The sequence below is a fragment of the Prunus persica genome, chromosome G8 (genome assembly GCF_000346465.2).
Source record: "Prunus persica cultivar Lovell chromosome G8, Prunus_persica_NCBIv2, whole genome shotgun sequence".
NCBI lineage: Eukaryota > Viridiplantae > Streptophyta > Magnoliopsida > Rosales > Rosaceae > Prunus > Prunus persica.
Window position 1 is genome coordinate 18,658,789 of NC_034016.1, and position 59,630 is coordinate 18,718,418.

The window sequence follows — 59,630 nt, forward strand, 5'->3', positions numbered from 1 at the left end:
TTATGGAAACAATTTAAAACCCCAAAGGGTGTTTGTATAATTTTAAAAACCTCATAGGATGTTTTTTTTCCGAAGGATGAATTTCATTCTAAAAACTCACTTAAAAGAGGATGGCACAGATACAACAAAACAAAACAACTCATTAAGGAAGCTCAAAAGTGATATTCTTAACGCCTTTACTACTGAAATGTTGTGCAAAGGAAAAGGCTCCTTTCGAAGCAAGAAAAAGCTTACACGAAATTGGCTTCTTTATCTCTTTTATTTAAGTCAGAAAAGACGGAAATATATTCTCATTCTATCTCTCTCATCACGTATACAACTAACTTTTTTCCATGTAAGATAATTCATTAGATCAGATGGGCTTTAAATGAGACAATAAACCCAACAAGCAAACCCACCACACTCAATCCAAAGCAAAATAATATTTGCGGCTTCAACAGATTCAAATTATTTAAATCAAGTAACTTGGACTTTGCTCAATTGGGCCTGGATTGGAGAAGATGATCCAACTGATTGCGCTCGGGACTCCCTCACAGCCCAAAAAAAAATGTAACCTTACGGTGCTGTCGACCACAGCAGATTGCAGCTATTTCGTATATATTCGCTCACTCAAAACCCTAGGCCCTCTGTGCCTCTCCCTCCCTCAACTCCTCAGCAGCGCCATACTGCTCTTCGTTTCAATCAGGTTCGAAACCCTAATCTCTGATCCTCCTCTGTTTTCAAAACACCATGCTTTTTGGCCTAATATCTACAAGAACTGCTATCTATATTATTGTTTGTGTATAATTTTAGTAAATTCATGATTTTGTTGTGGTTTGAGTGACAGAAACAATGGCTGTCCCTTTGCTGAAGAAGCAAATTGTGAAGAAGCGTACCAAGCACTTCAAGAGGCCCCAAAGTGACAGGAAGATATGCGTCAAGGTATGAATCTCTGGGTCATTTCATTTCTGTTCCTTTTTTTAAAAAAGTAATTGAATCGTATGGATTGTTTGAAATTTCAATTTTAGTGTAAGAAGTATTATCAATTGTTCTGCTTGATGTAACTTATAATGGGGTCTTTCAGTACGATTTACAATGTCTTAAGCAATTAGGTTTTGGGATAATTTAATTTTTCCAATGCTTGCATATTTTGTGGTATTTGCAAGGCAATGAAGATAATTTTAGTTAACAGATTTGTATTTGCTTGTAATGATTAGGGTCCATAAAATTTGGTTAAGCATTGAGTGAGTAGGTGTTTCGAATTGTTTTGCTGTTTCAAATATAGTAGTAGCAAGTGTATTCTTCACAGATGTGGAGAGTTGCATATGTTTATTGGCGTTACACGAAGGCGGATTTATCCATTATTTTTTTATTTGTCTGTTTGGCTAAGAGTGTGATTAGAATATGAGAACGATTTTAAAAATGACTTGCAGCGAGGTGATGAATCTCATTGTTCATTATTTTGCTGCTTAGCAAGGAGATTCTTGCCCTGGTTTTATATTTGGAATGGTGTATATGTTTAGGAGTTGCGAAAAGTCGAATTTATCCATTATTTTGTTTTGATCTATTTGTCTAAGAGTGTAATTAGAATATGATAACGATTTAACAAATGACTTCTGGTGAGGTGATGAATCTCATTGTGCATCATTTTCTTGCAATGAGATTGTTGCTCTGGCTCTATATTTTGGATAGATAATTTGGCCTGCTAGAGTTCAAGTCTGGATAGTAGATGCTTTCTGGGTGATCAAGTATTGTAATTCTCATCTTATTTGATGATGAATGTTGCTTGTTTTGTTTGGTCTCAGAAATCCTGACTTCTTTGTGCTTCCATGCATCCTGGGGCCCTAATATGAAATTCCTGTGGTTGGATCTTATTTATGGCAGGAAAGCTGGAGAAGGCCCAAGGGTATTGATTCACGTGTCAGGCGAAAGTTTAAGGGATGTGCCTTGATGCCCAACATTGGCTATGGTTCAGACAAGAAGACTCGCCACTTTCTCCCTAATAAGTTCAAGAAATTCGTTGTGCACAATGTCAAAGAGGTTGAAATCCTAATGATGCACAACAGGTATGCAACAGTTCCTTTAAAATATTTTTCACAATCTTCAGAGAAGTCTTTTCTGCTTTAGAGTTTTCTTAACCCTTGTTTCTCTAATGTAACTGCAGGACTTACTGTGCTGAGATTGCACACAATATTTCCACCAAGAAGAGAAAGGAGATCGTCGAGCGTGCAGCGCAGTTGGATGTTGTTGTTACCAACAAACTTGCCAGGCTGCGCAGCCAGGAGGATGAGTGAGCTTTGGAGCTATTATGGTTTATTTTGCTTCGTGTGTTTCCTACTATGTTAGTTTTCAGCATTTTGGAAGAAATCTTATGCAGGATTTTGATTTTGTTTTCAATTCAGTACCATTGGATCTAGACTATGTTACTAATCTAGCTATGTTGAATGACATGAAGTTCTGTCCACTCGTGTTTGGTTTTACCATATTTCTTTGCCCCTTCCGACCATATTTCCTTTTTCATTCTGTAGGAATCTTGTTCAGCCTAGAAATAACTAAAATTTACATTCGTAACTTGTGATTTGAGTTTCATATGCGACACACAGAAAGAATACTTGACTGAAGAATGAGCAGCTTTCATTTTATGAAACAAATAAATTCCTGCTTTTACAATGAGATTTTCATTTCGAATGTGTTGAATACGTTTTTCTTTGTTTCACTTTTTTTATTTGCTTTTGTATAGTTCCCGTTGCCACTGTTTTTATATCAACATTTTGCCCAACTAGATCCAAAGTGCAATTAGTATTTCTGTTTTCCTTTTTCAATAGGGCAGTCCCAAGCCATGAGATACATTTGTGGATTTAAACAAGTTCAACTCATTAAACAATGAAAGTCAGACGCATAACAATTCTTGAATAGTGAAATGGGGAAATCACTAGAAGAAATTTCTTGAAATGTCTGATCAATCACTGCTATAAGATGGAGCCTAAGAAAAAGATTTCCAGGAAACTAAGTGCAGATCCTAATCTTGCATACCCTAAATGATGGGCCTGCCTCACAATATGCCTTCTGATTTCTTAGAGCATCTCCAACATTTCTTCAAGCAAGAGACATCGTTCATCCTTTAACTCAGGTGCTGAAGTTCTAAAATAGTTAAAAGCTTTCTCAAATAATCTTCGAACACGCTGAACACATTGCTTCGTTTGTTCACGAAGATAATCCTGATCCTGGTCTTCTGAACACATTGCTTCCGCTGTAGCAGATGCCTCAAATTTCGCATAACTGATCCACACCTTTAGGTGCTTTGTTCGGTCTAGGAGTCTCTCGTAAAGTTCTCTAGCTCTCTCAAATTCACCCTCTGATAGTTCAAAGTCAATGTATGCCTTCCACAACAATTCAGGCATGTCAAGTTCTGGTTGGGCGATGGCAAGTTCAAAAACTGTCCTAGCCCGTTCTGTCTCACACAAAGATTTCTCTAACTCTGCATACTTGGTCCACGCATAGCAATTTTCTGGGAACCAATGCAGATACTTTTCATACAATTTCCGACATCGATAGAAATTCCCAAGGTTCAGCTCAATCTCAATATACTTCTTAAATATCTTATCTTTAGGTGACTTGCCTATTGCAGTACCAAGGATCTTGCGTGCACCCTCGAGATTCAGCTGTCGTATCTCAAACCGGCAGCGAGAAGCCATATTTTTGCAAATGAAAACTTCTTGTGAGGAATCAGTTGAAGGCATTCCCTATACACATCTCGTGCACGTTCCGTGTCTCCAGCATCAAGCTCCTCATATAGTGCATAATTGATCCACAAGTAAATGTAGCGCTGCCAATACCGCTTCTCCGGCACAGGAGGAACATTAGCAATAGCTCTCTCATAAACCTCTCTAATTCTGTACTTATTTCCTGCGGGAATCGTAATTAAGAGGATTCTTCCTAACCTCATCTTCATATTGAAATCTCCTCTTTCCCACAATCGCATCCTCAATGCCTTGTCTATCTCCATATTGCTTCTCCAAACCCACAAACTTTTTATACAAATCCTCAACCCTTCGTTTGGGTATATGATCAAGTGCAAATTTATAAATACGCCTTGCTCCATCAGTTTCTTTGCACCGCTCCTCAAATTCAACGAAAGCCACAAATAACTGCTCGGCCTCCTCATCATCGCCCATGATCTCCACTGCTCTCTCATATACATTTCTTGCCCTCGCTACCTCACCATTCTTCATCTCAAACTTGGCATACCGAATCCAAGCACCAACTTTTGGATGACATTGCACGAAACGCTCGAAAATCGCTCTAGCACGCTCGACCTCATTATAGTGAAGCTCAAACTTGATGAAGGAGAGCCAGCCTTGCTGGTCCGGCATCCAATTCATCCACCTCTCGTATATCTGCCGAGCACCAGCCACATTCCCTATAATCTCTTCCATGTGAATATACTTGTACCAAATCTTATCAACTCTAGGCAAGAGCGTGACGGCACGGTCCCACACGTTCCTTGCATGGTGGATGAACTTGTTCTTCATCTCCGCCTCATCATAGTTGCGCCACAGGGTAGGGTTCCGGTGATCGACCTCAAGGGAACGCTCCCAAACAGAGCGAGCACGTTCAAAGTCCTTATGGGACTCCTCCCACTGCGCATACTTGATCCAGTCTCTGACATTCCCCCTCACGCGCCGGATTTGGTCTTCTAATTCCTTGCGCTTTCGGAGGCGGTAATCTGCGAGCTCGGTGGGATCAGTGCTCTTCTGCTTGGGAGGTCGGATTTCAACCTCCTGGCGCTCACGTGCCTCACGGAGGATTTGCTCTGCGGTAATTTGAACAGGGGCTGGGGTTTTGTTCTTAACCCTAGTGGGTCGTGGTAGCATGACGTCAGCATCCTTTCGGGTTAAGAACCCTAGGGTTGGGTCTGCGTCCTTGAAGGAAGCCATGGCTGGGGTTTACTCGCCTGGAAAATCTAAAACTTGACAATGTTTTGCAAATGTCCGTATGCATTCATCAATAGCAGGTGAATATATCTATTTAGGAAAATGCTAAGCTTACCACATTTTGTACCACCTCTCTAATAGAGGTGGAGCCCACCAATACAATGGAGCTCCACCTCTATTAGAGAGGTGATAGACAATGTGATATAAACATATAGTAAGCCTAACATTACCCGTATATAGAGAACAGTACCCTTCTCCCTATGCCTTAAGAAAATTGCGGTCACTGCTATGCTCTAAGGAAATTGGTCGCTCCTTATGTTCTAAGGAAATTGACTCCAAAATAACTAATCCAGCAAGAATAAGGAAACGTATTTAGAAAGGAATATTAAATTCAAGGTTTCCCAAGGGAATTCTTCTTTTTGATCTGTTTTCCCCAAGCTAACAGGAAATATACACTTCTTTATTTTGGCCAACTAGAATTAGTTGTCCACCATGTAAGACCAAATTGGCAAATAGTAGGTGTGTGTGAGAGAAGTCTCCCTCCTATTTTAGTTTAGACTGTCACATGTTTTCAAAATTAAAGAACAGCATAGACAAAGGCATATGGGTAATTTTGTATTTATGTGGTTAATGTGTACAAATAACTTTAGTTTGTGAAGGGAGAACAGAGAAGAATTTTCATCGGGTGTGAAAGCGAAGAGACGAAGATGTCAACAAAATACAGGTAGATGTTTTATGTCACAGTTTCCTTTAATTACCTTTTTTCGTGGGAAGCAAGTCATTATCCATCATCCTCTATACTCAGAATTCCATTCATAAGCCTTTTTCTTCTTAATCTGAATTTAATAAGGGCTACTTTAGTCAAACAAGGATTTATGAGCTAGTGGGACAAAAATAATTACTGTTTGTCTGGTCGACAATCAAAGACTGATAGAGAGATAGGAGAAAAAAACTCTTTCTTCAGATTTATTTTCTTCTAATCTAACACTCTCCAACTTAGCTTAATTTGCCCAATTTATTACAATCCCTCTCAAAACAACAATATATGGGATCGTTGAGTACGGCGGATTATTATGAACTGGACTAAATTCTAAGACTGTCTTGGATTAGTTTGGATCGACCTAAGCTGAATTAAGTACTGAGTTACGTTTGGTGCTGCATCGAACTAAGGAGCTGAATTATAAAAATAATGAAGACCTATGTTTGGTGTTGTATCGGACTAAAAAATAATTATTTGATTAACTTCTCTCTCTTTTTCTGTTTTCGCTTTTTTTTTTTCTAGCGTTTTCTTCTTATTTTTTGAAACAAATAAATTCCTGCTTTTACAATGAGATTTTCATTTTGAATGTGTTGAATTGAACGTCCACGTTTTTCTTTGTTTCGCTTTTTTATTTGCTTCTATATAATTCCCGTTGTTACTATTTTTATATCAACATTTTGCGGTCTTTTTGATCTGTTTTCCCCAAGCCAACTAGAATTAGTAGTCCGCCAAGTAAGACCAAATAGGCAAATACTATGAAGACCAAATAAATACTATGAATCCGGCCAAAAGTCAAAGCTTGGACAGTTGACTTTAGTATTTTTTTTTTTACCCATTAATAATTTTCTTTTTATGTGTTATTTTCACACGTATTTTGAGAAAAACAAAACTCAACAAATATAAAGAAAATGACATCGACTTGTGGATTAGTGGTTTCATTATGTTCGAACTCCCATAACATCTTAGTAGTGTATATGTGTGTGAGAAGTCTCCCATCATATTTGAACTCCCATGACACCTTCGTAATGTGTGTGTGAGAAGAGTCTCCCTCCCCTTCTAGTTTAGATTATTGCATGTTTTCAAAATTAAAGAAGAGCATATACAAAGGTTTATGGGTAATTTTGTATTTATGTGGTTAATGTGTACAAATAACTTAAGTTGTGAAGGGAGAACAGAGAAGAATTTTCAATGGGTGTGAAAGCGAAGAGAAGAAGATGTCAACAAAATACAGATAGATGTTTTATGTCGCAATTTACTTGGCGTTCCTTCATGGGAAGCAAGTCATTATCCATCATCCTCTATGCTCAGAATTCAAATCATAAGCCTTTTCTTCTTAATCTGAATTTAATAAGGGCTACTTTAGTCAAACAGGGATTCATGAGCTAGTGGGACAAAAATCATTACCGTTTGTCTGGTCGACAAGCAAAGACTGATAGATACTAAAAAAAAAAACCCTCTCCATCTTAGCTTAATTCACCCAATTTATTACAATCCCTCTCAAAACAACAAAATATATATAATATTGAGGAAGACGCGATTTAAACACAGAATCTCAAATGCAAATGCAACTGCTCGTAACATTCTTGTTTATAAAAAAGAAGCACAAGTTTTCTAATCTACCTACCGATGCAAGCTTATATTATTTTGCCTACATGTTCCTTGTGAAAACCAAAATGAAAAAGACGAATGTCCACATCTAACCCATTGTCCGTCGTGAGGTCCACAGTCTTTGTCTTGCAAGCTTATAACTCGATGAACTGGATCTTGTGGCCAAGAACAAAAATATGTGAATTCGGCCGAAAGGAGGGTCCAAAACCATAAATGGATGCCCCCTTTGCAGGTGAAGGTGTTTGATATTAATTTTGAGCGGCTAGGATTGGCGGAAAATACACGTGTAAAGCTGGTGTGGTCTTGTTACAAAAGGCTATAGATAAGTATTACAACCAATTTTATGTATTTATTTCTAGGTGTAAATATTGCAATTATTAGCAATGGGTAGTCATTGTAAGCTCAAATTAGATGCACATGCATTTCATGCATTATTGCATGGAAGCCAAGGCAGCTACGAAAGTTTGATGATAAAATCAAGTTCTTTTTTAGGGTTGATTTCGTGACACGCTGATTCAAAGAGTACTACTTGTCTCAGTTAAAACCTGATGACCTAATTGTATTATTAAACCAACAAGTTAAGCTAACGAGATCTAGGACATTAGAAAAAATTTTGATTTGCAGATAAGAGGTATCATGTTCGAATTCTCACAACATTATAGTGTGTGTATGTGAAATCTTTATCCTCTCTTCTTTAGACTATTATTTATACTAAAAAAAATCTCAACAAATTAAAGAAACCGGCATTTAAGGTTAACAAATGATCAAGTATAAAACCATAATTAATAACCGAAATCTGAATATTCGGTTATCCTTTTCTTTTATGCCATCCACTTTACTCGGTATTGAATGAGCGGCCGACTCCATTTGTTGAACTCCAAAGTCATACTATGGTAGTTCAAGGACCATCCTTGGAATTGTCAATCAAGAAATGTGAATTTAATAGCACGTGCCCCGTGCTCGAAATTTCCTCTCTGTTTCTGGTGAAGCTTCATATTCAATATTTAATGTTGGTTTTAGATCGGCAAGTTTGGAGGGGTGCAAGTGTATGTTGAGATAAATTGTTTTAGCAAACTATTCATATAATCAAATTTTGCAAACATATCAGATTGTGATTTGCATATAAAATTTTGCAAATATATCAGATTGTGATTTGCGTGCAAAGAGAAACGCTTTTGCCCAATATAATAAAAAAATAACTCAAAATTATTACAGTTAATTAAGGTTTAAATAACATAAACAAGCTAATGATGCCCCTCAATTACAAAAAAAAAAAAAATTAGTTAGAAAACCAAAAATGCATTTTCTTGGGTGGGGTTGTGATTCAATCCCTCCACCCATTCTCTTCTATTTACATTTTGCTTCTCATTATTATTCTTATTCTCATCATTCTCATTCCCTTTATTCGCCCCACCATCTGCACCTCCGAATATTCCTTGCACAACCGTCTCCATGTCAATATTTTTGTTAATTCCATCCGTACCGTCAGTCGCAATTTCGGGAATGTACGGCGGCCTCGAGACTCGCAAAATCAAATCCCACTCGACCCCTCTAAAGTAATCGTGGCCCTTGATTTCACCCGGCCCGATTCTCTGTTTCGGATCCTTCTCCAGCAACTTCGAAATCAAGTCCCTCAACGCCGTCGTTTCACCTGTCAGCTCAGGTTCCTTCGTAAGTATCCGATAAAACGTCTCTTTTCTATTGGACCCCCTAAACGGCGTCGCACCGTATAACATCTCATAAAGAAGCACCCCAAGGGACCACCAATCGACGCCGAAATCGTGGCCGCTGCCAGAAACGATTTCGGGAGCCACGTACTCCTCCGTTCCGACGAACGAGTTCGACTTCTCAGAGGAGTCCGAACCGGGTTTGCCCGAGTTTAAACTGCTTTCGGCGGGCGAGACAGAGTCGTCCGGCGAAATCCCCTTGTTGCAGAACCGTTGGAATAGGGAGCATCGCTTCTTCTGGACCGCGCTGGATTCAGCTGTGGAGTTTGAACTGATCCGAACCGATTGAGCATTCTTCATCGGCGAGAGCTTGGTGGAGAGATCGAAATCGACGAGCATAATGTGGCCGTTTTCTTGGATCATAATGTTCTCCGGCTTCAAATCTCTGTAAACCACTCCCAATCCATGCAAATACTCCAACACCAGAACCAATTCCGCCGCGTAAAATCTATAATAAAAAAAACAACAAACAAAATTCAAATTGTCATTTCATTTTCCCGGGAATCAAACAGAATTTGACGTATAGATCTCTGAATTAGTTAAGTTACCTGATGACATCATCCGAGAACATCCGCTCGGTTTGTCGTTTTCTGAGGCAATTGAGATCGCGGCCGGGGCAGTAATCAATGGCGTAGCCGACGAGCTTCTCAGTGTCCAAAACGCCACGCAGTTTGGGGAGAAGCGGATGGTTGAAACGACGCAGCACTTGCTGCTCGAAGCAGACTCTTCGGTACTCGCTGCCGTCGCTCTTCGGCTCCTTGCTCCGCCTCTCGATCAAGTCTTTGGAAATCACCTTCAACGCCATGAACTCCGCCGCCTCCTCGTCCTCCACCAGAAACACCACGCCCTTGGCCCCGCGCCCCAGCGCCGAGATCACTCTGAGGCGCTGGAAATCCAAGCTGGGAGTCACGATGCCGTCGTTTTGGTCGTCCATTGTTTCAGGTTTTTCTGTTTCGTTGGCAGCTGTGCAGAGACCCCAATGTACAAATATATATATATATATAGAGAGAGAGAGAGAGAGAGAGAGAGAGAGAGAAAGATAGGAATTTTAGGGAAGAAGGCAAGTCTTAGTGAGGAAGGGTTCAATTCAAAAGAGTGGGGCCCACGTATATATTTGCTTTTCTCCGTTGCATGGGGTTGTTGCTGGTGTGAGGTGCGGGCTTTAATGCCATGTGGTGGAGAGGTGCGCTGCGATGCGCACACGTAATCGTTATGGAGGGGGGTTATGATGACGTGGAAAGGATCGGACGGTGGTTGCCGTTTCGAGCGCACGCTTTTTCCCTGTATGTTGTTGGGGATGACGTAAGCGGCATATATATTTTTTTATGGGTTCGGCGGAGGCTTCCTTTTATTATTTTGGTTTGTTTAATCTGGAGAACGAGAAAATGGGAAAGGTTTCTTTCTCCTGTTCTAGAAGGCGTGCGGTGCAGGGAATGTTTTTGGTTTCAAACCAGAACTTTGGTTATATGGTCAGCAACAGCATCATTTACTCATTGTCAAATTTTGTTGCAGTGTAGTTGGAAACTTGGAGGTGTGCTCACTCCCAAATAAATATTTTCTATTTTTCAAATTGTCGTGATTTAATTTAATTTATAAATAAAAGAATTCGAACTTGAGTGTGACAAGATGGACCACGGACTTTTTCAGAGTTAAAAGGAATTTTATTTCTTACGGACTTATCATATTTGGGGACCGTGTCTTGTTGGATTTGACATTTCATCTTCTAGGCCCAAGTTTTTTTGTTTGACTATTGTCTTTGGGGCCTTTTTAGGCTTACCCAAAATAATACTATGGACACCCAAGAGTCTTTCTTGGATATTTTTACCTTTTTATATATTTGTTTTTCTTATAATTTAGTAAAATCATACGTTCAGTTCGTTTTAATTAAATAAACCATGTGAAAAATTGCTAAATTCTAATACAAATAAATAAATTGGTGAAAAATGCCTAGAGAATACTCTTTTGAGTACCTTTTTTTTCTTTTTTCAGTTTCATTAAAGGAAAGAAACTCACTGGTGTTCGATTCTAGGTGCCATAAAGGGAGGGTTATCCATCACAACTGTCATAAATGTCAAACCTCCCAAATTTTTCAACAAATCGTTAAAATAAATAAATAAATTAAATGCTGATGTATATACTGAAGGCGAGGCAATTTTTATAATTATCTTATATTCTTTTAATTTAATAAAGAAAATAAATTATATATTCATAGCTTACTGATTGGCCCATTTGGGAGCAAAAATCCGACCATAGTTATGGCACAGGATAAGCAAACACACCTGACCCTCTTAATTTTGCTAAAATATTTATTTTTAAAAAAGCAAAACAAAAACCAGCTCTGGTGATTTGGTTCTCTGTCTTCCTAGTTTTCCACGACGTTTGAGAGGAATCGGAAAACATGGCAACAGCCATACTTGTTATCGAAACCTCTGTTCTTGCTTGAAAATGGAGGCTCGCAGGCTTTCCATTCTCTGTTCCCATATACGCCCCGGTCCGACTCCGGCTCCGGCCCGACTAGTTCCCGTTCCCGGCTCCAGTTGCGACTCTGGTTTCAGTGACAAGCAGCAACCCGGTGATTCCAACAAGGGGAATCTCGAAGACAACTGCGTTTTCTGCAAAATCATCCGCGGTGAAGCACCGGCTTTCAAGGTAGATACAAATTGAGAAAGTAAAGGCTCGACGATTTTTTTTTAAAATTCGTTGCATTTCCCATTATATTGAAGCTGCAAAATTTCGATTATATTGAAGATGAAAACTTTCATAGCAGTGTAAGACCACAGCACTGATTTTTGAGTTGTTGAGTGTGGATTGTGTAATGGGTTTTATTTTATAAGTATCTCTGTTTGTTCAAAATCTGTTTTTTGTTTTGGAAATGTTTCTAGTTGGTTTTTTATGTGAAGTTGTTGCCTTTTTGGGTTTTTATAATACTGAAGCAATCTTCATAATCACATTTTTGTTTTGCCATGTCTGTTCAATTACTTCTGATTGTTCCATGTTTTGATTCTCTGCGGAATTTGTTTTTCGTGCAGCTTTATGAGGATGATATTTGCTTGTGTATATTGGATATAAATCCCCTGAGTCGTGGGTAAGGTATCATTAATCCAAGAAACAATTGTTCTTTTCTTTACTGCTATCCCTTGTTTTTCTTTGCCTTTGAGTTTTTATGGTAATTTCATTACTTGTCAGGATAAACTTCCACATATGTTCACAAAGCAGCTTCTTTCACTGCATCGAAACTGTGTTTATTATAGTTTGTCAGCTTTATGAATCATACTTGATTCAACTGTGTTGCCTGAAAAGGGCATGTTGTCTTAGTTATGGGATACGATTTATTGCATCACATGACTACCAGACCATACTTTATGATTTGTAAATTTGTGAAGTCTGCATGATGTGCTTCAGATTGACTTTAGTTCTGTATTGTAGACTTGCAAGTGTTGTGGCAATTTTGTCTGCATTTCTTTAACGCTGGATAATAGAAAGACTCGGTACACCTCCATCATCTTTACATGACAGTTTTTTGTTTCCCATACTCAATTTCATACTTTTGTTCGCAGGCATTCTCTTATTATCCCAAAATCTCATTTTTGTTCGTTGAAAGCCACACCCCCAGATGTAAGTATATCCTATTGATACAATCAGTTTGCAATGGGTCTGTATGAATGTCATGAATCTGTTGCTAGATGTTATGAAATATGAGTATTGATTGCCTTCATATGTTATGCATTAGATGATATTGATGAGAAGAATTTCTTGATATGCATATGGCAGCATAGAGTTTGTTTACATGTATGCATAAAAGATAGAAGGGTATTGTCCGTCATTAGGGTTATAAGCATAAGGTTGATGAGCACATTGACTATATTAATGATAGGTAACAGGTCGGACTGTAATTTTCTCTACACATCTCAAATAGGTTGTTTGGATACTTTGTAGTGTCCAATGCATGTGTTTCTGTATTTTCATGGGACATTATAATGTTGCATGAGTTCAAATGAACTTGCTCTGCAGGTGGTAGCTGCAATGTGTTCAAAAGTGCCCTTTATCAGCAGTGCAATCATGAAAGCCACTGATTCTGGTATGTGTTCAAAGTCATTTTATGTTGGCACCATATTTTACTTTCTTTTTGTTTCTAGGTTTACTGTCTTGCTATATAGCAATTAGGGTGTGCTGGAGTGTTCCTTAATGTTTCGAAGATATTTTCAGTGACATCCTTGATTGAAATTGCATTTTCAAGCATACCTAGCTAAGCTTGACTGCTACAAAAAATAAACATGGGAAGTTCTGATTATGCAGATTCATTCAACTTGTTAGTTAACAATGGTATAGCTGCAGGCCAAGTTATATTTCATGTGAGTCCTTATGCTTTTCTTTTTGAATTCCGATTTGATTAAATTAACAGCAGCGTACAAGAGAACTGATATATCTGCTGACAGCAATCAAAATTCCATAAATCTCATTGCAACTGAACAATATTAGCTTGTTAATTGACATTAGAATTTTACCCTTTTATGCAGCTATTTCATTATTTACCTTGAGCAATATGATAAGCTGTTGCTAATTTTACTATGTAACATGGGGTACTTTCAGACTCACATACACATAATTCCGCGCAAGGCACTTGATTGCTTATGGGCTTCTGAGGTATGTATCAGTCGCATTTTATGTCTCCTTATTATGTAAAACTGGACATTCTTGAGGATATAAGTTTGATATTTGCTGAGTTTGCTTATTGTCTTGAGGATATATTATCTTGCAGAGTTTGCAGAGGCGGCCGCTGAACTTAGACCAGGAAGCCCCTCGACTTGTAGATCGAGTTCGAGAGCAATTATCATTACCCGACGACTCTGAAGATAGCAAGGGTCAAGGATCTAGTCTTACCAGAAACTAGAGGCATATTTCATCCGATTCCGTCGTCGTAATTTACAGTGTACAATTCTGTAAAATATCCATATTTTAATTCTTTCAAATGTTTAGCATGACTTGCAGAACTTTCTTTGTTTCATATATATACCACTGGTTTACAGTGACACCCCCATCTATATATGATATGTTGCATAGTTTTTGAAGTTCTGGGCCCAAAACCTCATGACCATGAGAAGTTTCTGTGATCACTCATTTCATCATATATTCCAACAGATGTTTGTGCATTGGATACCAAACACATAAGCAAGACGTTAAAAACCCAAAAGGTGAGGCACTGCTTTTGGTTTTCCAAAATTTGGGGATTAGAGAAACATTAACTTTGATTAGAATTTCCCATTGACCAATTTGATAATGCAAATGGATCATAAAAGAGTTAAGGCATTGGCCAGTCAGACCAACCCAGATCTTTGTTTATTTATTTATTTATTATCAAAGGGCCGTTTCGGATATCTGAAAAGTTGGACCAATGAGAGCTACTCTTGAAAAGCTTTGGGATTTTAGAGAAAGAAATTAGAAAGACAAATCTGCCAAAGGGATGTAAAGTTAAGAGTGTATCCAATTCATATTTTTAATGACTTTTATAGAGTTTAAAAATTTGGAAGTATTCAATTTAGACTTTTAAAAAGTATTTAAAAGTCTAGTTGTATTCAATTGTGACTTTTAAAAAGCATTTAAAAGTTTGGTGGTATTTAAAAAGTTAATAACTTTTTAAAAGCTTATTAAATGAATGATTTTTTCATATTTTTAAGGCTAATTATTAAGAGTAAAAGTTTTGTCAATTTACTAGTGACTTTTATCAACTCTATCAAAGTATTTAAGAATTTGTCTATGAAAGACACTCACTTAAAAAAAATCTTAATAAATTTGAATTGGATAGCTTCTAGGTGAAGGGGAAGCAAAATAATAAAGGTGAAGTCTTTGGCTTTCTCAAACTCCCAATAACAAAAGAAGGAAACTACAAAGAAGAAACGTCTCTGACTCGCTTGAGGGTTTGACGTTGCCTCCCTTCTTCCATTTCGCGCTTTCGCCTTCTTTCGCTTTCGCCCGGAAAACTCTCGAACCCTCCATCCTCTTTCCCCGAAATTCAAAAACCGCTACTAAAACATAGAATTGCCCTCACCCACATTCACAGAAACACCAAAAGAAACGATTTTGGGTGAGACCCAGAAAGATAGAGAGAGAAATGGGGCCGAGTCAGGCATTTTCTACGGCGGAGAAACTCAGGAAAGCCGGCAACTCTTACTTCAAGAAAGGGCGCTTCAATGCCGCCATCGAGGCATATACTGAGGTATTTTGTTCTTCAATTCGCTTCTCTATGTGCTCTGTATATATCAGAAATGGTTATTGGGTCCTTATAATTGATGATTTCTTGTTTGTTGTTGATGGGTTTCAAGGCGATAACTCTGTGCCCTGATATTCCTGTTTATTATACGAATCGCGCCCTTTGCCATCTGAAGCGTAAGTATGTATGATCATCGGCTCGTTCTCTGTATTTTCAATTATGAAAAAAATGACATCTTGTCATCGAATTCTTGTACTTCTTTTAATGTTGTAAGTAATGCAGTGATTGGACGAGAGTGGAAGAAGATTCTCGGAAAGCTATTCAGCTTGAACAAAACTCAGTTAAGGTAAATTCTTATGCTTTGGCTTTGGTATTTTTTAAAATAAAATAAAAAATTTGCCCATTCTTGTCTTATTTGTTGTCTGTTGCCCAAGAATAAAGCATGTTTGGAGGAGTGAGATTTGGTACATTGCTACCCTTTTTGTATCTAATCAAGTATCTAATAATTGCCTTGGTGCTGCAGAAACTTGCATTAATTGTTGAACTGTGATGAATTGAACGTTAACATTCTAATGAATCTTTGTCCTGAATTTCTTTTTCAAACATGCTATCACTTTATGAGTTAAATGCTTTTAATACAATTTGAGCATATTCAGGTGGTTAAAGGAGTGTTAATAAGAGTTCCACCTACATAGTGGCACGAAAGCATGGATTCCTTTATATGCTTTGTGTTCCTGACTTTCCTGGTTGAGAGTCTACACTTTTACCTAATGTCTTCTTCTTTAATGGAAACTTTTCCTTCTTCTCGTGGATCATAATGGTTTCATGTAGTTCATTGAAAATTTGTTGCATGACAGGCTCATTATATGTTGGGGCTTGCATTACTACAGAAGCAAGAGTATGCTGATGGAGTTAAGGAATTGGAAAGGGTAAGAAGTGGTTTCTGTATAGCGTACTTTGTATTATAAGCATCGAGCAAATTTCTCTTAGTTGTTTGCGTCTTTTCAGTTGATTATGTTAGAGGGAAAATTCTGTTGTAGTTTTGTTTCAACTTCCTTGTACAGGCTTTGGATCTTGGGAGGGGTGCCAATCCGAAGGGTTATATGGTAGAGGAGATCTGGCAGGAGCTTGCAAAAGCAAAGTACATGGAGTGGGAGGATTTATCAAGCAAACGTTCATGGGAATTGCAAAACTTGAAGTATGTCTCCTTCAGGCCTATGATGTCTGAAAAGGTTTTCAAAACTGAATAATTATTTGATGTTCATTTTTCTGGTTGCTGCTTCATAAAACTTGTTTCATGTCTCAGAGAAGCTTGTGAGAATGCTCTCAAAGAGAAACATGACGCTTTTGAAATGGAAGGGTTTTTGGATGAAGCTGGTCCTACTCATATGAAACAGTTAGAGGCTTTAGGAAGAGCGTTTGAGAAAGCTGCAGAAGCTGACACACCAAGTGAGGTCAGTAGAGTACACGGTTTTATATCTTCCATTTCCCTTCGTGCTTTTTCTTTTAAGAAAAATCTCAATTATCATGTGACAATGTTAAAAAAAACTTCAGGTGCCGGATTACCTCTGTTGTAAAATCACTCTTGACATATTTCGTGATCCTGTGATTACTCCTAGTGGGGTTACATATGAGAGATCAGTGATCCTTAACCATCTTGAGAAGGTAATGTTTGGTTACATCTACTAATACACTCTTCTAATATGTATATATCTACATTAATCTCCAACTTTTTTGTTTGCAATCATCTAGGTGGGTAACTTCGATCCAATCACGCGTGAGCCACTTGATCAATCACAGTTAATATCAAACTTAGCCATAAAAGAAGCAGTCGAAGCATATTTGCAACAACATGGTTGGGCTTACAGAACAGAGTGAAGATTTTTTTTTTTTCTTCCGAACAAACTTAGAAGAGTTGAGATAGTGGTGCTAAAACATGTAATGAACTACAGTGGGAGAGTGCAGTATCCTCTTGGTATGCTTCTTGTGTCTGATCTTTTGTGCCCTCAATCAATGTTAGTCGCTGTTATTTATATTTGCAGTGTTTTTTATGTATGATGCTGTGCCCTCAATCATCATATTGCAGAAGGTCCTTATCCTTTTTGAAATTGTACAGAAACCAGTTAGATTATTGATTACTGAACCTTTGCATAGATGAGCGCCCCTCTGATTCAAATTTTGTGGTTCATTAATTTTTTTTTATTTTTCTTGGCTTCAAAAAGCGAGGGTATTAACACTAGGGTTCATGGTGCTTCTAGGGTTTGATCCCTCATTTTTTAATACTTTCCCTCGACCAAACTGTTGTAACCCTAGCCAATGGGGTCTCAGCTTTAGTGGTAAGAGTTGTTGGCATGTAGGCTAGTGGTTTATGGTTTGCTCCTTACGACACTGTGAGAATGTCCCCCTCCCCTTCCTAACTGTGGGAAAAAAAAAAAACTTCCAAGACTAGGAGGGGGGAGGAGAGCTTTGACTCAACACGAAAATCTGCCGAGTCATATTTTTTGTAAAAACAAATTTTTTTTCCTTTAATTTCCTTTTAATAGAAGATTAGGAATTTTTAATTGATTCAGTTATTGTATTTATTTTTAGTCCCTGTGGCGGAAATCTAGAAAAAGTACCTCACTATGTGTTTCATTACTCACATATGTTTGAGCAATCAAAATTAAAGGGGACAGGTCTGGGATTGGCTGTACCAGTACAGCTGAGGCACCACAGAATTTTCCCAGGTTGTGTGGAAGCTTCAAGATATTTTTTGTTGTTAAGATTTTAGATAGATAATTTCACCAGCAACCGTGTAAAACCACTCGAATTCTTGGGTTATTTTCAAGTTACCCTCCAATTTTTCAGTACTTTCAAGCTCCCTTCCTTGGTTCTTCATCTTCATGACCATTGAGCACCACAAACGAGAGACGCACCAGACCTATCACCTTAATAAACCGAGTCATTTGAGTGAGGGTGCAGCCATTGATGGAGGTTTCCCTTTGGGTCGTCCTCTTCCACTGTTGTGACTATCGGGGAAGAGAACAGCAGAGCACAGGTGGCTCTGATAGTCATGACAATGATGACGAGCCTGACGATAAGAGCTAGGCTTGTTCCGATGTTAACTTCGTTGCCTGCCACTTGCCGGATCGAGAACAGGGGTTGATTTTAATGTTTTTGACCATTCAAGTGGCTTCAGCCCTTCCTCGTTTCCATCCAAACAAGTGGAGCTTGAACTCATTTAGACCCTTCTCAGCCACCACTCCACACTGCAATCTTCATCCCATAATGCAATTCCCCTTTGTACACAGTTCAAAACCTGCATTTTCCCAACATATTATCTTCACCGTCTGAACGTGATATTATTAACCGCTACTTGCCCTCAATTTGAACCATATTCAAATCCATAAATCAAAATTTTTGAACCCTACGCCCCAAAAGAAATATTGGCAGACCCCTATGGATGCAAGATTGGACCAAATTGCCGCTCCATAACTAACATTAGCGAGATTTGATAGAAAATAGAATTACTTAAAACATCGAGGGCAACCAAAGTACGGAACAGGAGCCTCAACAAGGTACCCGAACCAGAATTCACCTAAATCCTCCCTTCTGTCTGTTATCTTCTTTAGATCCGCCCCACAAAATAAATATAGGGGATTGTATTGCCAAATTTTTTATATTGGGTTTAATTGCAAAATTGTTTGTATTTCAATAGAGGGCGCCAATCTAGAACAGTTTCAAAAACAATCCATCTTTCAAAATGGAATCATAATCCTTTTAGAAACCCAAAAAGAAAGAAATGAAAATCTATCCTATTACAGATTCAACTACGTTGTTATGAGCAGCACTCTTTAGAATTTCATAAATCCCAGCCAGTTGCAGTAGGAGCACCTTCAACAGGAGCAGGGCCCGGTACTGGCTCTCCCCACCCATCTGCAGCAGCTACTGCACACAAACACATAAACCGGACAGGGAAAAAACAAACATAAGTAGCAGAAATAGACAGCAGAAGTGCGATGATAGCACAAAATTTACAATAACAAAGTTGACAAGTGAAACCTGGTTCTGCAGTCCAGCTAACAACAGGAGCTGCTGGGATAGCTGCAGGGGCATCGGTTGGCCAAGGAGCATCAGAAACTTGGGCAGGCCATTGATCACCAGCCGCAGAATAATCTGTAATTCCATAATCCGCCGCTGTAGCAGCTTCTTCCTCCTCCTTTTCCTTGGCCTCCTCAGGCTCTCTATAGAAGAATAGATCAACCTGCAAGCAGAAATTTTGAGCCATGATAAGTAGTTTAGAGACTATCTCTTAAGTAAGCTCCTAGTTGCTTTACATGTAATGCACAAATGTCCAGACATACAATTTCAAATTCAAAAGTGGTGTTCTGTGCTTACCATGACATCCCACTTATGCCCTGGACGAAGGGAGCCACGCATCTGCAAAACCATCCTTGCTAGGATCCAGAAAAGACATCCTATGCTGTGCTTACCCTTGTTATTGGCAGGGATGCCAATATCAACATAACGCATGGGAGAATCAGTATCACAGAAAGCAATTGTTGGAATGTTTCCAAGAGCTGCTTCCTTAATTGGCTGCAGGCACAAAAAGATCATTAGAACACACTGAGAAAACAAGCATAGCAAAATTGGGAAATAATAGATTATAATAACACATGCACAAACAGAAAATAAATAAAAATTTCACATTTAACAAGCCCTGGATAATAACATCAACTTTACTGTTGCAACAGTCTTAAAAAGAACGTAGAAGGACCCCAGAAATGAAAGTTGACCGTCACCTGGTGATCTGTTCTTGGATCAGTCAGAATGAGGAGACGGGGCTCATTGAAAGATGTCTGAAGCTGATTGGTAAAGGTTCCTGGGGTGTGTCTTCCAGCAATTGCATTAGCCCCGGTGTGCTGAGCAAACTTCAGAACAGCCCTTTGACCGTAGGGCCTTGCCGATTGTACAATAATATCCTTGGGATTTTCAATCGCAACAATCACCCTGGCAGCCAGCTGAAGCTTGTCCCATGTCTTTCCGAGATTGATAATGTAAATCCCTGAGATTGACCAAATCAGTATTTGAGTACTAAGTGCCAATTCAATAACCAAAAGATCTGTTCCTAGAACAAATCAAAACCTAACAAAACAATAGGGAGAACTATGTCAAATCACAGTGTTTCTTGTTCATATACTCAACAACAAATCAGTGCGATCAAAAACTAAAAACAATACCCCCAGTCCCCAAAATGCAATTAAATAAAACTTAAACAAAACATTTCATGTTCTAAAATCAAGGAAATTGAACAGAATATGCAGTTCACAGAGGCACATTTCAATATTAACTTGAAAGAAAATTACAACAAAAAATTGTACCTATACTAACAAATAATACTAAAGCCAAACAATATATATACCAGATCTGCCAAAGACACATACCCTACAAATTAGAAGGTGCCCATCATATGCATTTTCTCAGAATCCATCACAAATCCAGAAGCATAAACAAAAACTAAGAAAAGGATTGTATCTGACGAAAACAGAGGAGATATTTATACCATCATTACGGCGCTTGAAGACGTATCTTTCCATCTGAAAATCACAGTTTTTGGTGCCCAGATGGACCTCAGCGGCAAGCATCATCTGGATGTCAGCCTCTTTCTGACTGAGCAGACGAGGAGGCGATGCATTCGCCATGCTTGAGACTTGGACAGAGAGAGACGAGTCTCTGAAAACGCTAATCCGGGAGGTTTTGTGAGCGAGAGCGAGAGCGAGGCTGTGAAGAGTCGAGCACTTCGAGTTTATTTCCCTTATATATGGGAGGCTGCGAGCTGAAACCCTAGGAGCCCTTCGTTTTTTTTTTTTTTTTTTTTTCTTGCTTCCGTTTTTTGTTGGCTTTTTATCGGGGTAAATACGAAAATGTTTTTTTACCGCGTTATTCTCTTGTTTTCACATGATCAATTTTATTCTTGTGCTCGAGTATTTTAGCCAATGTGTCCATTTCGGGTAAATAAATTAAACATTTTGAAATTGTTGTTAACCAAAAAAAAAAAAAAAAAAACTTTCCTTCTTAAATGAGAGAAGATAATAGGGAAACTACGGGGCTTGGAGGAGGGGCAAGCAAATGGCAAACGGGTGAGAGGATGAATAATAAACTACATAAACATACAATAAACAAAGACTCTAGTGCCCCCAAAAAGTATCACGTATCTCATTTAGCTCCCTCTGAGCAAAAGTCATTTTGATTCAACTTGCCCTTAAAGATTTATTTTTTCGCACTTTTCTATCATGTTTACTTATCCGGAATAAGTATTAGAAATGATTCCAATTATTACTTCTCCTATACATGAGTATTGAAATAATTTCAATTATTGTTTAGTAGGCATAAGGAAATAAAAAAATATGTGGGTTACGCATTAAAATATGTAATTGAATACCCTTAAAATCTGGAATAAAATCAACTAAAAGAGAGTAGTTGATTCGATTTCAATACCTTGATTTCAAACATTACTCGTTCATAATTATAGATGGTGGTTTGTCAATGTGATCACTCATATTCATAATTACCAATCAAATATGTAAAGAGGTGTACAACAGGCAGGCCCGATTTGGGACGAGTCCAGCCCATTTATATTTGGACCGACACGACTGGCCCGTTTACGAGTTGGAATGTAATTTGATGGCATGCCGCTTGATGCTTCTGTCCCTGATTAATAACAAGTTTATAGAGACAAGTAGACAACCTATCTAAATCACATTTCTCTTTGTCAAATATGACCTGGCCACTGCTCAAGATGAACTTTTTCAATGTACAATTATGCGCCCATAAACGACAAGTACACAACATATGGGGGTGGCACCACAGTGGAAAAGTGGGTTAAACTCTCCCCTCCTCCCTCAAAGTGCACTCAAGTCATGTTCAATTCCCGTAAGAGACAATCTTTAGACAACTCAATATATTACTCCCCACTCCTCCCTAGCGAATGACAAAAATAAATAAACAAATGACATGTGCACTGTGCACAAACATGTGGTTCACTCAGCAAAAGCCATGTCTCTCGGGTCCCCTAGCCCCAATTATTTCCTGAATTCCTTCTCACTATGAACACATAGGCCTAAAAGATTAGGTTTTGTAGTATTCAAAGGTAAAAACAGCTTCATTATTGTAAAATGGACAAAGAATAGAGTCCCCATGAGTTTGACGGAGGGCAAGAAGAGTAAGTGCAAGGAATCAAAGAAGAAGAAGAATCTCACATCACTGTCCACACAAAAATCCTCCAAAATATCAAAAGGGACGATGGAGGAAGGCCAAAAGAAGATATATACAGAAATGAAATGATAACTTTGCCAATTTGCCATAGTTTTTTTGGTGCTAACTGCTATGCTCTCTGCTATCTGCTCCAACGAATAGTTCACAGAAAAGAGAAGGGCATCTTTAATCAATGGACCACAAACACTAGATGCCATGGAAAGGCACCATTCAATATGGTCACATTCTTCTCGTTTGCATTTTCAAATTTTTGTGGTCATCAGCAAGGCTGTGCAACTGCAACCATTCGTTCATAAATTTGGAATCATCTAAATTGGTAAGTGTTTTTGGCTTTACTTCAAGGTCAAAAAGTGAGTAAAGGATCCCACTGGATTAGTGGATTGTAGTGAAACAAATGCGTCTCCAATAATTGTTGAATGTTGGGTTGGCAAATTGTCAATATTCATGGTTTTGTTGAAGAAAGAAGAAGAAACTGCCAGTTTTGTGCAGAAACAAAGGTTTGAGAACATATCCAAGAAAGAAAACAAAGAATTATATATATATATATATATATATATGATACATAGCTTGCTTTTTATTAGTTCATGGCTAGCTTCTGAACCTGAAATTGATACTCTAGAAGATAAAAAGAGAACATACAAAACAGGGTTTGAGATAACCACATGATGCCCGAGTACTATACTGATAGGTGAAGAATTTACAAAATATACTCACAATGGAGATCTCATCATGCAGTATGTGTGAGATTTACAGTCCTGTTCAGTCTATCAAGAATGCCACTAGCTTTCCTCTTAGACCTTGAAGTCCCATTCTGTGCAAGCTCAGATATTGTTCCGTACGTGTTCTCTTCTTCCCGAATTTCCTTCCACTTGGTTCGATCGTTTAAACAGATTGTGTGAAGGACTGCAATGCAATTCTCCTTGTTGCGTCCGCAATTGGTCTCCCTGATAACACGGAGCAAGCAAGGAACGGCTCCAAGCTCTCCCATTTCCTCCACAGCCTTGGGATGGCTTGAGAGCATTGCAAGGATGGCCAACAACTCATCAACATGCATACGGTTTCTTATCTTCTTCAGAATCGTCCTCACTGCCCCATCTCTCACAGCTCTTGCCTTGTTCTCATGGGTGATGCATAGGTTGAAAATTGCAGAAGCAACATCTTTCATAGCTAATGGATGCCCCTCATCTAGGAGGGCGATGAGGGGTTTTAGGGCACCGGATTTCCCAATAAGTGCCTTGTTGGAATCCAGAGCTGACAAAGTGAAAAGGGCTGCTGCTGCATTGCTCCTTGTTTGAATGGTTCCTGATTGCAATGCTTCAATTAGTAAAGGAATTACCATTGGACTTTCTGCCACATGCTTCTTGTTGTTGTCATGGATTGAAAGATTCAAGAGCGTTGTGATCACATCTTCTTGGAGTTCCGGGTGAATACCATCTTCAAACTTGCCTTCAGATAGTGGACTGAGCAGTTGAGGGATGGCATGTATAGACTCACCAAAAAGTGCCCGGAAAGAAGGCATCCTCTTTGTCAACGACCGAAGCTCCTTTGCAGCTTCTTTCTGCTCAGGCAATCCAGAAGACATCTTCTGGAGCAAAGAAAGAAAATGGTCTCGTTCCGATTCTGTTATACCATCCTCATTGACAAGGAGAACAGGATCCGACAATTCAATCCCTCTATTCTTACACCATTGCGATATCATTTCACGAACCAAGTGATTGGGAGTAAGGATTGTGTGTGAGAGTACTTGTTGGGTTCGAGGGCATATCCTGTTGCCCGCCTTTAGCCCTTTTTGGATGAATGGTCTATCATATGTCTGTCAATAAAAGGAAGAAAAAAAAATGAAGCGGATTTAGAACACAGTTGCCAAATTAAAGATCATGGAGGAGACCAGATCATGTGATTTGGAACATATTGCTTCTCTGTAAATTCTTCTGCCATGATTAAACTGATTTGAAGAATTTACAGAGAAGCAAATACACACAAAGGACCTGTACTCACCAGAATTTAATCTAAAAAATCCTCAGAAAACTGGAAATATTTATATCTGAAAGGAAACTACACTCAGACATGTTCAATTTTACCACCATAAATAGTGAGGGAAAAAAAATCTCAAAAACTTTAGCCAATCAAACAATTAGTGCTTTAAATTCAAGTTCCAGAATCAGTACAAACAGGACAGCACCTTAAATCCACACTGTAACTCCAACCAACCACCAGAAAATTTAAAAAATACTAGAAACAGTAAAAAACTGTAACCAAGGAAGAAGACAATAAATCACCTTCCTTTTACGTACCACACAAATTAAATCCTCAGAGCTCCGTTTGGTTGCTGAGAAAGTGAAAGGAAAACAAAATAAAAACTTCAAATGCATAAAGAATCTAAGATCTTTTCCTTGCCGACATTTTCTCAGCCCAACAAAACAGAAGATGAAGGGAGATTGCAGAAACTGAAAGCACCAACACAGGACTAAAAGCTTCGAATTTGACATTAAAAACCAGAAAAAACGGAGCAAAATGTAAAAGCCCAAGTGGCAAAGAAAACCAACCTCGCCTGTAGAAACAATCACAGGGTCTCTCATCAACTCCTTGGAAAGCGGACATCGAAACTCTTCAGGGCAAGAAAGAACATCATTCAGCTTCAGAGACAGCGATCTCTTTTTGAACTTCAATTCCTTGAGAGCCGAGAGAGTGTCTTTGGCCTGATCGATTGTTTGGGTGCTGAAATCCTCGTCGTCAACAATAGCCCTCACCAGCCTCTGCAGCTCCTTCTTCAATTCTGTGGCTTTGGCCACCATAGCCGGATCAGAATCAAACACGCCAGTCTTGGCCATTCCGGTTGATTTTGGTCTCTGGGTTTTGGGTTTCGCTCTGTTAGGATTGAATGATCAAATGGAATTGTGGGTTCTGAGAATGGTGAAGCAGAGAAAGAGAATGGTAGTGGGTGCCATTGTTGTCTTTCTTGTTCTTGTTCTTGTTCAGTAAAAAGGCAAGAGAATGAGTAAGAAACTGGAAAGAAACTGAACGAAGCCAATTTTAGTCAAATACCAAAACCAGACACACAACCCACACGCATCCCACCCTTCTTCTCTCTCTCTCTCTCTCCTCTCTCTCTCTGAACTAGGGTGTTCTTATAAATAGTCTAATTAAACCAAAGTTTGAAAACTTTGTTACGGTTTCGTTATTTATCCTCATCTTTTTACAACTGTGCATAGCCATTTACAACACAAAACCATTTCTAAATTTCCACAAGACTTTCATTTTTCTCTCTTTTATTTTTTCTGTTGGGTTTTTGGTATCCAATTTACAAGGCTTGTAAATAAATAAATTGAAAATCGTATTTATTATTCCACAGCTTTCTCACTGACCAAGCAATAAATATAAAGTTATCTGGTTTTTCTGAATGAATTCAATTCAGCAAAAAAAAAAAACAAACAAACTTTGGAATTCTCGGTCCATTCTAATTTCACAGCCCACAGTTTCTTCTAAAATACTTTTTTCCAATGAAACTTCCTTCACCAAGAAAAATATTTATTTATTTATAAACCCTTTTCTGTTTTCTTCCTTGATTGCATCATCAGCCTACAAATGCAATGTTTCATCGTTTCTGGAATACCATAAATAAATCCAAGACTATTCTATCAAACATGATGTAATTAAACCTAATTTTCTCACTTTATCGTTTTTATTTTATTGGAATTAAACCTTAATGTAGGTTAGTCTACAAATCAACTTTAAGAAAAAGAATCTTCTCACAGACTCATAACATGTCATTATTTGACATCATTGGTAAAGAAACCCCTTTACATTTAGATACATGAAATGCCTAATGTATCTTACTAAGCCGCTTTTAAAAAAATCTCACTATTTTCGAATGATTTTTATTCGCACATTCATAACGTGAAGTTGAAAGTATAAACAAAATATAAGTAATAAGTGTGATACTTAAATAAAATTACGTGATATAACCCGTTCATTAATATTATAACAAATAAATAACTTATATCGTGTGTCCATACTTTAATACCATACAATAATTCCTCTTAAACATAAAGGGGATGAAAAAGTTATAAGTTGAGTGGTCTCAAAGAAAGATATTTTTTATTGAAATCAATCTCAAAGAAAGATTTGATCTGTTGGCAACAAAAATAAAAGGAAAAAAAAATGGAGATGAGAAATTAAATTGTAAAAATATGAAATGTGGTAGGTCCCATAAGGAAGAGTGGGCCCCCTCATGTATGCGGTCACGGAATCCATAGGATAAACAGCTGGAATGACGCGTCAGAAAGCTTCCTGACTACTGCACTTACTCAAACCGAGTCAACTCGCTCACTCGCTCTGATAAACTCGTGCGCACAGTCAGAGAGAGCAGTGGACCAGAGAGTCTTATTATGCAAAACAGTATCCATCAAATCGGGGTAGAATCACCTGTATCCTGTCCTACAGTAACACACTAGTCCAAGGCACAAGGTGCGGGACCCAGGGCTGCTATGGGAATTCGCATCATTGCCATGTGTGGTGGTGGGCGGAAACAAGGAGGACATGTGTGATTTGATTAGGGTATTCGACACGTGTCATTCAATTACTTCGCCACACGAATTAACCACACTATCAATGAGTATTATGAGTTGGACCAACACCACTTCATTTCATTAAAGCAAACCCAAAATGTAACACAAATTAATTAGCACAATCATGTCAATCCTTAATTCCCGCCTCCACTCGTGTAAAATTTAGGTCAAACAATGGGGGGCAATGCAATCAAGTGTATTGAATGAAATGATATGATTTCGTATTGAGGGTTATGTTAGGTTGTTTAGTTGCGAATCGAATAATATGTAAGTTTCATAATACAGTTTTATTATGTAATATGACGAAATTGAGAGGAAATATAAATATGAACGAATTGAAAACGAAAGACCTTAATGAATAGCTAATAGGGAGGCTCTAAAGCAACTTCTAAACCACGCAAACTTGAAAAAAAACACGAACTTATGCACAAATGAAGTATGAACATGTGAAATGTTGAATATATGAAAAGTTGTATGCATATGTAATGATCGTAGTGATTGTTGATAATAAAAGAAAAACGAGTTTGGTAGGTCTTTGTCAAAATCAGGAGAAGTAGAAGAAATTCCCATCAAACAAATCCGTCAATTTTAAAATCATATAGAACCGGAGTCCTAACTGATGGCTGCCTACGGTGCTACCAAATTTAGGGCTTCAAATTCTACCTAGGTTTAGCCAAAAATACTATAGATACTAATTTTTTATTTTTTTATTTAAAAAAGTAATGAAGGTTTGCTTTCTATATTAATTTTAATTTTTGGTTCTAATTTCTTTAAAAATATAAAAAAATTTGAAACCGCTGGAAAATTGTGTTAAAAGAGTGTGGAGGAAGGCTCCGCACAAAAAAGTCAAATCCACCACCATTTATGATGGAAGTTCCTTTTCTTCTATGTTGTGTCTTGTACTTCTTTTTTTATATATATAATTTGTATAATAATTTTTCTTTTGCTAGAGACAGTCTTCTTGTACTTTATCCAGCAGTTTCAGGTTCGGTCAGGTTTTGTTTTCTTTTGCCTAACCAAAATGCCATGACCATTCATTTTACTGTTTGTTCATCAATCAAGACAGTTCAGGACCTACAACCAATAATGTTAATATGATGAAATAATATACCCAAAATTCAAAAGAAATAAACGTTTATCTGGTGAAATAGTATTAGTGTTACACTATCAGAGACCGGCCCATAAGCAGTGAAAATTTATAGACTTGTAGATTAGTGGTTTTAGATTCGAACTTTTATAATATTATAGTTTTGTTGTGTTGTGTTGTGTGTAAGAAATTCCGCTCTCCTATAATTCAGATTATCACTCGTACTGAAAAAAAGAGTGAAAAAATAGAAAGGGAGTTTTAGAGGGAACCCAAATTTAGGGTTTGTCACAATTTTTCTTTTGGACTATAAACGATAAAAGCTAATTTTCAGCTGGTGTATATGGGGTCCAATCCTCACCACAGCGATGTGCCAAGCACGGCTCACCGTCCCTCCTTGGTGGCAATTGGGCCCACCTGCCTATTACACGTGTCCTTGTTTTGTGAGGCCACCATCTCCAAGTGTCCAACGCCACTTTTGTCATTTTGGGTAAGGCCAAATGCCCAGAGACACTTGGGCAGCTTTGCTGTCATTCATTTCCACCACCCAAAAAATTATACAGGAGGAATGTTACAGTAATCGTCGACTCGCGTGGATTTATCCGGAGGATTAATGTATTGTGAGTTGCATATGCATCAATTGACAACATCAACTCACGGTCGTAGCCGTTTGCACTTCTCAACTACAAACGTGTTCAAAGTCTTTGATAAACAGATGTGGAAGAATGGCAGATATGCAAATGCATTACTGTCAGATAAGTCCAATTAAGCTTTACTTCTTATGGAAGGACTGTGCAGAGATTGGCTTTAGATTCATGAGGGCCTTCTTCCGATATTTATACTTCACAAACAATCCTGATTTAAATTAGTAGAAAATACCAAAAGAAAAAGGGTCCAAACAAAATGGGAGCTGATAATTACCAAGGCCCAACAAAATCGGAACTAATAATACCAAGGCCCTAAACCAAAAGAGCCCAAGTTGCATTTGGGTCACTGCAAGTGATTCATCAAAAATTAGGGTTAATCGTTTTATTAGTTCCTAAACTTAGACCGAATTTGTAAGACCATTTGTCCTAATGAAAGTGAAGTTAAAGGACCACGAAAATGATTTTGAAAATTGAGGGACTCAAATGCAAATCGGGTCAAAGTTCAAGGACTAATAAAACGATTAATACAATCAATATCTAAACTACAAAGAGATGATAGTTTTCACACACACACTACCAAGGTGACATATGGTTTGAACATGAGACTATTGATATGCAAGTCAATGTCATTTTCCACCAGCTCAGACCCAATTGGCTCTTCATAATGTCTAATTATACTTTTAAGAATTGGTCAAACGACCTAACCCAATTTGAATATATATTACATGATTTTGGGATATGAAAACAACATGTCTGCCGTCCCCTAGACGCAAAAGTTCAGCCAGTTTGGAGATACACATCCAAAAACCCATATATAAAATAACACAAACACCAACATATCTCTTTCCAAATTAAATTTCACATACATTGTGGGGCTAGCATAAGCATGTTTGTTAGAGTAGACAATTTGACATTGATGGTCTGATGGGAGAAGTTGTATTTTAGTCTTTAGAATAATATAGTCTCCATGTGGTGGTTTGGACTTGGAATCTTGGAAGCTCCAAGTGAGGCCCCCATATCCAGAAGGCATTTGTGGACTAAAAGCTCAACAAACAGACCTTTCAGTGAGAGGGCCCTAAGGCAAGGGGAGCCCTAAGTCTCATTCTCAAACATTCATAAACAGTGTGTGTGATGTGTGTGAGTGAGGCCCTGAGGATCTGAGATTTGAAATTTTGGTGAATGTGGGCTTCTTATATAATCCAAGCCATCCATGTTACCACTCAAAGCAACTCAAAAATAATTGCTACATCAACATTTCAAGCAGAAGGGAATTTAAGTAGATAGAAATTGGTTAGGCTTGCAGGGAGACAGAAAGAAAAAAAAAAGCATTATTGTGAGGTTTTAGAGGAATAAATAATCCAACTCAATCCCAATTACTAAATCTATTAGCTAAATTGAAGTGAGAGCCAGAGAAAGAAAGGAATTAATGTTGGATGCAAAGAACATGTATCATAAGACTAATGTGGGGAATTATTTCATTTCCTTAAGAGGAACAAGAAAAAGAAAACTGAGGTGTAGTTAGCAACCACAGTTGGGAATTACTTTACTGTTTTTGAGAAAAAATTGAAAACTTGTTGTCACCTTTACCTTTGTATGTTATTGAAGATTCTCTTGTCAGTTAGATGTCACTCATCAAGTCATCATGGTGCCCAGTTCTTTCTTCTAATCAATGCATGCTAGGCATCAATTTCAATGCTTGTATTGTATTTCACTTTGTTGCTGTCATGCAAGCATTTATGTTTTAGAAAGAGTGGTTGAAGAGCTTGAACCAAGTCATGAGCCATTCCATTTTTGTCTTTCTCCTCCTTGACTTCATGGGGAAATTGCAGAAATGGGTGCTCCTTGCAGCCCAAAACAGAACAGCGCGGCTATGAGATGATGAGATGCACTTGCTCTATGTTTTGGACTGAAGGGAGCTCTCAGTTCTTCTGTTTTTTCATTTAAGCAGATGTCCTCATCATCCTGTGATGTGGTGGGTAAGTTTCATTTTACTGCCAGCTTATATATTATCTGTTTATGCCTCATGTTTTTGGTTTCCCTTGCTCTTATAGGTAAGATCATTTTCATATTTGGTTACTCAATCAAGACAGCTAGAAAAGTTAAAACAGACAAGATTTCAGGCGCTATCAACTAAAAATTAAAAAACTAGATAAGTTTTCAAGTTGGTTAATCAAATTTTCACATGTAATGATCCGCACCTTACAATTTATGAACAAGGAAGGTAATCTACCTTGATGTGTATAGAAGGGAGGCATGCCATCTGCTGCTGCTGCTGTTGTTGTTGTTTCTAGGCATTGCAGGGCCTGACTGGCTCTCCCGTGAGGGGTATTACGGGAAGGTTATCACAATTACAGATCTCAATCATAGTGGCATCAGGGTCGTGGAAGAAAAGCTGATCAACGTAGATTCCACCCTTCTCCACCCTGCGCTTCACGTACTCTATCTCCATCTCCTTCAAATTTTTCTCCACTGTGACCATGCTCTCACACTAAAAACAATTCAAATGTATTTCTAGTCATTTTCACATCACAAATATATTGTACACACGTAGAAGCTATATATATACAGAAATTATCCTATACGGACTATATATATATATATATATATATATATATATATAAAAGCATACAAGAAATGAATAAAAGAGCTAGAGAGAGAGAGACCTGGAAAGAAATGTGGTTATCCTTGGGTTTAATCTGGGTGATCTTCTTGGGCATTTTATCAGGGTCTTCAGATTGGAGAAGATGTATGCCAATGCCATAATTGAATAGCCTATGATTCAAATGTCACAGAATTAACCAAAAACCAAATTAATACCCAATATTTATAATGTTTCAAAAACAGAGGAAACCAATTCAATAAAAATGAAGGGTGGTTGTTGTTGGTTTTCCAAGTTTTTAAGAATTATACCATGCACCAATAAAGTCAAAGGAGCCAGGCCTCCTAATGGGGAAGAACCCAAGAACACTCTGGTAGAAATCAAGGGATTTCTCAACTGATCTGCACACCAATGAGATGTGATTCAAGGACTTCAAATTCAGCATGCTTTCTTTCATCATTTCATATTTCTCAACTTGGAAAATATTACGTGCAATAAGCAAATAGAGAGAACTGGATTGAAGGCTACAAATTAGGGTTTAAAATAACTAGAGTTGAGAGGAGAAAATGGCGGAATGTTGCATATATATATGGCATGGGTTTTCTGTCCTTTTCTTCTCAGGTGACAGCCTGACAGGTCAGGTTTCAGATAGTGAGATATCTATTACACGTAGGTTCCACGTTACAGTTGGTGACTCCATTACTCGTTTCTTCCGCTGACACGTAAGGTCCTTCTGATTCTGAAGACCTTTTACTCCAACAAAGTTGCAGTTGCAGAGACGAGGAAACTTCTTATCTAAGAAGCACGGATACGCTGGTTGAGGTGCGTATTCCGTATCCGATACGCTAGGGGATACGATACGCTGTGAATACGTGCGGATACGCGATGGATACGTATCCGAGTAAGCGAATACGGTCAACGACAAAAAGATACGCGTATCTGATATTACAGATACGAGTATCTGATGTTTAGGATACGCGTATCAGGAAACGTCTCCACTTCTTCTTTCAGATCTTCCTTCTTCTTCTGCATCCAGCGGTGCCCCCGCTCATCAACTCTTCTTCTTCGTCCTTAAGAAGCCCAGATCTTCCTTTTTCTTGTTCATCCAGCGGCGCCCCTACTCATCAATTTCTTCTTCTTCATTCTTCATTGTCGGCGGCGTCGGGTTCTCTTCTCCATTTTCATTTTGTTTTCTCACGCGTGCTTCTCTGTTTCTTTGACAAAAGGATTTTGTTTTGTTCTTTTTAGGTCAAAGGATTTTGTTTGTTTAATATTCACAGTTTCACCCACACCCCACGTGATGGCTGGTCTTATCGTTTTGACTAAAGGATTTTGTTTTGTTTGTCTTATTAAAAGTAATAATATTATAACCAAGACAAGTGGAAGTATGTTAAAAGTAATAATATCAAAAGTAATAATATTATCATTTTTATGTTATTTAAAATATGTTATAAATTATATATATTGTTATTTTTAAAATTATTATATATTATTTAAATTGCCGTATCCACGACGTATCATATCCTAATTTTTAGAAATTTGTCGTATCCCCGTGTCGTGTCGTATCGTATCCCCGTATCCATATCCGTGTCCGTGCTTCTTAGCTTCTTATTAGCTGCAAAGTAATTGGTGCATTTTTCTTCTTCTTTTTCTTCCTCTCTTTATTTTGTATGTAATTTTACACAAACCCAGGTCAGACCAAATGTTGGCGAGAGTAAACACACACACACACACACTAATTAAAAGGGAAGATTAATATCCTTATTCACAGGTCAAACTGGTTTTAAGAAGGAAGAATCTAGAGCGACTGATAGACAATAAGCCCATCTCTGATTCTGAAGTAGCGTAGAGAATACAAGGCAGAGACCAAGTCATGGCCGAGTCTCTCGCTGTCTTCATTTGGAAAAGAAAAAAAAGGACACGACCCGCCCTGGCTCCCAGACTCGCTCAGTCCGCCTAGATCCTCCCAGACCTCTTATCCGCCGCCTAGATCTTCCCAAACCGCCTAGCAACCTCCTAGATTCTCCCAGACCGCCTAGCAGCCGCCTAGATCCACCCAGACCGCCTAGGGGCCGCCTAGATCCTCCCAGACCGCCTAGGCGCCGCCTAGATCCGCCCAGACCCGCCTAACTACGAGTTCGAATCTCTATCCGTGGCTACCATGGCGTCCAATTTAAGTATGTTTCTGATTTTGCAATTTTTTTTTGTTTGTTTAAATGGAAAAACGATTATCATAGAGTTTCTTCTAAGGATTTTAAGATTTTATAGCATCAGAGTTGTTATCTTAGTGGAGATTTCAATAGCTAAATGACATTTGATGGTTTTCATAGAGAAAGTCCAATCCAATCCAATCAACGCAGCAACCAAAACCAAAGAAAAAAAAAAATCGAAGCTTGAGTTGAGAGAGAGAGAGAGAGGCTCAAGAGTTTTTGAAGCTTGGTATTTAACAAGTACAGCCGTGCGGCTATAACTGTAAAATAATATATTTAACGAGTATAGCCGGGCGGCTATACCTTTAAAATATTCGAATAAATAAATAGTACAGCCGCTCAGCTATACCTTTAAAATAATATATTTACTGCATACAGCCGGACGGCAGTACCTTTAAAATAATATATTTTATGAGAATCGCCGCGCGGCTATACATGTAAAATAATCGAATATATTTTAATAATATAGCCGAACAGCTATACTATTTAAATATACAATTTTGTCATATTATTTTAGGGTTTAGGGCTAAAATACCCCTTCAGCTAAATTGGGCTAGAGTTATTTCTTCAATTTTTTGATTTATACAAGCGATATTAGGGAATGAGAATTTAAATTCTTTTCGATACCTCCCATTCTAATGATTTCCGGCCATTAGCCCAGTGCACAAGAATAAAAAATGGATTTTATTTATGAGAAATAATATCGGTTAAACCCATAAATCCAACAACAAAAATAGGGATCCAACAACATTTTGTGGATCAAAGAATGCTGAATTTCATAGTATAAAATTGCTTGTATAAGAATTTACTTTTGAAAATGTATCCATCGTAATTATGAACTGAACCCAATTACTACCTTTTTCTCGTTGCACTTGACAACCCTGCTCTTGTGGTTTGAGATACATCAATATATTCTCTGCATATAAAAAATTGGATACAAAACATTCTAATGAGACAACGAATAGAAGAGTTTTGAAATAAATTGAAGTTATCAGAGGTCATATGACATTGATATATATACGAACTATTCTAAATGAGATTTCAAACAACATTTTAGATGAGTAGAAGCATCTCATTCTTACATATACCATATCCACGTGCACATGAAATTCCCAATGTTAAGATGGGAGAAAAGTGCAATACCTCTATTGTATCCTGCAAGCATAGGAGATCCAACCTTTCACGAGGACGCTGGTTTGATGAAGAGGCAAGCTGCATCCAATCATACATTAATACCGGCAATCACATCCCCCAATATACTCAATTTTAACCCAGAAGCTGAAGGTTTGAGTCCTGCTGAAATGGCCCTATATTTTTTTAGGGTAATGTACTGTGGAAAGGAAAAACACAAAAGAAGAGCTTCTCTTGGAGGAGAAAGGAAAAAAAACAAAACAAGATAAATAATACAGGAAAGAGGCATGGACTAACAACATTCAAGGGTGCTCAGCATCCCCGATTAACATCTCTAACTAATCAACTGATAAGCTAGCTGTAGAATGTAATAATATAAACAAGGCAGAATGCCCAATTCACACTACTAAGAAGTCAGAATTGTAACTACTAAGAAGAATACCTGCACGACCATTTGCAGAAGATGCATGCAAGTAATTGAGCTTCAAATCCACCCACTATTAGCACATATATGATATCTATCATGGCCTGGATGATTCGCATACTTTGAGTCAATTCTGTGACGTAATCACTGATTGGTAATTCTAACTGCGAGAAATGTGCCTGAATGCAGAATTCATGCATGGTAAGAGAATAAGACGATGAGAGAACTAAAAAGCAAAACGACATGAAGTTTTTATTCGAAAAACATATAGTTGAAGACAACTCTGACCTGAAATAGCAGATTGGCTTTGACATGTGGATCATCTAAGCGGTCCTTATCCACTTTATATCAAACTCAGGTTCAGTATTGTCCAAGCCATGGTAAGCTGGATTAAACATCTGTAGAAAACTACGCTCATGTAAGATTTTGTACAGGCTCAATAAATCAAATACCAAGGGGACAAAATAATAAAAACCAAAGGCTTTTAACTTGTGTCTTCACCACATTTAAGTACAAGAGGATCATTGTCACAGCAGCAATGCAAATGATGGGCGTTCTGAACTTTAGCAGCAAAAAAAAAAGATAGGACTGCAAGACTTCATCCATTGACTTTATTAGATTTTCTGATATTCAAAACCCCAAACAACCTGATTCCCATCTTTCTTGTAGAATCTGAACAACTGTTGATTATAAAGGGAGAAAAGCATGTAATGTGATTCACATATTTCTTTCTTTCCATTTTTTATTCTATATGGTTATGTGTGACCAAAATCATCATCTGCAACATATCAGTGATTGATATTGGAAAATCAACATATTCTGTTCCCTGCAAGAGAATCAACACTTACGTAAATTTGTCCTGAAGAACAGCTGCTGCAATATACTCCTACTAGAAACCTTTGTAAATATAGGAACCAAATGAAAAAGATACTGCACAAATTTTGCCTTACCTGAATAATGACAAGATGATGACCTGGAAGGTTTACACCTTATGCCAATGTGCTGTTACAAACCAATACCTATAATTTAATACATATGCCTAATCAGTATATAAAGTAAGAAAATGATCTTGTTATATTCTCTTTTCCTAATGTGTTTTTCAGGAAAGACTCATGCTTACTGAGGTAAAACAGAAATGCCTGAATCTTGTTCCTCAACTCATTCTGGCATACTCAGAAACTGCGTTGGATGTTCATCTGACGTTGCTAACTTCAATAACAGAAAAGCACAAAAAAAATCGACTCATCGCAGCAGCCGAAACCGAAGAAAAAAAATCCAAGCTTGAGTTGAGAGAGAGGCTCAAGACCAAGTATTTGAATTTTGAAGATTGGACTGCGAGTGCAAGCTTCGTGTTCGTTTCTCTGTCTCTTCATTTCACTCGCACACCACATTCCTCTGCGAGTGCAAGCTTCGTCTGTCTTCATTTTGGAAAAGCCCAGGCCGCCTAGGCGCCGCCTAGACCAGCCCAGGCCGCCTAGATCCGCCTAGGCGCCGCTTAGATCCGCCCATGCCGCCTAACTCCCTTATAGCATCAAAGTTGTTATCTTAGTGAAGATTTCAATAACTGAATGACATTTGATGGTTTTCATAGAGAAAGTCCAATCAATGCAGCAGCCGAAACGAAAGAAAAAATTTCGAAGCTTGAGTTGAGAGAGAGAAAGAGGCTGAAGACAGAGTGTTTGAAGCTTGGAAGCGCTTATAGAGAAGCAAAATGGCTGTGACTGCAAGCGCAAGCTTCATGTTGATTTCGAATATATTTAAAGAGTACAGCCGAGCGGCTATACCTTTAAAATAATATATTTAACCAGTATAGCCGTGCGGCTATACTTTTTAAATATACAATATTTTCATGTTATTTTATGGTTTAGGGCTAAATACCACTTTAGCTAATTAGGATAGAGTTATTTCTTCAATTATTTTGTTCATACCTATGATATTGGGGAATCAGAATTTAAATTCTTTAAGATACCTCCTTCCATTCTAATGATTTCCAACTATTAGCCTATTAGGCAAGAATAAAAAATGAATTTTTATTTATGAGAAATACGTGGTAAACCCATAAATATAACAACAAAAAATAGGGATCCACTAACATTTTGGGGATAAAAGAGTCTTGAATTTCATAGTATAAAATTGCTTGTGCAAGAATTTATTTTCTAAAATGTATCCATTGTAATTATAAAATAAACACAATGACAGCTTTTTTTCTCATTGCCCTTGATTAAAATAATAATTAAAATATAATTACTAATTAAAGTAACAAAAGGCTATAACTAAAAAACAATTTTGTGCAGTATAGCCGCGCGGCTATACGTTTAAAAATATTCAAATATATTGAACCAAAATAGCCTAACGGCTATACGCTTATTAATATATTTTAGGGGTATAGCCGCTCGGCTGTCCTTTTAAAACATTCGAATATATTTAACCCGTATAGCCGCTCGGCTATACTGTATATATATTACTATATTTTAAAGGTATAACCGCCCAGCTATACTGTTAAAATATTAGAATATATTTTAAAAGGACAGCCGTTCGGCAATACTGTTTACATATTAATATATTTGAAAGGTATAGCCGCCCGGCTATAAACGTTAAAGACTAATATATTTTAAAAGTATAACCAAGTGGCGATACGCATTAAATATTAATATATTTTAAAAGTATAGCTACCTGGCGTTACTTTTAAAATAGTCATATATTTTAACAATATTTACTTTTTAAATATTAATCTAGTTGAATTGCTTGCTTACAGCGAGTAAAAGTGTTCGATTATAAACCAAATGGAAGCCGTACCCTTGTTCTTTAGTGCTCTGCTGTGCTTGTTTTAAATGGGTTTTGATGTTATCAAAAAGAAAAATGCATGCTTCCAAATGAAGCTGAATCTTAGGACTTCCATAAACAGATGTAGAAGTATGGCAGATGTGCAAAAACAGATCATGGGAAAGTGTAATTAAAATTTAAGGGGTATTACTTTTACAATCCAAATTCCAATCTGTCTGAATTTTCAACTCCAGTTATTTACCTGTTTCCATCAGCTAATTCTGAGAGATCTGTAGAACTTGGCTTAGATTCTTGAGGGCCTTGTCATAGGATATGAACCCCATGAACCAGAATTCATAACCATCCCTTGTGACAATGTGTATATATTTCTCTGAAGGCTTCCATCTGTTTGCTGATGGATTGACTGTTCCTAATTGATCTAGCTGCACCACCACCTGCACATTCAAGCAATTTGAAAAAGCTTTCACTAGTAAGAGACTTGTAACTCAAGTGGTCAAGAGCATTTAGCCCTACACTCGAGGTGCTAAGTTTGATTTTCCCCCTCCCCAATATCGATTGGGTGAAAAAAAAAAAAAAAAAATTTTATAAGTTTCACTCAATCAATTCTTTCTTCAATTCCACAAAGTCTTGAATCTTACCTTGTAGTGCATGAAATTTGGGTTCCCTGGGGACAAATAGTGGCAGAAATCACTGCAAAAGGCTAGTCTTTTGTTGGAGATGTAGAGCATCCCAATTACAGGTCCATGAGAAGTTGACAGATAGCAAGCATATGAATGCAAGAGCTTCTCTCCTGCCAGGTTCTCAAATTCTTGCTGGAACACTTTTTCTTTCCCTCCTCCTGTAAGCACCTTTGTCCCTTGATTGAGCCTTGCCATGGCTGCTTCTGTCAAACTATGACTCATTCTAACTGTTCAAAATAAAATTCCAGAACTTAGACACAGATGAATTAAAGTTAATTAATACAAAGTCAGGTACTAAAACAAGCTTAAAAAGGGCAAAAATATTTTAAACTGTCTAAGAAAGCAACGAAAGGCTTTCAATGAGAAAAACTTACGGTGGTGCCAAACACTGTCTGCAATGGCCTCTGCTCTTTTGGTTGCAACTTCAACCCTTTTACCGCACTGGCTCAGTGACTCTAGCATATTATCCATCGGACCTGCACCATCAAGTAATGATCATGCAAAGAAGTTGGCTAATAGAAAGCGAGGGAGCAAGAGCAACAGAAAATACTAACGCTTGGTAGCAGAATTCGTCGTGGGAACAGGGGAATATTGGACATAAGGATTGTTGCTGCTGCTGCTGTTGTAATTGGCGTTGGCAGCGCCGTCAAACTGACCACTCATGTTGTTTCTGCTGTGTTGTTTTCTTATGATCTTCTTCTTCTACAGATGGCTGAGGCCCTCTGTCTCCCGGCACGCATTTGTTTACCGATGCCTAAAGTGAATCTTGACATAGTGACAAAATTAAATAAAAATAAAAATAAAAAGAGGAAAAAGAATGGCGATGGCGATGGTGGTGGTGGTGGTGGTGGGCCATACCACCGCGTGATGAATCTTTAGATGCCGTCGCACTTCGTTCGGAGGAACAAAAAAAAATGCCAATTTTTGAATTTTTCTTAATATATTATCAATTATTTAGTAAAGCAAATTGTTGGATATTGTTTTATATATAGATTTACACTATCACAAGATCCTGCGAATATTCCAACAACAACAAAAAAGATCCTGCGAATATAATTATTTTATGTTTAAAAAAAATATATTCACATGAATTACACGCAGATTGAAACTTGGAGAATGACATGAAGGTAAGTTGGAACTGATGAGTTACATTTTACATGAAATATTTTGGCCAGCCTTTGTTTTCAAAGTTCATGTGAACTTAATTCAATTGAGAAAGTGGAATCCAAGTTCACAAGGCCTCACTATCACATTCGTTGTAGCATAAGCAAATTAGATTGTTAACAATTAGGGTTCAACTGCCGGCAAGGGAATATTTATGAACTTATTTAGAATTCTCCATGTCAATATTCAAGACTCAAAGCTAGAATTTAAACTTCCCTTAATGCAACGTAAGCATCACCACAAAAGCTCAATTAACAACTTATATTCGAAAATGAAGCAGAAGAAATTTGTGGTTATGCAAATGGAGTTTACAACGGAGCAAAAAAATTTGTATGAAACGAGAATAGCATTATTTTATTATTCCGGTCAATTACGGTATGTAATGTAAAAAAATAATCACATATAACATACCATAATTAATCTAAAATAACAAAATAATACTATTTTCGTTTCATATAAGTGTTTCTCCCCTCAAAAAGAAAGAAATAGTTTTGCCTTATCTAATCACTTTCCAAAAATGAATTAAAAAATAACAAAAAGAAAAAGGCTCCAGACCAACAAAAACAAATACACAACAAAAAGCCTTATCCAAAATTCCAAATTATTGTCTCTTCTTTCTTATCTTGTTCCTCCACGTTTACAAATATCATACATGAATTTGTTGCACCACCCGCACACCCACACTTATATTACAGGCCAGCTGTCCCAACAATTTCCAAATGTTATCATCACCCGTCACATCACCGCGCGCGAAAGCGACTTCATCACAGGGTGCCACCTGTCATCCTCATCGCATCAAAAATCCTTTCAGGATAAAACTTCACACCGAAGTAATCACCCACTCTGATCTACACGCGTTACACTGAGTCCTCATCTCAAAACTGTTCGATTTGTAGGCTTACGCCCAACTAAACAAACCAACAGCCCAGATTTGTTGGAACTACGATGTTTCTATATTCAAGTCACGTGCAGCTAAGGTGTGCGTACACGATGTGCATTTTCCGCGTTACACCACAAAAAACCAAAAAAATTAAAAATTTAACCATCATTATTTTTTGATTAACCGATTAATTTATCTAATTATTACTAATCTGCTACGTACGGACGTAAAGACGGCCGTTGACGCTGGGGTCAGAAACGGCGTCGTCGAACCCAACCCGACGGCATTTCGCACCAGAGACCGGAGCGAAAACGGTGGAGGATATTGAAAACGATTTCTCCGTCAACGGGTTAACTGTCCGTTTGTACGGACCGAACCACTTGTTCTGCATGTAACGGTTTTTCCTCCACGGAGGCACGGAGAGCTCTCTGCTTCTCAGCGACCTCTTGACGGCGTCGCTCATGACTCGGACGATTCGCTTCAGGTCCTCCGAGCTGCCGACGAAGTCTCTCGGCAGTAGCTGCAACAGCCGCGAGTACTGGCTCGTCGGCCTAGCGATTTCGAACTGGGCGGCGAAGTCGAGGTCCACGAAGTACTGGCTCTGCCACATGGGGGAGCTCGATTGGGCGCAAACCACGTCGATGAACTCGTAGCTCCCGGCGGTGATGTTGCCGGAGGAGCTCCAATTGGTCTTGCAGATCGCCGCATTGTGCCCCCGGGCTCTCAAAAACGACATCACGCTCCGTCGCAGAGCTGACTTGTTGCCGGATCTCAGGCACGAGAACGCCTCCACCGCCTCGGAAACGTGAGAGCGGAGCAGCTTCGCAAACGAGTCCTCATTTCCGCTAACAGCCGCGGATCTGAGAATAGAGTCCATCGCTTTCGCGTCGGAGACCGAGTCGACTCGGTCCGAGTCAGTCTCGTTGTCCGGAAACCGAGTCTCGGACGAGTCGTCCTGGAGGAAATCGTGGACGAGCTCGGAGAGGCAGGGCGAGTCGCCGTCGCCGGAATGCTCGCTTCCGCTGCTGACGTCGTAGATGCTGAGCTCGGAGCTGTAGCCGCCGACGAGGCGTGCCCTGACCTTGTCGTCGAGAGGGTAAGTGACTCTCTTTGTTCTGGTTCTTACAAAACCCGCCATTGATGAAGCAGCTTTTGGTGATGAGCTTTTCCTAATGTGGAGAAACTTGGAGGTAAAATGGAATATATGACAGGCTTTATATATAATAGGGGGAAGGTTTTGGAGGAATTTAAATGGGAATATTCGGTTTTTTATTTGAAAAGTGGGTTTTGGGGAAAATAAACTGTTTATTGGAAGAGGATATCCGAGTCGGACTGTACAGGTGGCAGCATATCCAGCGGCACCTGCTGTGGTTTATTCCAGTATATGTGTGACGCGGGGGGTATTGACCGCTTGAAAACTCTCTCGCACTCATTGCCTTATGGTTTTCGTAGGGTAAGGGCTGGTCACCCACGAGTCTGTCACATGGTTGAACGAGTCTTGGGCTTCACTCTTCTAACATTTGGAAGGTGTGACTAGACCAGATAAGTTCAAATTTTTGATGTTCATAGAAGATAAGTTTGTATTTAATTGATGTTTGGTGAACTTAATAATCATCATGTCTTATGTTCGGTGAACTTAACAATGATAAAATTGAATTATCATGAATGAATAACAAATTACTTATATGAAAACACATATAACAATGATCGTGATGGGTTACTAAATCGAATAACTTAATAATGTCTAACATCTTAAGAATAACAAGTCTCTACCTAATACGATAGATTGGCTTAAACTGAATTGAAGTTAAATACAACCCCTTTATATAAGACTTATATAACACAATATATTAAGTTTCATCCAAGTATTTGAAGTTCACCAAACATGAATTTGGACATTACTACAACTTAATACGTGGAGCCCCATCTTGGATTCAATCAATGCGATATTTCCAAACCAGGCCTTGAACTTAGAGTACATGAGAGATAGGGTGTGGGGGTGAGGGGCCCTTTGTTGGGGCTTAGCTGCCTCTTTGTGGGTGGGAAGGATGACAGTGCAGCAGGTAGTGAGATATATATATATATATATATATATGAGTGGAGTTTTATACTTTAATTAGTTTGATTTGGATTATGGTGATATATATTAACCTACCAATTAACTAATGTGATATGATTCCAATAGAATTAGGTATATAATAGAGCAGCTTTTGGGTTTTGAAGAAGTCCCACTCTAAAATGGGACATTGGAATTATTCGACTGTTTGAACCATTTTTATTCTTTCTGGCTAAGGTCAAGAAATTGAGAACTATGATCATATTCCATGTATATTACAGTCACTTCAGCTAATTATTAATATACTAATCGGGTGTTAATTTGATTGGTTCAGATATTTGACATTCTCTCAAGTAATTCTCAATTCAAGTTCCATAATACATGCGTGTGTAAATAGATATTATTGATTTATCTGAAATTTGAGTTTGATATGAATAAAGCGTTTCTTTTAGAGCAAGTATTATGTCGACATTATAAACTTTTCGTGTTCAATCTTTAAACCTTAAATTATGGCTCTTGGTGAGTGGAAAGGGTGGGATTTAATTTAAGCAGTACATGAGTTTAATATTTCAATTGGATTATTATCTTTTACTAGTCTCTTTTAGTTGGAACTTTCCACGAGCTCCAAGTAGGCAGTTAATTAACTTGACTTGTTCACGAAAAAGTACATATATGCATAAGTAAAATGACACGATGATTGTCTTGATAGATTTTACTTTTTACAGCTAGAAGAAAAGTAACAAGTAAAATGGGGTACTCATTCTGGAATAGTGATAGAATAATATATATTACAGTCAGCAACCTTGTGCACGGATAATTCCTGATTGTTAAGGTATGTAATTGATGTGTACCAAATCATCCGTACGTCTGTTCCTCTTCACAATAACCCTAATATGCATTGATATAACTACCTAAACAAAATTACATGTCAAAATTGAATTAACGAAATATCGGAAATATAAAATAAATTAAATTACAGGGATTAAAAGGATAATTTAGCTAAAATAACTTGCATGTATTAGAGTGTTGACATTTTGCACTCCCAAGCACGGAATATTCTAAAGATAATGCTAGACTTACCATATTTTTATACCATATTTCTAATAGAGGTGGAGTCCACCAATACAATGAGTCACGTCTCTTGTAATAAGAGATGAAGATGATTGTGAGTCTGATGGGTCCACGATTAAATAATAATGCCAAAGTGTATTGTGGTACCTAGTCAGTACCTATAGTCTAGATTTCATCATAGTGATGGCCCCCATACATTTTGATTTTTCCACAATATGTCAACATGATTTCGACATTATACCTATAGGAAAACACTTCCCTTCTTATCATGTAAGCAAAAGTTCATATATTCCTGTCAATAACAGCATGATATTTGTGTATAAATCTTTACATATGTGTTTTTTATGAATTATTTTTGCATATGTGTCAAACTGTAATTCGCAAGAAGGACTTACAAAGAAGGAGGCAATCAACATCCATATATATGCCTATTTGATCCCCCATAGTGAACAAGCCTACTCTTGCTTCTACGTGTGCATGCTTCCAACGATGTCGTCTCGTCTCAGTATATAGTCAGTAAAAACCAAACGCAGGTCGTTTTCATTTGCACCATGGGATATAATGTAGATGATAAAGTCGGGTCATAAGAAAAACGTGATAAGTACTTAAAACTCTGGTTTTAGTTTAATTTAGTTAAGCTAACTTGAACACATCTAAATAAGTATTAAATTAGTGATACTTCTATTTATAATATTAAAAAATATCTTGAGTTCGAATCTTCCATTCCCCGTAGAATAGAAAACCTAGCTTCAATACAAATATGGATTTTTCAGAATGCATGGGTTTTGAGTTATAAAGGTGCACCTCCACTTCACGTACAGCGCAAATTGACAAAGATTTAGGTCCAACTTGGTGTACGAGCTTTTAGTATAAGTGTAGTCAAATCAAAGCAACACTCACTGGATCAAGTTTTCAACACGCAGACTGTGTTGCTTTCTATGGGCTGGGAAATCGCATCCACAACTTCACAACATTTGATATGGGCTTCAACTTGGGCTAAGTAAGAAATTATAAACCAATATTATGCTACAAAAGAAACTGGAAACCTAATTTAAATTAAAAATTAATGTCGATGTATTTTTTGAAGGATATTTTATCATTATCATTTTTTTATTATAAATAATATTTTATTTTAATCTAATCTAAATTACTAGAAAAGAGATTCAAACTCGGGTGCAGAATGAAACCCACGTCCATTCTAGCTAACTTGACTAAAACCATATCTACTATTTTATCATTATCTGCAAATACTGAATTGTGATAATCTCAGTGCTTTTTGGGATTTTCAGCCTTGAAGATGAACTTCCTTTTATATATTGGGTACATATAATGATTTATCCTTGACAATATACATGTCGTTTGATTTGGGCTTTGCTTGTTCTTGGGTCTAGGTTTTCTTTGGCCCAAGATTGTTTTGTGAAAAAAATAATAATAATAATAATAATATAAAAAAAAATTGTCCGACCAAATCAACTGTGCGGTTGAAGTGTCCTCCCAATGGACAAGTGCTTGACTTGGGTTGATTATCAAATTTTAAAAATAACTCCGATAAGTTGATTAATTTGGTCTTGATTTCGGCTTGACGTCGAGCAAAGCCAGCCCATGCTTACCTTACAATATCGTAAAGTCACCAATATCAAATATAAAAAAAGAAGTTGCATTCAAAATATAATTTATATATATAAATTCTTTTATATGGGTATTTGGACGTTATTATTATGCGAACGTTATCTATCTATATATATAAAGCAAAAGACAGAGAATGGTGAAATATTCAAAATATCGGAAAATGCCCTTGGTTAATGCAAACATTAAGAATTCAAATTATTAATTAAATGAGGATAATATTGTAAATTCACACTTTTTCATATTTAAAAAAATTTAAAAAAAAAAGAAAAAGTAGATAATGGATCCTATTTTTATGGAACACAACTACTCATTATCTTTTTTAATTCTAAAATAAATTTATTTATTTTTTTTAAAAAGCCTCTTGCAAGCGCGGAAGCGCGTGTGGAGAGGCTAGTATTTTAGTAAATTTAGATTTTAGCTACAAAAAAATTCACTTTTGGAAAAAGTTCATTTTTTTTCTTCAAAAAAGATATAAAAACCTCTCAATTTTCAAACCAAAGACATGCAAATGTAAAGAATTCCTTGAAAAATTCAAAAATAAATAAGGGCAATTTTGCTCATTTTGACTTCTTTTAAAAAATTTCTCTCTCATTTGGCCTTTTCTAAAGTCTCTCATGTATTTTGTATTATCTTTCTCTACCTTTACGTATGTTTACAATAGCATCCATAAAATAATAACATGCGAACATCCGAATAAAAAAATAACTATATATATAAAGTATAGAATTAGCCTTAGCATAATTGTGAGCTAGATGATGCCAGGCCAGGCTCGAGAGTAGGCAGGCTGTAGGGACATGAATTCTTTCACCCATATATTTGTAGTGGTTTCGATGTTTTACGCCGCTAGTTTCACCACTTGTGGTTTTGGACAATTTATCAAAGTGCTCTCTGTGTGTGTATATAATATGAACATTTAATTTAATTTAATTTACATTGTCTACTCTGTGCATAATAATTCACATGTTAATTCTTATTTTATTATAATAATTAAAAAACATAAGCAACAAAGCACTCCACCCAGCATCACCTGTAAACCATTAATTAAGTTAATCTCTCTCTCTCTCTCTCGTGTGTTTGGCTTAAACTGAGGTCATCATCTGCTCTTTAATTTTGTTTAACATATAGTTATTATTAATTTCTTTTACTTACTTTGGGGTTTGATTTTTATATGTAGCTTACTTTCTGTGTGTAGTGCTAAGTACAAGACAAGGGACAGACCAAAAGCAAGACAAAGCCAATCCATTACGTAAATGATTTTGTTTGTTTACACAATATAATTTGGAAAGAATTATAAACTTTAGAAACCAATACTTACATTTTATTATCTTCTCTTTTCTTTTGTCATTATCCTATGTATGTTAGTTTTACAAGTAATAAGGTGTCAATTCTCCTTTTCTAATAACCCTCCTCACATAATTAGTGATTCTCCTTTAAACGAAAAGATGGTCTAAGACGCCGGACGAGAAAAAGCGAGAATTTAATTCTTAAAATTAAATACCAACATCAGTAAGACCCGATATAAGAGAAAAGACGAGAATTGAATTCTTGTTGTAAAATTAAATACCGACATCAGGTAAAACATAGTATAAGAGACAAAACGAGAGTTAAATTCTTGTTAAAAAATTAAACACCGACATCAGGTAAAATTTGTTGAAATAGGAAGTGATGACTAGAGAATTAAATTATAAAAAGTTGTGTGTTTGTCTTTGCACATACACACACTAATGCAATCAACAATGAAAGACAAGGCACCGCCCAATTAGTACAAAATGATTCCTTGTGTTCATTCGTGCTGCGTAAGTGTGATTAGATTATGGACACAATATGTACAAAAATTAATGACACAAGCTTTCTATTCAATTAGGGTTTGCCTGCAGTACGTGCCTGATGTGTTTAGAAACGAAACCTACTTAATTAATTTGGCATTACACAGAACTCGTATATTTAATTAGTTTCTGAATTAATTAAATATGTATAAGCTACATATATACAAATAGAAATTATATATGGCCCCGTTGGCTAAAACAACAAAAATACATATAATTTAGTTTTTGTTTGCTATCAAATAAATTATTAAGAACGTCTCTAAGCGGGTTTTTTGTTTACTTAATTAGTACTATTAGTTAAAATTTTGCAAAGGAAAAATATATTTATATTGACAACCCTTCCAACAACCATGATTAGCGAAACTGATTGATATGAACTTCTAAAAACAGTCATATATAACAATACTTAATTTGTTTGGTATAAAAAAGAAATGATCACCACCCAAGAAATGTCTTTTTCTGAAAGAAGAAAACGCTAAAATGGTAATATTTCTTTTGAAAAAAAAGGGATGAATGAATCAGAGTGATTTGGAATCTAAGAACATATATCATATAAATTTATAAGTACTCACTACTTCATACCTCTCCAATTTCAGCAAAAAATGTTTTGGGCCGTTTGGTATCTTACTTTGATTCAATTTTATAAACTCAAAAACAAATTTTAAATCCAAAGTTCAAAAAACCTATTTGATAGGCCCATTTTAAAAAGCACAAACTTAAACAAAACTTAAAAACACATATATTATTGAAAACAAAAAAAAGTGAGGTTTTACAGTTTTTTTTCTTCTCTCTCTCTTGTTAATTTCAATTTGGAAATTAGTTTTTTTATTTTAATTTTAATTTCTTTTAAATCTTAAAAATAGTTTGAAGTTCAATACCAAACAAGTTTTTAGACCATAAAATCGGTATTTAAAAACTCATATTTTAAAAAACAAATCATGATTTTTTAATCAAATTTTTTAAGTAAGATATCAAACAGGCCTTAATGTTTTAATGATAAAACTAAAATAACAAACACAACCACAACACAAAACCCGAGAAATATCTATGTTTACTCTCATGCAAATCATATGATATCTTTTTTCAGAAAAAGAGAAATATATGACATCTTGAATTACAAGCCATGCAGAAGGGGAAATCAAAACAGGTGAAGGCTTCCAACAACAAAAAAAAGAAAAGAAGAAAAAACAGGTGAAGGCTTAAAACCGACACGCAAATTGATATAATATTATTTTATAACTTACGTACGTGATTGTTTCCACACATGTTAAAATTATTTCTAGGTACACATTTGACCCAAAATCCTCCTAACATTTAATGCTGAATAACAATCTTGTTTGTGGAGAACTAGGGCGGTGGAGTTGCCCAGTTAACCAAGCCACGAAATTGATAAATATCTACTACTATTTATTTTGTTTTTCAATTTTGCAAGTGTAAAACCAGGCCATGTGACAAACCAGTGCAATTGGTGCCAAGATTTTTCTCCATATATATATAATATGTAAATATATCAGACTATTTTTATTGAAGAATTCTTTAAATAATTTTATTTGAGTGACGTTGTTTTGGGTATTTTATAAAATTTTTTTCAACAATCCAAATTATCTATTTTTTAGATCTTCATTCATAAATCATCTTTGCAAAAAATTAGACAAATCAGAAACCATTTCGAGATCCAATTGTGTCCTACAAAATCAATAAACACTGTTTCAAGAAAATACTAAAATGTCAATAATTCAATTGAGTGGTCAAATAATATCGGATTCAAGTGATTTTTTTGTAGAGATGATTTTTGAATGAATATCTAAAAATAGACAGTTTAGATTAGTGAAATACAATACGAAGTGGGCCTTACAAGAGTTTATTTGGGGAATCCATCAACTGAAGCTCTCAGTATATCTATATATATATATAAGTATATATGTATAGATATTATTTAAATCCCTAAATTTGTTTTCTATATTAGCTTTAGGGTCAGAGGTTAATTCAAAACTAATTTGATGTTCTCAGATGTCGGTTGACATATTAATTCATGTATGTATATAGATTGTTGCTATTTCCACCCACTTTATCATTCCACCCACCATATAAATTTTTAAAAATACAATCCTATTTTTTCTACCCACCAATATTCTTAAAATATCCTTTTAATTATTACCTCATTTCCTCTCTCTTTTTATTCTCTTTGCTCACGTATTCTCTCTCTCTCTGACGGCCCACACATCTCTCTCATTTTTGCTGTATCTTATTTTTCATCTCTCACGCTTTATCTCTCTCTGTCTCTCATGTTTACTATACATCTCTCCCTGCCTTCAATGAAAACCACACCATCTCTCAAATCAAACTTCCTTTGGTACAACATGACTTGTCCTTCTTCATCAAATATTTCACTATGTATTTCATACTCTTCATCACATCTTCATGCAAAATATCCCCCACCAAATTATTGCATTCCTAAAAAAACCAACGACTCATTAACCCCTTAAGCCTTCTTCACCTTCTCATGCCTCAAAAAAATTCTCAGCCAAACTGGTTTTGTAAGGAATGTTCTTTGTGTAATCAACAGAGCCCAAATCGTAGAATTGTTGATTCATCCCCAAGTTTTTAGATTTTTAATTTGTTTAAGAAAAAAAATAAGAGTCCAAGAAATACTCATCTCCCAATGCTTTAAGTAATCGTAAAGATCTTAGAAATTCTGTTCAAATAGGATTTCCTTACTTTTTCGCCAAAATTGTTCTCTTCAACTTTGATTCTCTTGTTGTTTTCTTCTTCATAAACAATTTGATTGAATGAATAGAAAAGAGAAGAAAATTATTTGAGAATTAAGTTCTGAGCACTGAAAAGTCATAAGAGGAATCATGAGCACGGAGTCGTAGTTTTCTTGTGTTTTTTTTTCTTTTTATCAAACGATAGGGTTTGTGAGAACTTGAGAAGTCTACGCCTTTTTTTTTTCTCTAATTTTTTTTCCTTAAGTCTTTTTAAGTCATTTTACAATATGGTTAAATTTGTCTTTAAAAGTTTAAAGATAAGGTGAGTGGAAAAATATGACACGTGGATAGAAATAACAGCACTGATGTATATATATATATGTAGTTAGATACATCATAAATATGTTCCATGATAACGGCTACATGTAGATCGATGGGCAAGACATTCATAAATGAGGAGATATGCATGCATGGCCCATGAGGGTTGGCAAAATCTCATGTGATGCATATTTTTCGTGCCCTAAATAATTTTTTGATAAGTGACCAGAAAGTAGTCAGAGATGGAGTCTGGTTGAATGGAAGGAAAACTTTAGGACCGTAAATATTAAATCCAGACAGGGTTTTTGCTGTATACATAAATGATAGATAGCCAGCAATGGATACGTGGTCTCCAACTAGCAAGATACACATGCGCGGATGCCTGATAAAGAAGAAAAAAAACTTGAAAGATACATGAATTTATCCAAAAAATGGATTGGGTTGGTCACAACTATTAAGACATAGTACTTGACCTAAAACACATTTAGTATTTGTTTCATATTGCTTTTTGAAAACTTTTCTAAGACAGTGACTTTGTTTATCATGATTTGTTTACCGGGGAATCTCTCATTCATGTTGCAATTAAGGAATCACAACACACTTGATGAATTACTTTGACGTATAAACACACGGCTGTCTTCTGTGAGTTTCACGCGTTATTTTTACATATGTGTGTGTGAGCAAATGAATAGGTCAATATTGCAGAACAATTCGTAAAATTCAATATTTTATGAGTGACAAAACTGCAATTAGACGAGTTGAAATAATGTAATCCAAAACTCCTAATTTGAGCTTGGAATATGAACTTATAATACAGTTAGCTTAATTCGACATAGGGGAGCAAAACATTTATTTCTACTAGGGTAACATCTCACTATCTAAACATAAGACAAACCCATTATAAAGGAGAGTGTGCAATGGAGTAGACGGGACTTGACTGTATTTTCATGAGGAAGTTACCAAATTGGGTGGCCAAATGTTTGCAGGGTAACAATAATAATCAATAAAACTGTAGGAAAAGTTTCAATTCAATGCCTCAAGGCTGGGAAACAGCTATACAAAAAATAACTTATAGGAACAAGTGCTTCTGATTCTCTTGTATTTCTTAGAAAGTGGGTTGCTGCTGCTAAGCAATTCAAAAAGCATACATAACATATAGTCGGGCAGCTGTGAGAGAGAGAGAGAGAGAGAGAGAGTTGGCCTGTTATGTGAACCAGACCAAACCCGGGTAAACCGCCCATTTGCCCCATTTAATTCAATCATTGACCAAGCCATAAACAAGTCCTTGATGAAGAAACACATTTATATATATTATCTTTTTATGTTTTCCACAAGATGAACAATTAAAATTTGGTTTAGCATGAACGTAGACGAAATTAACTTTACTGTTCAATAAAAATAAAACAGAATCCATTTTATTCACTTTGACTTTTAATCCAAACAATCCCTTGTGTTGACTCAAATGATTGCTGAATATAAAATTAGGGTTTCTTAAAAATTACATAAACAAGAGGGAGTTGGGGAATATCTACATTGAAATTAACCCCTTCCCCCGCCAAAGCTTAGGTTAGGTTATTTTAAACCGCGTCAAATGTCAGGTATAACACTTATGTCATAGATGATGGATTTTCCTATTTTTAGGTACCCAAATGGCCCCCCAATCAAACACCCCCATTTTCCAAATAAAAAGACAAAGAAAAAAAAAATCAAATTACCCAAATGGCCCAATGAGCATACGTGCCTGGTTATTGGGGATTTTCTCTATAGATTCTTGACAATTCCATGAAGGGTGGTGAATTCATTTGTGCTCTATTTGATTAAGCATAAGGAGACATAAAAGTCTACTAGAAGTACTGTGAGAGAATTCAAATGCGGAGTTTAACTTAGTAGTTGTCGGTGTGATTCATGAAAATATTCAATTTAAAAAACGTGTCAGATAATTATTATATTCGACACAATTTTAACGCCACCAAGTCAATTTATTTGAGGAGGAAATCATAAAAAGATATGAGAGCTTTAAAAAAGTATTCAAATACAAAGTTTATCTTATTAGGCGTAGGTGCAATTTGAGAAGATACCCGACTTATGATATCGGAATGTCGGACAACTATTATGTTTGACCCACAGTTCTAACACCATCACCAAGTCAATTTGGTTGGGGAGGAAATCATGAAAAGGTCCGAGAGCTTTAAACAAAGTTAGAATTGGAAAGCTAAAAGCCTTCACAATTCAAGCCATGATTAGTTGTACCCCAAATTGTCCTCCAAACCCAAAATGGTTCTTATGGTTTGTGTACATGGACTACATGCTCGTGTGTATTCTTTCAACTACCAAAAAAATTTGTCTTTATTTTGCAGTTAAATAAAAACATGCAAGAAACAAATGTGGATTAAGTCAGTTGAGTAGGTCAATAAGTCAGCTCACTTGCAATCAAGTTCGAACATCCTTCATGAAAAGAATACGTGCAAACAAAGAGAGTAAAAGAAGTAGAGAAAAACTTTGGTAGTGGTTTCCATACCTTGTTCTAGGGGCAGTGGATGTGGATTGTTTACTTCGAGAGGGAAATTGGACAATTAGACATTTTAGGTGTTTTGACGTCCAAGGCCCGGCAACCACCTCTTCCCGCCTTTTCCGGAGGTGGCCAAAGTGAAACTACCAATTTACCCCTGCCCTTTAGCCAAAAAAAAAAAAAACAAAAAAAAACTCAAAACCCCAAAATGCAAAAAGTCAAACTAACCTTTTTCTCTCTTCTCTTTTCTTTTTTTTTTTGGTGAAAATTTTCTCTCCTCTTTTCCCTATTTAACTTAATCTCCCCACAACCCACCCCCTTCCCCCTCTCCTCCTTCCCTCTCTTTCTCCTTTCTGCTTCTCTTTCTCTTTCTGTCTCTGCTTTTGCTTAAGCTTTTATGCACCAAACCATCATACTCATTACTCTCCTTCTCTCATCTGCAATCATATATATCAAACCCCACATTTGTATCTTCCACCACCCCAAATTTCACTTCCTCTTGCTTCTCTTTCTCAAACCAACCTGTTGGCTTTGGAAGCCTTTCTTCTCTCTCTTTCTCTGTTTCTCCACATAACCCAACAAGAAAGAAGAAAGAAGAAACAATCTTTTTAGCTGCAACATTTTAAAGTTTCAGCCTTTTCATACTGATTGACAAATTGCTGATCATATCATGGAGAATGAGTTTTTTCTAAATGCTGGAATCCCACCACCACTTCACTTTGAGCAAACATCTTCAATGCCGGCATGGCGTTCTTCGTTCTCGACCGCCATGGACATCCAAGCCACCGCCACGGCAGACCGGAATTGCTCATCAGAGCAGTCACCGGATTGCTTCTACAATCCCAACTGGGACAAGTCAGCCGACCAGAACATCCACTTCGAGTCAGCTCTGAGTTCAATGGTGTCTTCCCCGGCGGCATCAAATTCCAACATCTCCAATGAGAGCTTTGTGATCAGAGAGTTGATAGGGAAGCTTGGAAACATTGGGAGCTCCGGTGAGATCTCGCCGCACTCTCAGTCCTTGTTGGGAATTCAGGCGAATACTTACATGGGTAGAAATGGAAATGGAAATGGAAATGCAAGCACCAACACTTCATGTTATAGCACTCCTTTGAACTCGCCTCCTAAGCTGAGCTTGCCCATCATGGATCATCATTTGAAGAAAGAAAAGCTGCCCAATATGGGAAAGCCCATGCCTTTGAATTCTAGTGTGGCTGAGTTCTCAGCTGACCCTGGATTTGCAGAAAGAGCTGCTAAATTTTCATGCTTTGGGAGCAGGAGCTTCAATGGCAGAACAACCCAACTTGGAATGAACAACAACAGCAGCAGCAACAACAATACTGAGCTGCCTTATAGATCTAATGCCATTATGGGAAATGGTAAGCTTCCTCGGGTTTCGAGCAGCCCTGCTCTTAAGGCACTTGGATCTCAGACAGGTCTGCAAGAAAAGATGAATTCTTTGCTGCAGGATCGAAATGAATTGCCCATTTCTCGAGAGGAATCAACACTTTCTGAACAAAACCCAAATGGGGAGACAGGGTTGGTAGCTTCCAATTCCATGGATTTGAATTCCAGGAAAAGAAAATCAGTTTCCAAGGGAAAAGCTAAGGAGCCTCCACCAATATCATCCCCATCTCCCATTGCTACAAAGGTACATACTCTGCATACATACATACATACATACATACATACAATTATAAATTTATCCATTTTCCCATTTTGAAATTTGTGCAGCATTTTTTTTTGGTCGAAGCAGCATTTTACTTTGATCATACATTGCAGCATTATTTAATTTAATGTTGATTCTTTTTTGTTTTTGGGTACAGGGGGCTGAACTTAATGATAATTCTAATGCAAAGAGAAGCAAGCCAAATGAAAATAATGGGAATGATCAAAATGGCTCTGTTAAAGCAGAGGAGGATACAAAGGGAAGCACCAGTAGTGATGAGAAGCAAACCAAGACTGGTGCAAAGCCACCTGAGCCTCCCAAGGACTACATTCATGTAAGAGCAAGAAGGGGTCAAGCCACTGACAGCCATAGTTTAGCTGAAAGGGTAAGAATTATGCGTTGAATTTAAATTCAGTTTAATTTAATTCCCTCCAAAATCTTTATATTGTCAATATCCTGACATGGGTTTATGTAATTTTGATAGGTCCGAAGAGAGAAGATCAGTGAAAGGATGAAGCTTCTTCAAGATCTTGTACCTGGCTGTAACAAGGTCTGCAAAAAATGCAGAATTTTACTGACAAGCTTTTATCTTTTTAAGGTGCATGAATGTGTGGTGTGTCCTTTTTACTAATATGACTTTGATTTTTGGTTTTTTGTTTTAGGTCACTGGAAAAGCACTTATGCTTGATGAGATTATAAATTATGTTCAGTCATTACAACGTCAAGTCGAGGTAAAATGACATTTATGGATAAAAAATACAAAAAAAAGGTCAACAAGGTCGGATGCTTGTAAATTGTATGGCAGATTCCAAGTCATTTCCCTTACCTGCATGTTTCTTGTGCAGTTCCTCTCTATGAAGTTGGCTTCTGTGAACACCAGGCTGGATTTCAACATGGATGCTCTAATGTCAAAAGAAGTAGGTTCATAATTTATTCTCTCAACAAAGTTAATGGCTGTATATATATATATTTTTCTATATGTTTTCCAACTTTTCTGAATTGGGATTTTGCTGGTTTTTCTGGTTTTAGATATTTCAACAAAACAACTCTTTGCCACAACATCCAATATTCCCATTAGATTCCTCGGCACAAGCCATTTATGGCCACCAGCGCCAGCAAAATCCAGCACTACAGAACAACATTTCTAATGGAGCAGTGGACCCCTTAGATACCTCACTATGCCAAAGCCTTGGGATGCAGTTACCTCCACTCAGTGGTTTTAGCAGCGAAGGCATTCCTCAGGTAATTTATTTTACAGTTTTACTTCGCACAATTTTCCAAGCCAAAAGTACCTTTTTCTGGTAGTTTGATAAGTCATCTAACTCTGTCTGTGGTTAATTTGTTCCAGTTTCCAGCATTTGGTGAAGATGATCTGCAAACCATTGTCCAAATGGGGTATGGTCAAAATCCAAATAGGGAAACAGAATTGGATGGTGAGTAAGAAAATCATGTTAAAAACCCTCTCAAATCCCTACTGTATAAAATTGTGCATCATAAATTCATAAATGGTAATTATTTTTTCTTCTTTTTTATGCTGCAGGTTCAAATCAAGTATCCCACATGAAAATTGAGCTCTAACCACCATTTTGTCAGTCTTTTCCATAATGGACAGAGGGGATGCTGTTGTATATACAAGATATAAAAATTTGAAGATCGCATGGACTGCTACTGAGCCTTTTATCATTTGCTTGGTACCAAGAAGCCCTTTATCATCTTTAGGTCTATTGATCAAAGAGAGCCATTATTTTTTTCTGCCCTTGAATTTCATCATCTTTTTCTTTCTTTTTTTTCAATGTAATTTTGTTGTCTAATTTTCATCCACTGTAAAATCCCAGAAGCAAATTTCTGTATTCTGGTGCAAATTAAGTCTTTGCTTACAGCACCATGTAAAATAACAAATGCTAATTAATTAGAGGAAGAGCTTTGTCATTTCATTTCAATGAGAAATTTTTGTCTATTGTCATTTCATTTGTAATTTTCCACAAAGGTCATGTCAATGGAGCACTGTTAAAAGTTTGCATCTAAATCTTTTGGATTTGATTCTAACTTGTGTTGCAACCAGCTGTATGAGTGGGGTCTCTTCCTCTCTAAAAAGTCTTAATTTGAATGATTAAGACATTTGGTTATAAATTTTGAGCTGGGGTCAACCATGATTTCTGCCATATTTTGGGCATCTGTAATTTTCACAGGTTATCCAAAAACAGAAGCTTCTGTTCCCTTTTTACTGTTCTGAATAGAAAAATGAATAACTGCAGCAGCAGCAGAGGTGTTAGAAGTTAGAAGTTAGAAGTTAGAACCACTCCATTGAAAATCTTTAGTTATGATATACAACTATACAAAGAACATCAAAAGAATCCCAGGTTGGCAATGGTGAGATTCTGACTAGGCCCAATGTATCAAAGAGCTTTATAATCTCACCCACTTTTAAATTGTATGGCAATAGAAAAACAGGAGAAAAGGGTTTTGTAGTGGAGTTCAGGTTTGGAAAGATACCCTTTAAAATTTAGACTAATCTTTTTCTGAGAGGTGGTTAGTAAAAATCCAAGTTTTGGGTTCAGCAAAAGATTTGTGCATTGCAGCCTTAATCATTATTTTTAATTCAAGGGTCTATTATTGGTCTGCAGATTAGTGTAATTTAATTACTAGAAAGATGCTTTGGATGTGGTGCACAGCATACTTCAACAGTTACATATCTTATTATATAATTGTTGTAATGATAGGCAAATTAATAATTACAATTAGAAAATTGTAGTCTGACAGTCTTGTCTCCATGAAATTTAAAGCCAATTACATGGAGACGTGTACATGATTGATATTTTTCTTATCTTTCCCCCCCCCCTTTTTTTTTTTACTTTGTCCTCTTCTTGATTGTTATCCAGTTGTTTCTTCGAATGCTTGGGTGGGTCTTTTATGATTAAGGAAAAAAACTTACTCATAATGGAGATAATATTATTTTATTATCTCAGTTAATAATATAATAATATGTGAAAAAGTTATTTTATGTGCCATTGTGTTATTGACTGAGGATAGCGAAAAGTAATTCTAATTGCATTGAGAGTTTCTCTCATGATTAAGGTTCCTCGTCTTTACAAATTTAATTGAGAATTTGGGAAATGACTTAACTTGATATGGACTGGCCACTTTAGGCTTCACTGGCACCCAATTTCAATATTCTTAACTGAATTGAGCTAGAATCAACAAAACAATTGAATTAATAAGATAGTTCTATATTACTCTAGATATTACGTATTTAATATCTAAATTACCCTAGAGAAATTATTGAAGTTCAAGCTTTAATAATCTTATGGATTATTTTATTTTCACGAGAACTTACCGGCTTATTAGTTTAACAGTACTTTTATTCTCAATGTCAAAATATGACGCACGTTCGATTTCCCTCTCCTCTCGGTTATCAAAAAAGAGAGTCTGGATTGTTCTTTGTTTTTCTTGAATATCAACCGCTGATATTTGAGCAATTTGAGCAATTTGAGCAATTTGTTGTATGTGTCTGGCATGATGCTTCTACTAAGCTAGCTGTTGGAAACAAATCTGTGGGTGAAATGTCCTAATCAAATCCTGAAATCTATGACCTTAATGGAAGGGAAAAAAGCTTCGGGTCTCCGCGAGATGGCTTTGGCTTTTGCAACCAAAAACCCCAAGAGAAATGAGGGGACCCTACCCTTTACCTATAGCCCTCCTGCTAGAAAGAATGTTTGGAGAGATTTCAAAACCTCAAAGACAACAAGTGGGTTTGTTGGTTTAAGGGCAATTATAGTGACCCATTATTATAGGGTAGGTGTCCTATGAATTAACCAAGTTGTCACTATTCTATCACCCCATTTTCCCCAATGTTCTCATTTGGGTTCTTTACCTTTCACCCAAGGGAGGGAGGGAGAGAGAGAGAGAGAGGGCCTGCCTTTTGAAACTTTGATTGGCCATTTGGTGTTTTTCGCTTTGCTTTTGTTGGGGAGAAAGACAAGCATCATTTGCTTCACCAACCATTGCATTATTTCATGCTCTCCAACTGTAAACGTGTTTTGTCTCTCTTTCTTTCTTTTTTTCTTTTCCCTTGCATTCTTCTAGAGGTTCTTACTTCTTTCTTATTACACAAATTACACTTTAATCAAGAAAGAAATGAATGAATGAATCTAATGCCATCTCCTTTTCATAAAATCTGGTTAGATTTGAAATGTCACAATCGCACCCGGTTTTCCTTTAGTTAGAACGGTGGACAAGTTTTGTGGTGGCGAAGTAAACCTCAAATGTCAAACAAGTAAAATACAAACAATAAAGATTTTTTTTAATGAGGGAACCTTAAAATAAACATAACCTTTCTTCACCTATTTTCTTGTCCTACTTCATTTCTTTTACTTGCTTTTCACATTTTTCATCGGTGAGAGAGTATTTGTAAATTTGTGACAATTGCTTAATTTGCATTAAAGAAGTTTGAAGAATAATAGAGTAAGAGTCGAACTCTTGTTGTAGATATCTATGATGACAATTAGAAATTCGAAAAAAACTCGTATTTGAAATCAAGCAAGTAGACAAGAATTCAATGGAAGAGAACTCCCTAGTTTGAAATAAAGATTTAAAACTGCAGAATTCATAAAACAAACTTGTATTTGAAATCAAGTAAGCAGACAAGAATTCATAAAACAAACTCGTATTTGAAATCAAGCAAGTAGACAAGAATTTAATGGAAGAGAACTCCCTGATTTGAAATAAAGATTTTAAACCTGTAGAATTCATAAAACAAACTTGTATTTGAAATCAAGCAAGTAGACAAGAATTTATAAAACAAACTTGTATTTGAAATCAAGCAAGTAGATAAGAATTCAATGGAAGAGAACTCCCTAGTCTGGAATAAAGAGTTTAAACTGTATAATTTACCTAACCCTAGCCCCCTTTCTCTCTCTCTCTCTCTCTCTCTCTAGAACAAAAGAGATTTTTTCTCCCAACCCTAGCCCCCTTTCTTCAGTGCCCATTGGGGGAGAGAGGGGAGGAGGGGACGTGGTCACTAACCCCTCCTCCCCTCTCTCCCCATGCGCACTGAGGTAGTGGGGGGGAGGGGTGGGAGACTACATTTCCTTTCCCTCTCCAGATAGTGGGACTCAGTTGGGGCTAAGGGGGTTGGGTTCGCGACTTTATGCAGGAAAACACTTTATTCTAGACGAGGGGAGTTCTCTTCCATTGAATTCTTATC

General features: G+C 37.0%; 10 protein-coding genes and 1 pseudogene across 12 annotated transcripts; 4 read left to right on the forward strand and 7 right to left on the reverse strand.

Moving 5' to 3' along the window:
* On the forward strand, positions 582-2,462 carry LOC18768433 (60S ribosomal protein L32-1). Its single transcript, XM_007201197.2, has 4 exons — positions 582-685; positions 827-921; positions 1,864-2,045; positions 2,144-2,462. Exons 2-4 carry the CDS (start codon positions 832-834, stop codon positions 2,271-2,273), a joined length of 402 nt encoding a protein of 133 aa, XP_007201259.1. The 5' UTR covers positions 582-685; positions 827-831; the 3' UTR covers positions 2,274-2,462.
* On the reverse strand, positions 2,910-5,013 carry LOC18767262 (annotated as a pseudogene).
* LOC18768645 (serine/threonine-protein kinase OXI1) lies at positions 8,435-10,006 on the reverse strand. Its single transcript, XM_007199781.2, has 2 exons — positions 9,557-10,006; positions 8,435-9,456 (listed from the first exon to the last, which is right to left on the reverse strand). Exons 1-2 carry the CDS (start codon positions 9,940-9,942, stop codon positions 8,565-8,567), a joined length of 1,278 nt encoding a protein of 425 aa, XP_007199843.1. The 5' UTR covers positions 9,943-10,006; the 3' UTR covers positions 8,435-8,564.
* LOC18768704 (adenylylsulfatase HINT3) lies at positions 11,245-14,077 on the forward strand. The gene is made up of 7 exons (XM_007200453.2): positions 11,245-11,657; positions 12,038-12,093; positions 12,566-12,623; positions 13,020-13,086; positions 13,305-13,360; positions 13,599-13,652; positions 13,768-14,077. The coding sequence occupies exons 1-7, from the start codon at positions 11,454-11,456 to the stop codon at positions 13,897-13,899; spliced, it is 627 nt and encodes a 208-aa protein (XP_007200515.1). The 5' UTR covers positions 11,245-11,453; the 3' UTR covers positions 13,900-14,077.
* On the forward strand, positions 14,812-17,379 carry LOC18768526 (E3 ubiquitin-protein ligase CHIP). The gene is made up of 8 exons (XM_007200507.2): positions 14,812-15,222; positions 15,329-15,396; positions 15,499-15,562; positions 16,074-16,145; positions 16,281-16,414; positions 16,523-16,670; positions 16,771-16,881; positions 16,969-17,379. The coding sequence occupies exons 1-8, from the start codon at positions 15,118-15,120 to the stop codon at positions 17,092-17,094; spliced, it is 828 nt and encodes a 275-aa protein (XP_007200569.1). The 5' UTR covers positions 14,812-15,117; the 3' UTR covers positions 17,095-17,379.
* On the reverse strand, positions 18,863-20,982 carry LOC18768578 (40S ribosomal protein SA). Its single transcript, XM_020570020.1, has 5 exons — positions 20,759-20,982; positions 19,998-20,260; positions 19,594-19,791; positions 19,258-19,459; positions 18,863-19,140 (listed from the first exon to the last, which is right to left on the reverse strand). Exons 1-5 carry the CDS (start codon positions 20,895-20,897, stop codon positions 19,058-19,060), a joined length of 885 nt encoding a protein of 294 aa, XP_020425609.1. The 5' UTR covers positions 20,898-20,982; the 3' UTR covers positions 18,863-19,057.
* On the reverse strand, positions 22,990-25,605 carry LOC18768527 (U-box domain-containing protein 9). 2 transcript variants are annotated; one of them, XM_020570356.1, is made up of 3 exons: positions 25,017-25,180; positions 24,765-24,799; positions 22,990-24,283 (listed from the first exon to the last, which is right to left on the reverse strand). In XM_020570356.1, the coding sequence occupies exons 1-3, from the start codon at positions 25,069-25,071 to the stop codon at positions 23,198-23,200; spliced, it is 1,176 nt and encodes a 391-aa protein (XP_020425945.1). In that variant the 5' UTR covers positions 25,072-25,180; the 3' UTR covers positions 22,990-23,197. The 2 variants fall into 2 exon arrangements, with proteins under 2 accessions (XP_020425945.1, XP_007199834.1); XM_007199772.2 differs by lacking the exon at positions 24,765-24,799 and having other exon boundaries at positions 25,017-25,605.
* LOC18767046 lies at positions 30,143-33,773 on the reverse strand. Of its 2 annotated transcripts, XR_002272774.1 has the most exons (4): positions 31,680-33,773; positions 31,433-31,541; positions 31,000-31,257; positions 30,143-30,731 (listed from the first exon to the last, which is right to left on the reverse strand). XR_002272774.1 is itself a non-coding variant. In XM_020569588.1 (3 exons), exons 1-3 carry the CDS (start codon positions 31,826-31,828, stop codon positions 31,057-31,059), a joined length of 459 nt encoding a protein of 152 aa, XP_020425177.1. In that variant the 5' UTR covers positions 31,829-33,773; the 3' UTR covers positions 30,143-31,056. The 2 variants fall into 2 exon arrangements, 1 of the variants encoding a protein (XP_020425177.1); XM_020569588.1 differs by having other exon boundaries at positions 30,143-31,257.
* LOC18766933 (GEM-like protein 2) lies at positions 38,008-39,385 on the reverse strand. Its single transcript, XM_007201574.2, has 4 exons — positions 39,152-39,385; positions 38,972-39,073; positions 38,556-38,824; positions 38,008-38,351 (listed from the first exon to the last, which is right to left on the reverse strand). The coding sequence occupies exons 1-4, from the start codon at positions 39,258-39,260 to the stop codon at positions 38,172-38,174; spliced, it is 660 nt and encodes a 219-aa protein (XP_007201636.2). The 5' UTR covers positions 39,261-39,385; the 3' UTR covers positions 38,008-38,171.
* Positions 40,089-41,912, reverse strand: LOC18766541. The gene has a single exon (XM_020570808.1). The coding sequence runs from the start codon at positions 41,777-41,779 to the stop codon at positions 40,856-40,858; it is 924 nt and encodes a 307-aa protein (XP_020426397.1). The 5' UTR covers positions 41,780-41,912; the 3' UTR covers positions 40,089-40,855.
* LOC18768534 (transcription factor bHLH62) lies at positions 52,739-56,395 on the forward strand. The gene is made up of 8 exons (XM_007201120.2): positions 52,739-54,409; positions 54,585-54,812; positions 54,912-54,977; positions 55,090-55,158; positions 55,273-55,344; positions 55,457-55,669; positions 55,776-55,860; positions 55,968-56,395. Exons 1-8 carry the CDS (start codon positions 53,429-53,431, stop codon positions 56,003-56,005), a joined length of 1,752 nt encoding a protein of 583 aa, XP_007201182.1. The 5' UTR covers positions 52,739-53,428; the 3' UTR covers positions 56,006-56,395.

Excerpts from the sequence above, each read along its gene's own strand:
- LOC18767046 (XM_020569588.1), bottom strand. The coding sequence starts at position 31,828 with ATGATGAAAGAAAGCATGCTGAATTTGAAGTCCTTGAATCACATCTCA. Across the intron at positions 31,542-31,679 it reads TTTGACTTTATTGGTGCATG|GCTATTCAATTATGGCATTG; the intron begins GTATAATTCTTA and ends TTTGAATCATAG. Across the intron at positions 31,258-31,432 it reads ATAACCACATTTCTTTCCAG|TGTGAGAGCATGGTCACAGT; the intron begins GTCTCTCTCTCT and ends AATTGTTTTTAG.
- LOC18768527 (XM_007199772.2), bottom strand. The coding sequence starts at position 25,301 with ATGGCCAAGACTGGCGTGTTTGATTCTGATCCGGCTATGGTGGCCAAA. Across the intron at positions 24,284-25,016 it reads TGATTGTTTCTACAGGCGAG|ACATATGATAGACCATTCAT; the intron begins GTTGGTTTTCTT and ends TTTTATTGACAG.
- LOC18768578 (XM_020570020.1), bottom strand. The coding sequence starts at position 20,897 with ATGGCGAATGCATCGCCTCCTCGTCTGCTCAGTCAGAAAGAGGCTGAC. Across the intron at positions 20,261-20,758 it reads CTTCAAGCGCCGTAATGATG|GGATTTACATTATCAATCTC; the intron begins GTATAAATATCT and ends GGTCAATCTCAG. Across the intron at positions 19,460-19,593 it reads GGCATAAGTGGGATGTCATG|GTTGATCTATTCTTCTATAG; the intron begins GTAAGCACAGAA and ends TTCTGCTTGCAG.
- LOC18768534 (XM_007201120.2), top strand. The coding sequence starts at position 53,429 with ATGGAGAATGAGTTTTTTCTAAATGCTGGAATCCCACCACCACTTCAC. Across the intron at positions 54,978-55,089 it reads TTGTACCTGGCTGTAACAAG|GTCACTGGAAAAGCACTTAT; the intron begins GTCTGCAAAAAA and ends TTTTTGTTTTAG. Across the intron at positions 55,159-55,272 it reads CATTACAACGTCAAGTCGAG|TTCCTCTCTATGAAGTTGGC; the intron begins GTAAAATGACAT and ends TTTCTTGTGCAG.
- LOC18768433 (XM_007201197.2), top strand. The coding sequence starts at position 832 with ATGGCTGTCCCTTTGCTGAAGAAGCAAATTGTGAAGAAGCGTACCAAG. Across the intron at positions 922-1,863 it reads ACAGGAAGATATGCGTCAAG|GAAAGCTGGAGAAGGCCCAA; the intron begins GTATGAATCTCT and ends TATTTATGGCAG. Across the intron at positions 2,046-2,143 it reads ATCCTAATGATGCACAACAG|GACTTACTGTGCTGAGATTG; the intron begins GTATGCAACAGT and ends ATGTAACTGCAG.
- LOC18768704 (XM_007200453.2), top strand. The coding sequence starts at position 11,454 with ATGGAGGCTCGCAGGCTTTCCATTCTCTGTTCCCATATACGCCCCGGT. Across the intron at positions 13,087-13,304 it reads CATGAAAGCCACTGATTCTG|ATTCATTCAACTTGTTAGTT; the intron begins GTATGTGTTCAA and ends CTGATTATGCAG. Across the intron at positions 13,653-13,767 it reads ATTGCTTATGGGCTTCTGAG|AGTTTGCAGAGGCGGCCGCT; the intron begins GTATGTATCAGT and ends ATTATCTTGCAG.
- LOC18766541 (XM_020570808.1), bottom strand. The coding sequence starts at position 41,779 with ATGGCGGGTTTTGTAAGAACCAGAACAAAGAGAGTCACTTACCCTCTC.
- LOC18766933 (XM_007201574.2), bottom strand. The coding sequence starts at position 39,260 with ATGAGTGGTCAGTTTGACGGCGCTGCCAACGCCAATTACAACAGCAGC. Across the intron at positions 38,825-38,971 it reads AGACAGTGTTTGGCACCACC|TTAGAATGAGTCATAGTTTG; the intron begins GTAAGTTTTTCT and ends TATTTTGAACAG. Across the intron at positions 38,352-38,555 it reads CAAATTTCATGCACTACAAG|GTGGTGGTGCAGCTAGATCA; the intron begins GTAAGATTCAAG and ends TTGAATGTGCAG.
- LOC18768526 (XM_007200507.2), top strand. The coding sequence starts at position 15,118 with ATGGGGCCGAGTCAGGCATTTTCTACGGCGGAGAAACTCAGGAAAGCC. Across the intron at positions 15,397-15,498 it reads CTTTGCCATCTGAAGCGTAA|TGATTGGACGAGAGTGGAAG; the intron begins GTATGTATGATC and ends TAAGTAATGCAG. Across the intron at positions 16,146-16,280 it reads GAGTTAAGGAATTGGAAAGG|GCTTTGGATCTTGGGAGGGG; the intron begins GTAAGAAGTGGT and ends TTCCTTGTACAG.
- LOC18768645 (XM_007199781.2), bottom strand. The coding sequence starts at position 9,942 with ATGGACGACCAAAACGACGGCATCGTGACTCCCAGCTTGGATTTCCAG. Across the intron at positions 9,457-9,556 it reads TTCTCGGATGATGTCATCAG|ATTTTACGCGGCGGAATTGG; the intron begins GTAACTTAACTA and ends TTTTTATTATAG.